Genomic DNA, 58,190 nt, shown 5'->3' with positions numbered 1-58,190 from the left:
TTAATGTTGTTATTGTGTTACTTTATTATTTTTTACTTTAGTTTATTTGTTAAATATTTTCTTAACTCTTCTTGAACTGCACTGTTGGTTAAGGGCTTGTAAGTAAGCATTTCACAGTAAGGTCTACACTTGTATTTGGGGCATGTGACAAAAGTTTGATTTGAAATGGTTTAAAGTGGAAAATCGGATGTCTCAACGTCATTCTGTTACCGTGGAATTGCTCATTTCGATTCACTGTTTTTTTGAAAGTCCTTTGTTGGGGAGAAGGAATTCAATAAACCTAAATTTGAATGGATAAAAACTCTGGTTCTGGTTGGTCGGGAAGGGTTTGGGGAGAGGTGCTGACATGGGTAAAGTGATTTTATTTGATGAGTTGAAGATCTTTGGCCCTCTTCCTAAATGAGAATCATCATAAACGGACCAAACCCAGCAGCAGCCATTTTGACAACGCTGACATGCTTCCTCTCTGGAGCCTCTCTCCTTCATTCTCTCCATCACTCTCTTTTTCCAACTCAATCAAAATCTCTGTAATGTGGTTTAATTCTCTCCGCAACACATACAAATGTTCCTGATACAGAGCCAACCTTTCAGACACCAAACCCCCCCTAACCACTCATATACAACTCCCTAAACCTCTTACCGCGCGCGCACGCGCACACACACACACACACACACACACACACACACACACACACACACACACACTTGATGGGAAGCATGTGCTGCAGAGATGAAATCGCTTTTTCTCTCTGTCACACTGGCTGTGGAATGATTTGGTCTTCCTCAACAGTTAAGGAAAATCACCCTCTCCCATCTTCTTTACCCTCTCCTCGCCTCCTACTCCCTGGCTCGACCTTTCTTTCCCCCTCAACCCCCTCCCCTTTCAGCTCAACCTTTTCCATGTTTCTGGATCAACAGTGTGAAGAAAATCAACTATCTGGGTTTATAATGCCGGGTCTACAACTCAACAGTCGAACGCGAGACTGACGGCAGTGGCACTCAGACTTCCGTCCTACTTTGTCCCAGTAGAATTACACTACCACCGATTAGAACTTCATCGGGATTTGTGAGTGAGCCCTTGACGGATGTGCTCCTGTGTCCAAAACAAACTCCATCTGGAAGTGGAGCCGGACCAGGGGATCACAGCTGGGAAGTGCTGGAATGGTTTTGCCCAAAACACTGATACTGTACTGAGTAACACATCCACCTGGGCACCTAGTGAATGATGGGTCCGGGGTGTTGCGTGTCTGTAAATGAGTCAGTATCTGGCCACGCCTTCTGCACCCCCCCACACCGCCACCTTCCATGAGTTCCAGGACTCCGCCTCCCACACTGACACATTCCAGAGTGGTACTAGATGTCTCTTCCCTCCCTGGAGTTAGCAGGTACATTGTGGCCTCTGGTCCCAGTCATTGCGTTGCCCAGCCTCCCACTACCCATTGGGACAAAGGGGACTGGTGGGCCATTGAGTTGATTTTAACAGGTTGTGTGTGTGAAGGGGAGCAATGTGGCACGGAGGCTGTTAGTAATTCACTGAAGTCGGGGCGACAGGGTAGCCTAGTGGTTAGAGCGTTGGACTAGTAACCGAAAGGTTGCAAGTTCAAACCCCCGAGCTGACAAGGAACAAATCTGTCGTTCTGCCCCTGAACAGGCAGTTAACCCACTGTTCCTAGGCCGTCATTGAAAATAATAATTTGTTCTTAACTGACTTGCCTAGTAAAATAAAGGTAAAATTAAATTTTAAAAAAAGTTGCATTTTTCATTAATTAATTAATGAGTGTGCTGATATTACTAAAACTATTAATATTAAGCAGATTGTGGATAATCTACACCCATTGTGGATGTCGCGTGAGCTCAGAGGAAATCAAGAGGCATTTGGATTATTCCTAGGCTGAGTCAGCAGACATGACTCTGGGCCTCCTCTACAGAAAGAGGGGAAAGGAGGGAAGGCAGGACAGGAGAGAGAATGAGAGAAAAATGTGGTACTGAGGTTGAGAGCAAGCGGCTAAGGAGGGAGATAGAAGGGGAGGCTGAGGGAGAAAACTATACAGAGAAAGAGCACTACAGAGAAAATGAGCGAGAGAAAACGAGATAGGAGAGATAACGAGAGAGCGAGGCAGAGTGAGTGGAACAGTCAGAGACATTCCAGTGCTGTGAGTCAACGGTGCTAGGCACTGCTCTGGCAGACACTCACCACCACCTCTAAGACTCAAAGGCCTCCGGCTCCTTGGCTCCCCATTGGCCCAGGGAGGGCCACCATACAGAGGAAGGAAGGGGACAGGACAAGGGAGGGATAATCAACACTGGCTCAGATCCAAACAGTCAGAGACCAGAGAAGGTCATTGTTCTTTGTAATTTGAGCATTTCTTGGAATCCTGTCAAACAGAAGGAACCAAATCACTGTGGTCAAAGAGAATAACCCTAGCTTTCCCTCTGGAATGTATCCTAACACACACACACACTTTCATGTAATATACAAAGGTTTCAATGGGTTAGGTATGAATTGGGCAGATGTAGGCCTAGTATCACAGAATTTGATAAGATAAAATGAATGAATGAAATCCACCTTCCTCAAAAATCCGATGAGAATAAGATCATTCCATGAGGCATCACTGTGTCAAGTGTGTAAATTAAGAACATAAGGGTCAATTAGAGTTAGACTAACTAGTGTGTAATCAGAGCAGACTGAACAGAACAATCCACAACCTCCTTGAGAATGGGGAAACTCAGCAACTCCAGCTCATATTTACCTGAGTATGATCAGTGGTTACATAGAAACAACATTCTCATATACACTTCAACGCATGATCGTTACATGTAAATCATTCTTAGTCTATAGTGATGCAAGTTATTGACCGTGTTTAGTCTACATACCCTTTCTTTCAAACTACACCAACAAGGCCCGTTCCTTGTCGGAGAGCATGTGTGCCACACCAGCTACCCCCAGGACTACTACTAGCCTACCACATTCCTGAGGAGCAGGGGGACATCTGTCCACACTAATTGAACCTACAGGGGGATAACATACAGAGGCATTCAGTTTAATAATGGAACAGAAGTCTCCTCACAGGCACACAGAGCTGCCAATGGTACTGTCACACAAAGGCTAGAGGATGAATGTGAGTGAAAATAGACTGGGATAAGGCTCATTCATCTGCCATGAATGGAAGGACTGACTGTTGTTATGAAGTTGGAAAGCCTTTTGAGGACCTTCACAAGCAAAGTGAAATGGTCCCATGTCTAGGTCTCAACTACTGTATAATAAATGCATAATTAAAGGAATAAAAGGTTCAAAACTGAGCACAGGACACAACAATGCATGATACATGCATTAGTCAATTACAGGATTTATGACACATATGAAAAGGGACAAAGGGGGTGGGGTAATGTATTGGGTAACTACAGTAATTGTAAAACTTGGGATAGGGCACCATGAAACATTATATGCTGTAACTTAGTGTCAATGTCCTTCATGAAAAATAATATTATAAACTCAATCCGCTACATCACATTTATGGAGTGAGATTTACTTCTTTATTCTGTAAATGTGTCTACCACCATCCGTGCATATAGTCCACATAACTCAAACAATTATGATCTGTAAATATTTAGTCAATACAACCAACAATCCGTAAAAAAATATTTCACAAATATTCACTGTCACAAATAATTGGATGATCTGTAAATATATTCATCATAGCACAAATATTCACCATGTCACAAATACATGGATGATCTGTAAATATATTCATCATAGCACAAATATTCACCATGTCACAAATACATGGATGATCTGTAAATATATTCATCATAGCACAAACATTCACCATGTCACAAATACATGGATGATCTGTAAATATATTCATCATAGCTCACAAATAAAACTGCAATGTGAGCAAATGTTCTGAATTCCCTGACATATACAGCTGTTGAATGTGCATTTGCGCATTCAAAAAGTGCTTGTTGATCTGTGTTCTGTGCTATTTTTTGGGAATATGTATTGTAATCCACAAATGTGGCTTAAGATGAGTCGACTATCTCTAATCACTGGGATAATCTGTGTGTCACGGCTGTGTCCTTCTCAGGAGAACGCTTTCTAGCTAGAAGAAGAAAGAACAACTTCATGAAATATGAGTATAACATTTATTTATTCATTCAATAAATTATATTAACATTTAACAAAGTACTTTCATATGCATGTTAAATTTGTCTATTGGAGCATGCAACAGGTGCATCATCCACTTCAAATTATACTTTTATAAAAAATGTACCTGTAGGTTGCCACTCAAAATAAAATAAAAAAACTAAAGAAATGCATAGTTTAAGGGATAAATTCAGTATAAACAGGAAAAGAACAAAAAAAGCAAGCCTCCCCCAACCCCTCGTCTTCATCAGACAGACTAGCCTACCTCCTCCTATTCCCCGTGTTCAAATGGCAATGGCCGTTCGGGGTAAAGAAGTGTTTGTATCGGTTGGTCTTGACAGTGGAGAATCCATCCTGTCTGACTGTGCCCACCCTTTACAAAATGAGCAAAACATCTCTAATATTTACACTACCGTAAAAATCTTTTTACGTCACTTACAAATGTCCTTGTTTTTGAAAGAAAACCTAATTTTTTTTGTCCCTTAAAATAACATCAAATTGATAAGAAATACAGTGTAGACATTGTTAAATGTTATAAATACTATTGTAGCTGGAAACAACTGATTTTTTATGGAATATCTACATAGGCCCATTAACAGCAACCATCACTCCTGTGTTCCAATGGCACGTTGTGTTAGCTAATCCAAGTTTATCATTTTAAAAAGGCTAATTGATCATTAGAAAACCCTTTTGCAATTATGTTAGCACAGCTGAAAATGTTGTGCTGATTGAAAGAAGCAATAAAACCCATCCTTCTTTAGTCTATTTGAGTATCTGGAGCATCAGCATTTGTGGGTTCGATTACAGTCTCAAAACGGCCAGAAACAAACACCTTTCTTCTGAAACTGGTTAGTCTATTCTTGTACTGAGAAATGAAGGCTATTCAATGCCAGAAATTGAAGATCTCGTACAACGCTGTGGACTACTCCCTTCACAGAACAGCGCAAACTGGCTCTAACCAGAATAGATAGAGGAGTGGGAGGCCCCGGTGCACAATTGTGCAAGAGGACAAGTACATTAGTGTCTAGCTTAAGAAAGATGCCTCACACGTCTTCAACTGGCAGCTTCATTAAATAGTACCCGCAAAACACCAGTCTCAACATCAACAGTAAAAGTCAGAGATATGCTGTTCTCAGCCTCTCCAGCTTCATGAGGAGCAGCTGCCAGTCCAACCCTAATCCGCCAGCTCTCCTCAGCAGATATGGAATATCTACATAGGCATACAGAGGCCCATTATCAGCAACCATTACTCGTGTGTTCCAATGGCACGCTGTGTTAGCTAATCCAAGTTTATCATTTTAAAAGGCTAATTGATCATTGCAAAGATCCAAGATGGCGTAGCAGTCAGATGTCTTTGTCCTTGTTGTGTCCTGTGTATATATCTTTTTTCTTCGCATAGATTTTTAAAATATTTTTCTTACCTCAAATTTGACAATCTGCCTCACCCAAAGTGGTATGGATCTGCTATTTTCTTTCTTTTGAACCGGAATCCCCAACAGAAGCTAGCCAACTAACTAGCTACTAGTCAGCTAGCGGTCATCAGCTAACCTTTAGCCCGGACAACTCTTGCTAGGCTGCACAGCGCGACTCAAACCAGAGCACATTGGACTTATTTTTCTCCATATCTCCGAATTCCTACTGCAAGCTCTGAACCATTTCACCTGGATCATTGCAGCTCGCTAGCTGCTAAACACAGGCACCCTCATAGATATCATCCTAACCAACCTGCCCTCCAAATACACCTCTGCTATCTTCAACCAGGATCTCAGCGAGCACTGCCACATTATCTGTGTCCCGTAATGGGTCTGCGGTCAAACGAACACCCCTCATCACTGTCAAACTCTCGCTAAAGCACTTCAGCGAGCAGGCCTTTCTCATTGACTTGGCCAGGGTATCCTGGAAGGATATTGACTTCCTTCCGTCAGTAGAGGATGCCTGGTTATTCTTTAAAAGTGCTTTCCACGCCATTTTAAATAAGCATGCCCCATTCAAAAAAATGTAGAACCAGGAACAGATATAGCCCTTGGTGCACTCCAGACCTGACTGCCCTTGACCAGAACAAAAACATCATGTGGCGTACTGCATTAGCATCGAATAGCCCCCGCAATATGCAACATTTCAGGGAAGTTAGGAACCAATATTTTACTTTATTTATTTTTACCTTTATTTAACTAGGCAAGTCAGTTAAGAACAAATTGTTATTTTCAATGACGGCCTAGAAACAGCGGGTTAACTGCCTTGTTCAGGAGCAGAGCGAGAGATTTTTTACCTAGTCAGCTCAGGAATTTGATCTTGCAACCTTTTGGTTCCTAGTCCAATATACACAGGCAGTTAGAAAAGCAAAGGCTAGCTTTTTCAAACAGAAATTTGCATCCTGAAGCACAAACTCCAAAAAGATCTGGGACACTAATGTTCATGGAAAATAAGAGCACCTCCTCCCAGCTGCCCACTGCACTGAGGCTAGGAAACACTGTCACCACCGATAAATCCACGATAATTGAAAATGTCAATAAGTATTCTTCTAAGGCTGGCCATGCTTTCCACCTGGCTACCCCAGTCAACAGCCCTGCACCCCCTCACAGCAACTTGCCCAAGCCTCCCCATATCTCCTTCACCCAAATCCAGATAGCTGGATGTTCTGAAAGAGCTGCAAAATCTGGACCCCTACAAATCAGCCGGGCTAGACAATCTGGACACGCTCTTTCTAAAATGATCAACTGAAATTGTTGCACCCCCTATTACTAGCCTGTTCAACCTCTCTTTCGTATCGTCTGAGATACTCAAAGATTGGAAAGCTGCCGTGGTCATCCCCCTCTTCAAAGGGGGAGACACTCTAAACCCAAACTGCTACAGACCTGTATCTATCCTACCCTGCCTTTCTAAGGTCTTCGAAAGCCAAGTTAACAAAGAGAACACCGACCATTTCGAATCCCACCGTACCTTCTCCGCTATGCAGTCTGGTTTCCGAGCTGGTCATGGGTGCACGTCAGCCACGCTCATTGTCCTAAATGATGTCATAACCGCCATCAATAAGAGACAATACTGTGCAGCTGTATTCATCGACCTGGCCAAGGCTTTCTACTCTGTCAATCACCACATTCTTATTGGCAGACTCGACAGCCTTGGTTTCTCAAATGACTACCTCGCCTGGTTCACGAAGTACTTCTCAGACAGAGTTCAGTGTGTCAAATCGGAGGGCCTGTTGTCTGGACCTCTGGCAGTCCCTATGGGGGTGCCACAGGGTTAAATTCTCGGGCCAACTCTTTTCTCTGTATACATCAATGATGTCGCTCTTGCTGCTGTTGATTCTCTGATCCACCTCTACGCAGATGACATCATTCTGTAAACTTCTGGCCCTTCTTTGGACACTGTGATAACTAACTTCCAGATGAGCTTCAATGCAAAACATCTCTCCTTCCGTGGCCTCCAACTTCTCTTAAATTAAAGTAAAACTAAATGCATGCTCTTCAACCGATCGCTGCCCACACCTGCCCGTCTGTCCAGCATCACTACTCTGGACAGTTCTGACTTAGAATATGTGGACAACTACAAATACAGTGCCTTGCGAAAGTATTCGGCCCCCTTGAACTTTGCGACCTTTTGCCACATTTCAGGCTTCAAACATAAAGATATAAAACTGTATTTTTGTGTGAAGAATCAACAACAAGTGGGACACAATCATGAAGTGGAATGACATTTATTGGATATTTCAAACTTTTTTAACAAATCAAAAACTGAAAAATTGGGCGTGCAAAATTATTCAGCCCCCTTAAGTTAATACTTTGTAGCGCCACCTTTTGCTGCGATTACAGCTGTAAGTCGCTTGGGGTATATCTCTATCAGTTTTGCACATCGAGAGACTCCTTGCAAAACAGCTCGAGCTCAGTGAGGTTGGATGGAGAGCATTTGTGAACAGCAGTTTTCAGTTCTTTCCACAGATTCTCGATTGGATTCAGGTCTGGACTTTGACTTGGCCATTCTAACACCTGGATATGTTTATTTTTGAACCATTCCATTGTAGATTTTGCTTTATGTTTTGGATCATTGTCTTGTTGGAAGACAAATCTCCGTCCCAGTCTTAGGTCTTTTGCAGACTCCATCAGGTTCTCTTCCAGAATGGTCCTGTATTTGGCTCCATCCATCTTCCCATCAATTTTAACCATCTTCCCTGTCCCTGCTGAAGAAAAGCAGGCCCAAACCATGATGCTGCCACCACCATGTTTGACAGTGGAGATGGTGTGTTCAGGGTGATGAGCTGTGTTGCTTTTACACCAAACATAACGTTTTGCATTGTTGCCAAAAAGTTCAATTTTGCTTTCATCTGACCAGAGCACCTTCTTCCACATGTTTGGTGTGTCTCCCAGGTGGCTTGTGGCAAACTTTAAACAACACTTTTTATGGATATCTTTAAGAAATGGCTTTCTTCTTGCCACTCTTCCATAAAGGCCAGATTTGTGCAATATACGACTGATTGTTGTACTATGGACAGAGTCTCCCACCTCAGCTGTAGATCTCTGCAGTTCATCCAGAGGGATCATGGGCCTCTTGGCTGCATCTCTGATCAGTCTTCTCCTTGTATGAGCTGAAGGTTTAGAGGGACGGCCAGGTCTTGGTAGATTTGCAGTGGTCTGATACTCCTTCAATTTCAATATTATCGCTTGCACAGTGCTCCTTGGGATGTTTAAAGCTTGGGAAATCTTTTTGTATCCAAATCCAGCTTTAAACTTCTTCACAACAGTATCTCGGACCTGCCTGGTGTGTTCCTTGTTCTTCATGATGCTCTCTGCGCTTTTAACGGACCTCTGAGACTATCACAGTGCAGGTGCATTTATACGGAGACTTGATTACACACAGGTGGATTGTATTTATCATCATTAGTCATTTAGGTCAACATTGGATCATTCAGAGATCCTCACTGAACTTCTGGAGAGAGTTTGCTGCACTGAAAGTAAAGGGGCTGAATAATTTTGCACGCCCAATTTTTCAGTTTTTGATTTGTTAAAAAAGTTTGAAATATCCAATAAATGTCGTTCCACTTCATGATTGTGTCCCACTTGTTGTTGATTCTTCACAAAAAAAATACAGTTTTATATCTTTATGTTTGAAGCCTGAAATGTGGAAAAAGGTCGCAAAGTTCAAGGGGGCCGAATACTTTCGCAAGGCACTGTACCTAGGGGTCTGGTTAGACTATAAACTCTCCTTCCAGACCCACATTAAGCATCTCCAAACCAAAATTAAATCTAGAGTCGGCTTCCTATTTCGCAACAATGCATCCTTCACTCGTACTGCCAAACATACCCTCGTAAAACTGACTATCCTACCAATCCTTGACTTCGGCGATGTCATTTTCAAAATAGCCTCCAACACTCCACTCAGCAAACTGGATGTAGCCTATTACAGTGCCATCTGCTTTGTCACAAAAGCCCCATATACAACCCACCACTGCGACCTGTATGCTCTCATTGGCTGGCCCTCGCTTCATATCTGTCGCCAAACCCACTGGCTCCAGGTCATCTATAAGTCGTTGCTAGGTAAAGCCATCGCCTTATCTCAGCTCACTGGTCACCATAGCAGCATCCACCCCGTTACATGCCCTCCAGCAGGTATATTTCACTTGTCCCCAAAGCCAATTTCTCCTTTGGCCGCCTTCCCTTCCAGTTCTCCACTGCCAATGACTGGAACGAACTGCAAAATTCACTGAAGCTGGAGACTCAGATCTCCCTCACTAACTTTAAGCACCAGCTGTCAGAGCAGCTCACGGATCACTGCACCTGTACATAGGTCATCCAACTACCTCATCCCCATACTGTTATTTATTTTGCTCCGTTGCACCCCAGTATATCTACTTGCACACTCATCTTCTGCACATCTATCACTCCAGTGTTTAATTGTTATTTTGTAATTATTTCACCTCTATGGCCTATTCATTGCCCTTATCCTACCTCATTTGCATACACTGTATATATACTTTTTCTATTGAGTGTATGTTTGTTTATTCCATGTGTAACTCTGTTTTTTTGTGTCACACTGCTTTGCTTCATCTTGGCCAGGTTGCAGGTGTGAATGAGAACTTGTTCTCAACGAGCCTACCTGCTTAAATCAAGGTGAAATAAAATCAAAATTAAACAGTGAAGTGGCGACTCCAGGATGCTGGCCTCCTAGGCAGAGTTGCAAAGAAAAAAACATCTCAGACTGGCCAATAAAAAGAAAAGATTAGGCAAAAGAACAGACACTGGACAGAGGAACTCCTACCTTGAAGGCCAGCATCCCAGAGACTCCTCTTCACTGTTGACGTTGAGACTGGTGTTTTGCGGGTACTATTTAATGAAGCTGCCAGTTGAGGACTTCCGAGGCATCTTTCTCAAACTAGACACTCTAATGTACTTGTCCTCTTGTGCAGGTGTGCACTGGGGCCTCCCACTCTTTCTATTCTGGTTAGAAAGAGCTGTTCTGTGAAGGGAGTAGTACACAGCGTTGTACGAGATCTTCCATTTTTTGGCAATTTCTCACATGGAATAGCTTGACAAGTTTCAGAAGAAAGGCCTTCATTTCTCAGAACAAGAATAGACTGACGAGTTTCAGAATACGTTCTATGTTTCTGGCCATTTTGAGCCTGTAATCGAACCTACAAATGCTGATGCTCCAGATACTCAACTAATGTAAAGAAGGCCAGTTTTATTGCTTTTTTCAATCAGCACAAAAAATGTCAGCTGCGCTAACATAATTGCAAAAGGGTTTTCTAATGATCAATTAGCCCTTTAAAATGATAAACTTGGATTAGCTAACATAAAGTGCCATTGGAACACAGGAGTGATGGTTGCTGATAATGGGCCTCTGCACAACTATGTAGATATTCCATTAAAAACCAGCCATTTCCAGCTACAATAGTAATTTACAACATTAACCATGTCTACAATCTATTTGTGATCAAAGTTGATGTTATTTTAATGGACAAGAAAAAGTGCTTTTCTTTTAAAAACAAGGACATTTCTAAGTGACCCCAAACTTTTGAATGGTAGTGTACATGCTGAAACAAAATGACATTTTACTACATTCTTTAGATCAACATTTCAATCTGGGGACCACAAGGGATGCGCTTAGGTTTTTTTTTTTTTTTTTTTACTTCATTACACAGCTGATTCAAATAATCCACACTTTATAATTTGAATCAGCTGTGTAGTGGTGCTAGGGTAACCTCCCCCCAAGTCCACCCCTTGGGGTCCCCAGGACCGAGTTTGGGAAACACTGCTATAGGTCCTTGGCCGAGTCAGCAGTCAGATCAAACAACTCACAAAGGGCCTGGAAAAAAACGAGAACTTGACTAGTGGAGAGTTGCAGTAGAATCCAAAAGCAGCTGGTCAGTGGTAGAACAGGCAAAGAGGGGTCATGGTTCTAGGTTGACTCAGAATGGACAGCTCTGTAAAAAATGAATAACAATACTGAGTTGAGCAGCACACACCACTTGTTACACAAAACATTTGAAATAGCATGTTATTAAGCTATTTGGTCAAGCTTATAAACAGGAGTCACTCAATAAATGGAGGCAAGAGGACCACATGCTGGAACCCAAGCCAAAAGCACACGCTTTTTGTTCCTGATGACTTGTTAACTCCTTCCCTGTGTCTGAATGGATGACAGGGTGTGTCAATCAGTGCATATATTGTTTCTGCACTTCCATGTGCCATCATTATGCAGTTTTACATATTCATAAGTTTGATCAAGTTGTAATAGGTTTACATTTAAATGGGTAATTTCTTACTTCAAAACATGTTCACAAAAATGATCAGATTACGTTGAATCATAATGGCCTGTGCATTGTTACACAATTAAACCCTCAAGTTATTATTGTCAGGTTAATCATTTTTACTGATAATAGCCTTTACAGTACGAGTATAATAACTTTGCCTTTTATTCAACTGGTAACATTGCCCAGCCCCTCAACGGTGCAACACAATACAGAGAGGGATTGAACTGACCGTAGTCAGACACGGAATGCATATTAATAAATAGCAGGTAAGGATGAACAACAAATGACTTGGCTAGCTAGCAAGCAAGCTTACATGGAGCAAAAAAATAGCTAGCTGATTTTCTAATGTTTTTAAATCAGAGAATTATATTTTCTTAACTCCACACCAGTTGGGACAGAGTGATTAGTCCTGCCAAAGCATCAATTGCCCCGTTTAGTCCCTGAAAAGAAAATGGATTGAAAAATAGAATTTGCAACATCAGCAATTCGGGATTTCAAAACTGAGCGGTTCTTTACAATTGACACATTCCTGAATTAACAACTAAGTTTAACTTTGGTTGTTCGGCTAAACAGCTGATAAGATCGAAGTGTGCAACTGCAGTCCGCAATTCAGGGTGTGTGCCTTCCGGGGTGCTAGCTTGCGAGTTACTGACACTATGTGCTAGCTTGCTCGGGTGAAGGACACCGTCGACCGTTCATCCCTGCCTCCCGCTGGCACAGCAGGTGGAAGGCTGGGGCAACACAGTGTGCCGCCCCCACCTCCCGTGTAGCGGAGTCCTCCTTAGGACTAGCTGGCTAAGCTAGAACAGTGTCATTCACTCCCGCCTTCCGAACACCTGCCCTTACCGTCGTTAATAGAACTGTGGGAAAAGGACATGGTCTACCAGCGTACAGCTATTCCCCCACCCCTTCTTCTGTCAGGTATATCGGCGGCTGGCATCCAACATTATTCTGCATTACCGCCACCTACTGTACTGGAGCACCCCCGCTTGTCCTAAAAACATTTACCAAGTGTAAAGAGGGGTTCCTGCAGATGCAGGAATGCCCCGATTTGTGGGCCGCAATTGCACCCTTCTCATGAAGTTACCTGTTAGCTATCAGTAATGATAGTGTCCGAAGCACACACTCGGCGTTGCATGCCCCAATGGTCCAATTTAACATTCATATGAGTCAGTTTCTAAACATTAACATAATTTGTTTAGTAAATAAACGTTATACTCACATTTCATGAAGTAATTTCTCTTCTAGCTAGAAAGCGTTCTAAGGACACAGGCGTGATCTGTCGGCACTCCGCGCATCAAGTAACAAAGATTATCCCAATTATTGGAGATAGCCGACTCATATGAAGTAACATTTGTGGATTGTAATACATCGACATGCAGAAAAAAAACTAAATTATGTAAACAGAACACAGATCCACAAGCACCTTTTGAATGCGCAAATGAGCATTCCACAGCTGTAAATGTTATGGATTTCTGAACATTGGCTCACAAATTGTTCTACATTTGTTCAAATTGTAGCTTTATCTGTTAGACATGTTGAATATATTTACAGATCATAGATGTATGGTTTAATTTGTAATATTTTTACGGATTATGGTTTTTATGAAATATTTTAATACATTCACAGGTCATGGTTTATTTTTGAGTTATAGAATTAAGAAAAACAAATGTCACTCATACACAAGTAATGAAGCCAGAGAAAGAAAGAGGAGATATGGCCAACCCTTTCAGTGCCAGTACATAGGTGAGTCCAAACATGAGCATCATTGAACACTGTTCCACTATAATATCACTGTTATGCCACCGAAGTGTCTACAAACGTATATTGGACTACTGTTCTGTTTCTTTCATAAACTACACACATCTATTTCTGTTAGAGTAACCAACCAATAGCATATATCATACACTTTTAGAAGTTATGGCAAACAATATTCCGTTATGTAGTCGTGTTTACCTTTCAATTAAACTTCACGTAGAAACGACTGCTGCTCCGTTCTCGACGTCCCTGCTCGGCTATTTCCATAGATTTGATACAGATCGGATACCGTGCAAAATTCCTCAAACAATTCTAAAAATTCTGATAGGACTAATCCATGTTACTTCACGAGTTTCCTTCGAATAGCAGGCTGTTTGCTCTTTTCCATATAATAAAGCGTATGCTTCTGTTCCCATTTCATATTTAATCTGATGAAATAGTTTAAGAATCTTTTTTCCACTTGACTGCGCTATGAAGGGAATGCATAAAGGAACAGCCCCGAACCGCAAAGTCGCAGTAGCAGTGTATGTATCTGAGAGCCGACAAGCGCAACCCCCAACCCCTTCCTACCAAAGAAGTCAAAACTTTTCATGGAGAAAAGCCCTCCTTCTCCAGTCTGCTATCGGAAGTAAGCCAATTTTGCTGACGTTTCGGTTGGCTTTTGGAACCGTCACTCAGGCAAGAAAAAAAGAAAAAAAATACAAAAGCCTTTTGTATGTTAGGAGATCAATTCCTTGGACCTGTCCAAAGCACCTACACGACCGAACTTGGTTAAACCTTATCGATATGAAAATGGTTACAACAGTAAAAGACGTATCTGTAAAAGTATCTAGGCTATATGAGCAGTTTACCGATTTTACAAACGCACATAGACCGGTCCTGGTATTATTGTTCTCGGTCTTTTATGAACTCCCGGGTAGGCCTATATATTCGTATGGCTACAGTTCATGCAAATAGTCTACTGGGAGAGGAAAGTGATTTGCACCATGGAATCCCAATTTGATTCAAACTGTTTTAATACAGAGTTTACTCCTGGGTCCTGATAAGTGCATTTTGGGAAAAAATGCAAACTCCTTTTCAGTGCAATACAGCTTTTCAGTCACAATTCAATTATTGATGACTGACTGTATGTTGCTGTCACATCAGACCAAATTAATTGCAGTTACCAACACTCAAATGTAGCCTAGGCTATTAATACGCATAGCCTAAATTACTTAAAATCTCAAGCGTTTTAATAATGTTAATAAAATATTCGGTCAAGTGTGTATTATCTGGGAAGTAGTCTATGATGCATCATCACCTTTGTGTACAACACATGATTAGACAGAAACATGGAGGAATGTGCACATCCCAGACAAATGAACTGCAAAAACATCACTGACAAGACTCATTACATCATTCAACAAAGACACAACACACCTCACTCATCATGTGATAAGTAGACCAAGGTAGTGTGTTTCCCCCATTCAACAATATGCTCCTACCCACAATAGTATGAATGTTATGACAAAAATCCCACTCCCTGAATTTAAATGGGTTTCCCATTCAAGCTCACCAAAGGATGGCAGACCTTTACTATTCCTTGTGTGCTTTCAATATGAATAATATATAATTAAAACCTCAATGTTTTGGGGGGGGGGGGTGATATGTCTGAAAACATAGAATGTAGGCTAACTCACCCAACACTGAATCACTGATTTCCAAGAGATCCATGTCAGTTATTGCATTTTCTGTGAGAGAAAAAAGATGTCTATCAATGTGTCACAAATTGTTGGAGGACAATGCTGCACACAGCACTGTGTGATCTCCTGTAGACTACATTATTGCCCAAATGTAAGCTAGAGAGCAGGGATGATAGGCCCAGTCCTGGCCATTCTGCCACTCTCAGTCAAACAAAACAATTTGCTGCCCCATGCAAAAATGGAATTGTCCTGTAAGCAAAATGACGTTGAAAAGACGTCTAAAACATTTCAGGCGTTGAAGTTACGTTAAATTTAGGTTCTTAATGAAAGGTGAAAATATGTATTTTCCAGAAGGTTAAAATAGGCATTTCCAGACGTTGAAAAATAAGCATTTAAACAGACATCGAAATCAGGTTCATTTTATGTTCTCAAAAGAAAGCTGAAAATACATAAACTCAGCAAAAAAGAAACTTCCCCTTTTCAGGACCCTGTGTTTCAAAGATAATTCGTAAAAATCCAACTAACTTCACAGATCTTCATTGTAAAGGGTTTAAACACTGTTCCCCATGCTTGTTCGATGAACCATAAACAATTAATGAACATGAGTCGGTGGAACAGTCATTAAGACACTAACAGCTTACAGATGGTAGGCAATTAAGGTCACAGTTATGAAAACTTAGGACACTAAAGAGGCCTTTCTACTGACTCTGAAAAACACCAAAAGAAAGATGCCTAGACTCCCTGATCATCCACGTGAACGCATCTTAGGCATGCTGCAAGGAGGCATGAGGACTGCAGATGTGGCCAGGGCAATAAATTGCAATGTCCGTACTGTGAGACGCCTAAGACAGTGCTACAGGGAGACAGGATGGACAGCTGATCGTCCTCGCAGTGGAAGACCACGTGTAACAACATCTGCACAGGATCGGTACATCCTAACATCACACCTGCAGGAAAGGTACAGGATGGCAACAACAACTGCCCGAATTACACCAGGAACACTCAATCCCTCCATCAGTGCTCAGACTGTACACAAAAGTGTTGTAAGGCAGGTCCTCACCAGACATCACTGGCAAAAACGTCGCCTATGGGCACAAACCCACCGTCGCTGGACCAGACAGGACTGGCAAAAAGTGCTCTTCCCTGACGAGTCACGTTTTTTTCTCGCCAGGGGTGATGGTCGGATTCGCATTTATCGTCGAAGGAATGAGCGTTACACCGAGGCCTGTACTCTGGAGCAGGATTGATTTGCAGGTGGAGGGTCCGTCATGTTCTGGGGGCGATCATCGAACTGAGCTTGTTGTCATTGCAGGCAATCTCAACGCTGTGCGTTACAGGGAAGACATCCTCCTCCCTCATGTGGTACCCTTCCTGCAGGCTCATCCTGACATGACCCTCCAGCATGACAATGCCACCAGCCATACTGCTCATTCTGTGCATGATTTCCTGCAAGACAGGAATGTCAGTGTTCTGTCATGACCACCGAAGAGCCCAGATTGAATCCCATTGAGCATGTCTGGGACCTGTTGGTTCGGATGGTGAACATGGGCTAGGGCCATTCCAGGCGCCTTGGTGGAAGACTGGAGTAACATCTCACAGCAAGAATGGGCAAATCTGGTGCAGTCCATGAGGAGGAGATGCACTGCAGCACTTAATGCAGCTGGTGGCCACACCAGATGATGACTGTTATTTTTGATCCCCCTTTGTTCAGGGACACATTATTCCATTACTGTTAATCACTTGTCTGTGGAACTTGTTCAGTTATTGTCTCAGTTGTTGAATCTTTTTTTGTTATTATTGTTTAATTTTACCCCTTTTCTCCCCAATTTCGAGGTATCCAAATGTTTTTAGTAGCTACTATCTTGTCTCATCGCTACAACTCCCGTACGGGCTCGGGAGAGACGAAGGTTGAAAGTCATGCGTCCTCTACACAACCCAACCAAGCCGCACTGCTTCTTAACACAGCGCGCATCCAACCCGGAAGCACCGTGCACCTGGCAACCTTGGTTAGCGTGCACTGCGCCCGGCCCGCCACAGGAGTCACTGGTGCACAATGAGACAAGGATATCCCTACCGGCCAAGTCCTCCCTAACCCGGACGACGCTAGGCCAATTGTGCGTCGCCCCACGGACCGGTCGCGGCCGATTACGACAGAGCCTGGGCCCTTAACCACTGCGCTACCCGGGAGGTCAGTTGTTGAATCTTATATTCATACAAATATTTACACATGTTAAGTTTGCTGAAAATAAACGCAGTTGACAGTGAGAGGACGTTTCTTTTTTTGCTGAGTTTATTTTCCGACAATTGAAATCTGTTTGCTTTTCGGTTCTGAATTAAAGTTGAAAATATGTAATTTATAGACATCCGTTTTGACTAAATCAAGGCCGGTCCAGACCGGATCAAACATAGATAATGTCGCTAATCACATAATTATTTCCAAAAACAATGGCAATTTCGCAAAACCAGTGGCATTTGGGCTTTTTAGTGCTGATGGCACTGCTTAGCACAGGGCGGACAGATTTATTTTTTTACCCCTTTTTCTCCCCAATTTCGTGGTATCCAAGTGGTAGTTACAGTCTTGTCCCATCACTTGCAACTCCTGTACGGACTCGGGAGTGGTGAAGGTCGAGAGCCGTGTGTCCTCCGATACACAACCCAAACAAGCCGGAATGCCTCTTGACACAATGCCCACTTAACCCAGAAGCCAGCCGCACCAATGTGTCAGAGGAAACACAGTACACCTGGTAACTGTGTCAGTGTGCACTGCGCCCAGCCCGCCACAGGAGTCGCTAGTGCGCGATGGGACAAGGACATCCCTGCCGGCCAAACCCTCCCCTAACCCGGACGACGCTGGACCAATTGTGCGTCGCCCCATGGGTCTCACAGTCTCGGCCCGGGCTGGACTCAAACCCAGAATCTCTAGAGGCACAGCGATGCAGTGCCTTAGTCCACTGCACCTCTCAGGAGGCGAGCAGCACCCACTTCGTCAAAGGCAGGGGCGCAACATATTTTGCGTGCCCATTCCTCTCCATGGTGCTGTTGGAGAAGCGCATCGCTGTGGCTCTCATCCAACGTTCCGTAAAAAATTCCAACATAAATCCTGGAGCAGATATAGCTCACAGTGAATTCGGAAAGTATTCAGGCCACTTGACTTTTCCAACATTGTTATATTGCAGCCTCATTCTAAAATTGATTAAATAGTCGCCCCCCCCCCTCTCAGCAATCTACACACAATACCCCATAATTACAAAGGAAAAACAGGTTTGACATTTTTGCAAATGTATTTAAAAAATAAATAAATAAATATCACCTTTACAAAAGTATTCAGACCTTTTACTCAGTACTTTGTTGATGCCCCTTTGGCAGTGATTACAGCATCAAGTATTTTTGGGTATGACACTACAAGCTTGGCATACAAGCTGCACAGCTATTTTCAGGTCTCTCCAGACATGTTCGATTGGGTTCAAGTTCAGGCTCTGGCTGGGCCACCCAAGGACATTCAGAGACTTGTCCCGAACCCACTCCTGCGTTGTCTTCGCTGTGTGCTTAGGGTCGTTGTCCTGCTGGAAGGTGTACCTTCGCCCCAGTCTGAGGTCCAGAGTGCTCGGGAGCAGGTTTTCATCAAGGATCTCTCTGTACTTTGCTCTATTCATCTTTCCCTCGATCCTCGTCTCCCAATTCCTACAGCTGAAAAAGATCCCCATAGCATGATGCTGTCACCACTATGCTTCACCGTAAGGATGGTATTGGCCAGGTGATGAGCGGTGACTGGTTTCCTCCAGATGTGACGCTTGACGATGAAAATTATTTCTTTAATCCATTTTAGAATAAGGCTGTAATGTAACAAAATGTGGAAAAAGTCATGGGGTCTGAATACTTTCCGAATGCACTATATAGTAGAAGTAGTATTTGGCACAGACTGACAGCGACATCTTATTTCCACATCCACAGATGTTGGTTTTTGGTCCGGACCGCAGCAAATCTGAACCAAAAAGACGTCTATGTTTGGGCCAAAACAAGGCTGGTCCAGACCGGACTAAATTTGATTGGTTCAGATTTGGTCCTGACCAAAATCCAACATCCGTTGATGTCGGTCTGTGCTTACTGAGGTGTAGCCTACAGTGTGGAATGACATTTTATTTTATGAATGCCCATCTGTGGTTGGCCTACAGTTGGTAAAACCCCAAAAAAAGACTAACAAAATACTTCTGCATTGGTCTGTGCTTACTGGGGCGTAAACCTACAATATCAGCCACAATGGCATTTTATGAATGCCCATCCATGTGGTAGGTCTACCGTTTGGAAAACAGGTAGTTGCATTGGTTTTATTAGTCCTGATTACAGTGAATAATTCATTAGATCATTTTTTGGACGGAACGTTGGTAGGAAAATCGTGTTTGGGAATGGACAAGCGCCCCTGCCATTGACAAAGTGGGCACTGCTTATCACAAGGCGACATTGGCGCTAAAAAAGGCCATATGCCACTGGTTGATTGAAATTATCATTGTTTTTGGGAAGAATTATGTGAGGTTGGAGGTGTTGGAAAATGCCGCCCTAGTCAATCGAATTGACGGAATGAGCGGGCTGGTCCTGGGGATGCTGTTTGGCGTAAAACGTGCACCACTGTGTGGTGGAAATATGAACTGTAATGGGGCCTGAAAAGAATGTTGTGCCCTCTTTAAAAGTTTGAGAGCTATGTAAACCCGGGATTTACATTGTTCAACCATCTATTCATAGTGGTTATGAATTTGGATGCAAGCTGCGCATTATTGAACTCACCGAGAAAGCTCTGTGCGCATTCTGTAAACCCGATGAGATGGATCCATTCCGCCACCTCCTCCGGACTCCAGTGTTCGATTGAGATCATTGTAAATTGTTTTCTTCAGATCTCACCGTCATTCCTCCCTTCAAAGGAACAAAGTGTTACATAACGGTATAAGCCTACGGTCCGGTTCCTTTGTTGTGCAATACCGATAAACTAGGCTACAGATAAGGTTAACAAAAATGTTGCCAGCTCAGATGCAACGTTTTAAATCGCCATTGAAATGGCGTAAACTGTCACATGTTGTCACTAGTGCAGTCAATTACCGTGTAACTCCTATTTTTCAAAAGGCACGCAAATGGGGAATGGGCATGTAAGTCAACAATAGAAGCCCTCCCTCCCTATGCTACTTTTAGTCTTCCAAAAGAACGCCCCGGTGTAACACTATTTTCAACAATTGTATTTCGTGACCACATAAATACGCCTCGTGCGTGCACACCTTGTAAAATGTACCATCGTTTCTCAGCAGTAAAAGCTAACAAATCCACATTTTTCCTAGCATTGTCAAGAGCTGGGATTGCTGCACAATGCTCACCTCGCCAGGTAGAGGGTTGGAGCCTGAGAGAACGCTAAGAGTTCGGTGCATTGTATATAGTGTAGTTTTACAGCCCCACTGTATTTGCCAACTCCTTCATAGCCCCTGACATGATGAAAATGTACTCATACCATGCATCATCGCAGTCCCTTGAAATGTATGATATATGGAACCATTCATATATACACAATTAATACAAAAATAAAAGGCTACTAGTATGTTGCCTTTCTTGAAGTTCATGACTTAATCTGGAGAGCCCCTGGCCTCAATGTTAACATCATGTAAATCAAACTGTTGTATGAGTATGACATGTTAATTTCTGTTCATTCTCACTTTAAAGATATGTAGACATAGTACATGTAGTATTTTATTTTACCTTTATTTAACTAGGCAAATCAATTAAGAACAAATTCTTATTTTCAATGACGGCCTAGGAACAACGGGTTAACTGCCTTGTTCAGGGGTAGAACGACAGATTTTGAACCTTGTCAGCTCGGGGATTCAATCTTACAACCTTTCAGTTACTAGTCCAACACTCTAACCACTAGGCTACGCTGAAGTAGAAGGGTCAGGAAGGTTACTTTCTAAATGTAATCAGTTACTGTTTACCTGTCAAATTATAATCAGTACAATAACCTTGTTACTTTTGGATTACTTTTCCTTTAAGAGGCAATAAGAATTAGTTCTGAACTGACTTGCCTAGTTAAATAAAAAGGTTCAATTTGATTTAAATTATTAAACTAAAAAAAGATCCATCAAAAGCATTTGCTGTGTCATGGTGGTCAGGCTTACTCATGTTGAACAAACTTAAACTTGCACCTTTTTTCAATGCTGAATCAAATGTAATTGAGAAAACAGTAGTGCTTAAGCAATTAACGGAATTGTTGGTTATTTTTTGTTTTTTAAACAACTAATTAACCAAGGTCAGTTCGGACGACTGTGTGATCACACTCTCCACAGCCGATGTGAGTAAGACCTTTAAACAGGTCATCATTCACAAGGCTGCAATGCCCGACGGATTACCAGGGCGTGTACTCCGTGCATGCACTGACCAACTGGCAAGTGTCATGTTTCAAGCAGACCACCATAGTCCCTGTGCCCAAGAACACTAAGGTAACCTGCCTAAATGACTACACACCCGTAGTCTGGCTCACATCAACACCATTATCCCAGAAATACACTCCAATTTCCATACCACCCCAACAGATGATGCAATCTCTGTTGCACTCCACACTTCCCTTTCACACATGGACAAAAATAACACCTATGTGAGAATGCTGTTCATTGAATGCTGAGCTGTAGTCAACACCATAGTGCCCTTAAAGCTCATCACTAAGATAAGGACCCTGGGACTAAACAACTCCCTCTGCAACTGGATCATGGACTTCGACAGGCCACCCCAGGTGGTAAGGGTAGGTAACAACACATCCTCAACACGGGGGCCCCTCAGGCGTGCATGCTCAGTCCACTCCTGTACTCCCTGTTCACTCATGACTGCACAGCCAGGCACGACTCAAACACCATCATTAAGTTTGCCAATGACAACAGTGGTAGGTCTGATCACAGACAATGACGAGACAGCATTTAGGGGAGGTCAAGGACCTGGCCGTGTGATGCCACAACAACTTCTCCCTCAACGTGATCTAAGGCTAAGGAGATGATAGTGGACAGGAAAAGGAGGACTGAGCACGCCCCCCATTCTCATCGACGGGGATGTAGTGGAGCAGGTTGAGAGTTAAGTTCCTTGGTGTTCACATCACCAACAAACTTACCTGGTGCAAGCACACCAAGACAGTCGTGAAGAGGGACAAAACCTATTCCTCTTCAGGAGATTGGGCATGGGTCCTCAGAAGGTTCTACAGCTGCACCACTGGTTGCATCACTGCCTGGTATGGCAACTGCTCGGTCTCTGACTGCAAGGCACTAGAGGGCAGTGCGTACGCCCCAGTACATCACTGGGTTCAAGCTTCCTTTCATCCAGGACCTCTATACCAGGGGGTGTCAGAGGAAGGCCCTAAAAATTGCCAAAGACTCTAGCCACCCTAGTCATAGACTGTTTTCTCTGCTACCGCAACGCAAGCGGTACCGGAGCACCAGGTCTAGGGCCAAGAGGCTTCTAAACAGCTTTGGTTAAGAGCTTGTATTCAGCGTATGTGACAAATAACATGTGATTTGACAACATGTAATCTGTTACTCCCCAACTCTGTGTGGTAATGCCATGGTATTCAGCATAATAGTCACTATTCAGCATAAGTATAGTACATGTTTTGGGGCGGGAGGTACCCTATTGGTTAGAGCATTGGGCCAGTAACCGAAAGGCTGACAAGGTAAAAAAAAAAATCTGTCGTTGTGCCCCTGAACAAGGCAGTTAACCCACTGTTCCCCTGAACAAGGCAGTTAACCCACTGTTCCCCTGAACAAGGCAGTTAACCCACTGTTCCCCTGAACAAGGCAGTTAACCCACTGTTCCCCTGAACAAGGCAGTTAACCCACTGTTCCCCTGAACAAGGCAGTTAACACACTGTTCCCCGGTAGGCCATCATCGTAAATAAGAATGTTCTTTATGTAACTAGGCAAGCCAAATAAAGGTTAAATGTTTACAAAATAATATGTAGCAGTGTTCAGCATACACACTTATAATTAGCAGTGAAAATGACACTTACATACAAATAAATAGAGTCAAATATATTATATTTTACACCAAGTGTTTTATTCCGTGAGCATCTGCTCAGGTCACATGACTTACAGTAGCTCGACCCCTCCGAAACCCCCACTGGGGAACGACTATTTTACAAGCCACAGGGTCATAAGGATGACATAACAGGTGGGAGGACATGGTTGAGACAAGGGGGGCAACTGACAGAGCCAACATTTTTGTAGAGGCTGAGGACAAATATAAAAGGTCTAGATAGAGTTACAACACACAATTTTACACTAGAAGGGTTGTAATACTCCCAGGGCTGGCTGGCTAAACAAGAGTGATGCACCCGCAGGCGCTCTTTAACACATGGCACATTCCCAAATTCCTGTATGGTGAAAACGACTGTATCTGCAGCCGACTGGCCTCTGGCCCTCGTCTCCGAGAGAAACACAGCAGGAAGGAACATAAGTGCATGCGAGGGTGGCTTCAGCTACAAACGCCTCCACTTCCTCAGTGATGTAGATATGGGGCAGGTGCAAAAGTGAGAGAGAGCTCATTCCCATTTGTGCCAGCCGTCTGTACAGTAGTAGACTAGAAAGCAGGTGATTTGACGTCTGGGTCACTGGATGGTGGTAGAGGTGCTAATGCAGGGCGGGAGACAGAGCTTTTTCACTTGGGAGCTGGGGGTCCAAACTTTGGCGGGTGAATTGGTCTTCACTCCCCCCTCTCCTCGGTGATGGGACTTAGGCACTGCTGAGGGCATTCACACCGGGCAACACTTTACCTGTGGGCAGAAAGGAACGACACTGCTTTGGAAAAACTCTTCAGCATTACTTAAGTCATCATATTCATGTATGATGTAACTATTGGTAACAGTACCAAAATGTAATTTTGTTCTTTCAAGCCTGCATCCCCTTTAACCTATGTCCAGTTCAAAATCTGTGTGACGCCAGTAAGGATTAGACCGCGATCACTCACCCTCCAGAAGCTCCAGGCTGGCTCCACCTCCTGTGCTGACGTGGCTGACCTTGTCCTCTGTGCCCCATTTGGCGCAGCATGTAGCGGTGTCGCCTCCACCTGGGCATCACCAAGACAACAGGTAGGTAGCATTCAAATCATAGAGATCCTTCACTGTCATAGTGATCCCTCACTACTATAGATGTGAGGAAGAAAAGGTGCTTGGCACCATCTGGCGGTGAGAATGATATCAAGAGTGGATGAACCAAAGCTTCCAATCAAAATGGCAGTGCAATTATAAACTTTAATAAATTATTTTTACCATGATGCGCAAGAGCAGGCTTTGCTTAACAAATTATCTCTATCATATGTGTATTTATTTGCAAAAGTTAGGATTAGGTGCAGGGACAAATGTTTTGGTCATTGTATATAAACACAATGGTCGAGGGTCTTACCGATGATTGTGACGCAGCCTGACTTGGTGACCTCCACCACTTTGTCCATCAGGCCCTTGGTTCCTTTGGCGAAGTTCTCAAACTCAAACACACCCACGGGGCCGTTCCACACGATCTGCTTGGCTCTGCCTACAGCCTCAGCGAAGTGCTTGTTGCTCTCTGGTCCACAGTCCAGACCCTGGAGAGAAGAGAGGGTGACATAGGTACACAGAGCTCAACCACAGTTTTGTGTGTTGTTGAGGGTATTCATCTACAGTATTTACATTTAAAAAAATCCTATAATTAATTTGGCTCTCGAAGTGATACAGTATATCAAATTTCTAGCTAGCACAATAACTATGTGAACAATTCCCATAAAAACCCTTCAAGAAGACTATAAAACCCGATCAGCGTTATGTTTATTCGGCATCAAACGGAGGGGAAAAAAACAAATCACGTTGGGATAACACTGGATTTTTCCAATAGGAAGCACTTATTTTTGTATTCTGTAACAAAATGTTTAAAAATGTTTTACATTGCGTGCCCCAATGAACATGACCTAGGTTGCTCTCCTCACCATCCAGCCTGCAGGGATGCCAGCAGCCACGGTTGCGGTGCCAGTCTGGGCATGCTCGTCAAACTTTTCTGCAGTGATGAAGTCGACGGGGAGGTTGATCTTGACCTTGTTCTTCTCCGCCTTGGCCATCAGCTCCTTGACGATCTTGGCACCCTCATCATCGTATAGGGAGTTGCCGATCTGGCAGGGAGGATCACTCATTGTAAGACGTAAACTATAACCGTGATATACACCATAGTCGAACATTAAACAAATGTAACTACATTGTGCAGAGGCACAGGAATTCTGAGTTATATTCATTTAAATAAATGAGGTTAAAATCCTGATTTAAATATAATTTTCCAAAAATGGTGTAACATCTCTCCATTTCTCCCCCCCTCCCTACCGCCTTCTCCCCATCTTCCTCCCTCTCTCTGTTCTCACCTCCATGTTGTTAAGGACCTTGAGGAAGGTGAAGGCCATGCCACCACCAATGATCATCTCATTGACCTGGTCCAACATGTTGTTGATCAGCTGAATCTTGTCCTTGACCTTGGCTCTGCACACAACAACAGACAAACTCTATAAAAACTGTTAAAGATAGCCCAATAATATGAAGCCCATTTATCTAGAATCCATTATAAAACACTTAAGAGGAGTTATAATGTATACATGGTAAAACATTCTAGTTGAGGAAGATAGTCATATTGGGACAGAAAAGTTTGTTGTAGTTGACACTTGTTTCTTTTGTCTCGTGAATTTAGTGCTAAATCCTACCATTTGTCATCCATTGTTGAGAGGCTTGTCATTAGCCAATTCATATCAATGTCCTTTGTCACTGGCAGAGGTCCACCGAGCTGAACTGGGTAAAAATCTTTGAAAATACAGAACTGTGGCAGTGAAAGAACCTGATTGGCTGCACTCTGAGACACTGATTGGACATGGCGGTTGCACAATGCCCAGCTGAAATGGGCTCCAACACTGAGCCAATTTCAACATGTGAGCAATGGTAGTTAGCAGTGTTTAGTTTTCCCACTGTGCTAGGCTGTAAAGTGCTCAGTCACAGGAGGTTGGTGGCACCTTAATTGTGGAGGACGGGCTCGTGGTCATGGCTGGAGCAGAAGGAGTAGGATAGTATCAAGTCCATCAAACACAGTTTGATACCATTCACTTCGTTCCAGCCATTATTAAGAGCTGTTCTCCCCTCAGCAGCCACCGCTGTGCTCAGTAGTAGGAAAAGACAGTACGGTCACACAGATTGAGATATTACACAACACGTTTAAGGTCTCAATTCCTGGACTGCCTTCTGTGTATTAAAAAATATATTTAAAAATCCTGCACTTGAGAATGATACTACAACAGCCCAAGGATGATGTATCAACTGAGAGAGAGAGAGTGAATGAGTGGTCGAGAGAATAGAAAGAGAGCAACAGTGAGAAATATTTAAGTGAGGTTGCATGGCTTTCATTGTGCATATAATATGACCAGACCAGTCTATTTTAGCTGGATTAACCAGTTGAAGAGCCAGTCCCCAGTAGTGATACCATAGAAGTAGATGCAGGTCTCTGGGTACTTTATTCTTAACTCATCACAGAGCTATCCCTGCCCTGTTGACAATCAGTGACACGGTAAACTAAAGCATCAAACGGTCTTTTGACCAGTTACTTACCCTCCGAGGATGGCCAGGAAGGGCCTGGCTGGTTTCTCCAGAGCCATGGCAAAGTAGTCAAGCTCCTTCTTCATCAGGAAGCCTGCGGCCTTCTGGGACAGGTTCACTCCAACCATGGAGCTGGGGGAAGAGAAAGAAATCACTTTCTATTATTTTTGTAATTATTAAAAAAAAAAAAAATCTTTCTAGGAGATGACAGGAAGGGACAAAGTATTTTAAAAATGAAAGTATAGGAGAAAGGGATTGGCAATAAGTGACGGCTTCTAAGTTTCATTAAAACAGCAGATACCAAAAGATCAGAGTTTATGCTTGACTCCTGCACAGAATGTGTGGTGACCCCAACCTGTGGGCTCTGTGTGCTGTGCCGAAAGCATCGTTGACGTAGACGTCTCCCAGTTTGGACAGAGAGGCTCTGAAGGAATCAATTTGCTCCTGGGTGGCTTTGGTCTAGAAGATAAAGGAGAGAATAGACAGGTTACTACCAGCAGGAGCGGTTTACACACCTATCAGACAGAACTGCACGGCCTATTGTGCAGCAAACAGAGGCCAAATTTATTCATATTGATGACAGCAATTAATAAATACTACATGGGATGATATAAAATAAGCCATTTTCCACATTCATCAATATAGCCCATATCATCTATCCATGTTCCGCAACTGTATTAAGGGTTTATAATACGAGTCAGAACACTTGGTGTGGCACCAAGGAGCGTAGTGATATGAGACAATTCAGAGGCTCGACACACAAGGCACAATTCAAAACCAGGCAAAAGCTGGTGTATTTCTTAAATCAAAAAGGTGAGTTATAGAAATGGTCCAAACGTGGTCCAATCATTTGAGTGGTCTTTGTTGTGGCGAATTGGGTGCTGGCAGCTGCAACCTTTTGGGAGGCGAGACTAGTTTCCACGGTTGTTAGTCATACATCCTTCTTCCTCTCTGGTTCTGAATGTTTCCCATAATCGTCCCCATATGAAAATGGATTCACTCACCGAGTTTGTGGGTTCCTGGTAGTTGAGCGCACAGCACTCATCATCCATCTCCTGCTCAGAATCCCACCACCACTCTTCTTCTTGAGTGCCCTGGGCCTTCTGCAGTGCACTGGGGTCACACTCACAGGCATCATGGTTAACACCAACATGTGATGGACAGGTCTGAGACACTTCATTCTTGTGAGATTTACCAAGACAGTCTGTCTGATTAATCACAGAGATGAAATATGATTGGGTGTCGGCCTGGCTGTGACCATCTATTAATGTGCTGGTCTGGCAGCTTACATCTTGAGAAACAGTTGAAGACTCCCCAGTCTGGGTTTGTTCATCTTGACCCTCAGTTACCTGCACGAGTTCTACCACTTTGGCTTGAAGCTCACCCTTCTCCCGCTTCAGGTTCTCAATGCGCTCTCTCTGGACTGTGCATTCTTCATTGAGGTCTTCAATCTCTTCTCGAAGACACTTTTTCTCCTCTTCAGTTTTGCAGAGGAGATCTTGAAAAATCTTTAGCCTCCTCTTCAACTCTTCAGCTTCATCATGTGGAGCACATTTTCTTCTAGTTACCCATTTCAAAGTTTGCAGCTCCTGCAAAGTCTCGCTCCAATACTTCTCCAGCTTGGCGGCTCGCTGTTGCTCTTTCTGTAGAACGACTCCTTGTTTCAGCAGGCTTTCTTCTGCCTTCTTTCTTTTCTCAGCTTCGGCAGTTAGCTGAGCCTTTAGCTCATTTGCCCCATTATCTGGCTTGCTGACAGAAACTTGGCCTTCTTGCACAAACCCTTCTTCCTCAGGGGACTGGATGATTAAGTGTCCATTCTCCATGCTGACAATACACTGTAGAGTACCACTATTGGCCAAAGCATCTGGTTCTGCTTGCCAGGCTTTTTGGTGCACATCTAGCGCCACATCCATCATGTTATTTAGAGCTTTCCAGAGCTCCTTTGACCCTTTATCCATTTCACATCTCTGGACACCTGGTGGTTTCTTCAGGATGTTTAGGAGGAGCTCCCTTTGAGCTTCTGGCAGTACTTCTATGCCTTCTCCCTGCAGCCATGGAACAGTGAGGGGGACCTGTCATCCATCCATGAATGTCTGCAATTATTTTGGTGCAAATGTGTGAGCGCTCCGAATTCTCTCATGCACTACACCTCTAGGCCACCAGATAAAGCTGTGCCTGTATTACCTCCACCGGTGCGGCAGAACACTGGGTGTGACATAGGGTTGCAAAGGGTCGGAAACCTTCCGGTAAATGCCCAGACATTTTCCATGGGAAGTTATGCTTAAATTCATCATAAAAGTTAGCTTAAAACAGTGAACATTTTTTTTTGTAGGATGCACATAAGGTAATTCTAGGTATTGTGGCTTATTTTGGTTAAACTACCCCATGGTCCTCCTGGAATAAGTTTTTGACTCGATGGAGGAACGTAGTCAGAGAAATGCTGATGAACGTTTTGCTTGAGCTGTGTATTCAACTGGTTCTCCTCTGATGCTCACAGGCAATGTGTATTGGAAGAGATTTCTGAATGTTCTTCGCCCAACATACACCCCTCCAACCAGACATGCTTAATCTACTCATTTGCTGGATGCAGAGTTCAAGTGCAGGTCAAGCAAATCATAGAGAAAGCAGACTGTATTGCAATCATCTCTGATGGGTGGTCAAATGTTCATGGGCAAGGAATAATTAACTACATCATCTCCGCCCCTCAACCAGCATTCTACAAGAGCACAGACACAAGGGACAACAGACACATTGGTCTCTACATTGCAGATGAGCTGAAGGCAGTCATCAATGACCTTGGACCACAGAAGGTATTGCATTGATGACAGACAATGCTGTGAACATGAATGCTGCTTGTTCTAAAGTGGAGAAGTCATACCCTCACATCACACCCATTGGCTGTGCTGCTCATGCATTGAATCTGCGCCTCAAGGACTTCATGGCACTGAAAACAATGGACACACTCTACAAGAGAGCCAAGGAAATAGTTCGGTATGTGAAGGGTCATCAAGATATAGCAGCAATCTACCTCACCAAGAAAAGTGAGAAGAATAAGAGCACCACATTGAATCTGCCCAGCAACACCTGTTGGGATGGTGTTGTCATCATGTTTGACAGTCTCCTGGAGGGGGAGGAGTCTCTCCAGGAAATGGCCATATCAGTCTGCCGATATGGACAGCCCCATCAAGAGGATCCTCCTGGATGATGTATTTTGGGAGAGAGTGGTAAGCAGCCTGAAACCTACAGCAGTAGCCATTGCATGGATTGAGGGAGACAATGCCATCATGTCTGCTTGCAGATGTAAGGGAAGAAATCCATACTGCCCTGCCCACTTCACTGTTGCTCCAAGCAGACGAAACTGCAGTTCTGAAATACATCAAAAAGTATGAAGACTTCTGCCTGAAGCCCATACACGCTGCAGCGTACATGTTGGACCCCAAGTATACTGGCAAGAGCATCCTGTCTGGTGCAGAGATCAAAGCTTATGGTGTCATCACTACAGTGTCTCGCCACCTTGGCCTGGATGAGGGCAAGGCTTTGGAATGGAGATGCAATATGGCAGTCGTGCCAACAGATCTCGTCAGCCACCTGGTGGAAGGGACTTTGTGGATCTGAGGCTCTTTCCCCCATTGCCTACATCATCCTCCAAATCCCACCAACATCAGCCACCTCAGAGCATAACTGGTCCTTGTTTGGGACACGCACGCAACAGGCTGACCAATACAAGGGTTGAAAAATTGGTGGCCATCAGGGCAAATTTTATGCTTTTTGAGCCTGACAACGAGCCATCCTCAACAAGGTTGGAAAGTGACAGTGAAGATGAGGCCTCAGTCTGATGTTCAAGAGGTGGACATTGAGGAGGTCCAGGGAAAAGACATGGACACCTGAGAGGAAGACAACCAAAGCTTTAGTTTCTAGACTCAATTTACAGATCTATATTGAAAATATTTTTGGGAGATGTGATGGATCACTGGGGATCATTCAATATTCCCTTTTGTTGTTCAGTGAAATCATGCCATGTGACGAGTCAACTCATTTAATTAAAGTTCAATTCGTAACTAAATAGTTTTTATTTCTATTGGAAGGATTTAATCATTTGCAATTATGTCTACTTATGATAAGGTTTATGTTTGTCTCCATATGGTAAACATATCCAATGCAAAAAAACATCTACATTTAAATCATATTAATATTAATTTGCATATAATTCCGTTAATTCCACAATATTCCCGTTAATTCCCACGGAAAGTTTCCACCTCTGAATATTCCCCAAAATGTGCAACCCTAGTGTGACATAGAAGTGTAGTGATGCAAGACAATTCAGAGGCTCACACACACACCACAGAATAAAGGTACCAAATAAAGGGTGGTTTACACAAATGGTCAAACGCTGGGCTCCACTTAGAGCATTAGTGAACATTAGCGCTGAGCGATTAACCGAATGTGTTCTTTTTCGGTTTTTAAAGACTACTAAGTGACCGACGTCGGGTCAATTATTTATATTCCATTTAGTTTGTTTTGTCTGTGAGCTCAATGCGCAGTTTCTGTAGAGAGAAATCAGATACAGCCTGAACTGTGCATGTAGTAGGATGTTGTAGTTTCCAACAGGCAAACATTCTACAGTTTAGCGCAAAAACAAAAAGTGTTAATTATTTACAATGACCATAATCCATTACACACACGCCTACTTATCCAGTCTGTGTGGAGCACTGAGCTATAATACCAACGGTGTGGAGCAGGCAGAGTTTGAGAGAAGGGGTGATCGAGAGGGATAGAAAGCAGTTGCTTCGCGAGGTTTCTCTACATGAAAATATATATCTTAAGTGATTGATAGTTGTAATTCAAAGTACTGCTGAATACCTACTAAAATGGTGATTTTGTTAGACAGCATAGAAGTAGCAGCTCTATAGATATGAGATGACTTGGAATGAAATAAAAGTATTAAAGTAATTTGTGGTTAATAAGTGGTTATGGGATGTCACTACCATTCCTTACATTTTAAAACTTCTATTAATTGTTTCATTCTATGTGACAGCATTCAGCCCAAATAATACATAGTGCATTTAATGTCAAAAATGATCATTGAAACCAAAAACCGTAATTTTGTAATAATCTAAACCAACCTCAAAAAAATCTCTAGTCGCTCAGCACTACTGAACATAAACTCAAAGGGGAAGTTCTGTATTTTACAACCTAATACTAATGTTAGAGGGTCCCTCACTCTGAAAGTAGTCTACGGGCCAGAAGACTGTAAACCCATGGTTCGTTTTTCTTTGAACAGCCAATTCTAGATAGTGTATCTATAGGAGCACGTGGTGAATATACTGCAGTGATGCCAGGGGAGTGGACTGCATGACGAGGGTACTGTAAGTACTTTATAATAACGTGTCTACTGACCTTTAACAGCAAAGTTCTTGACACTTTCACAGAAAGGTCACAGAAAGGTCATGGCTGATCTATGGTGTCCCATCCAAATGCCAGGAGTTTGCACAAGTACAGTAGTCCAGGTCATCATAGACCATGCCCTTAACCACAGAGCTGGGATCGGATTACACTATCCCCCAATCCTATCCTCAAGCATTAGATGAATGAAAAAGATCTGACCCTGAATCAGCAGTTAGGGGTAACATCTAGACTTACCTACTCTGTCACCTGCCACCCCCCAGCCATCGAGGGATTTTGTGAAAGGTCGACAGCTACCCCCCTTCCCAATCTCCTCCCTCTTTAAAGGATTGCATATCAGCCAGGGCTCACAAGACAAGAAACGAATAACACTAGACCCGAGACAACCCACTGCCCTTCACTCAAATGTCAGCAGGTCAGGGCTGCATCTCAGGTAAATGAGAGGAGATGGAGAAGTAGAGGTAGAATCCTGGCCATTGATACAGGCAGGCACAGATACTACAGGAAACTCATCCTATAAACCTATGCATTTACATAATACTCTCAGTGGTGCAACCTTCTTAAGAGCTGCTAACAGTTTTAGTATGGATGTACTCAGTGGCTCAGTAATTTGTGGCTGTACTCCACAAACAGATGAGATGCCATTTTCTGTACATTGGTCTCCAAATTACAAAATACCTGCTTTTCAGGTCAGATGGCTGACTGAAGCGTCATTATTTTGCAGCTTGGCTCTATTTTCATCTGTGATGCCTTTAGCAGCTCTGCTGACGCCAACACCACAGGAGTGACAGTTGCAGCTTGGGCCTCTGCAGGGTAGGAGCCCTCATTTTATGTCAATCGAAAGGGCCTCTGGGAATGGCTACTGCAGTCGTTGACCAACCTTGTTTCCGGAGGCGTCCTTGCCCTTGCCCTCCTCTGCAACGTGGAACCTCAGGTTCTCCAGGAGGATGACTGAACCGGCGGCAGGGTCAGCACAGGCCTTCTCTACGTCGGGACCTACGCAGTCCTTCAGGAAGTGCACGTCCCTGAAAATGGGTGTAACACATGCACGATGAGTACTTTATTCAGACACCTCACTGAAACATTGTCAGTTGAGAGAACCAAAGTGTGTCAATAGAGATCATACCAATTCATTCATTGGTACAACTCAGTCAATGGCACAGTAACACACATACTAGAGTTATATTTCACTCGCAGCATGGTAATAGCCAGCTATGCCATGAGGTCTCACTCACTTGCCCAGCAGGCTCTTGAGCTCGGCAGCCACAGGCTTCAGGGAGAATTTGTCAGGCATGGGGTTCCCATCAGGACGACCCAAGTGGCTCATCAGCACCACAGCCTTGGCCCCATGGTCAAGACAGTGCTTGATGGTGGGGACAGCAGCCTTGATCCTGGAATACACAGGCACACAGTATGAGCAAAGGATGGAATCGGGCTCCTATAGAATAAACTAGTAGCACTTGGTCTAATCATGTGTATTAGTTACTGAATATGATAAAATGAAAACAAGCTCATTATTACCTCTGGTTGTTCGTTATGTTGTGGTCCTTCATTGGCACATTGAAATCAACCCTGCAAAAGACATTTATAACATTCAGCTTTGGGCACAGTAATACTAAGTGTTTTGAGCATTATAAAAATGTATGGTTGAAAAGAAAGGGTATATTACTGGAAACTACATTTACCAGGAAACTACTAGAATTTTGGTATCTTTTAAGGATTTTATGTAACCTATCACAAGACATCTCGTGGCCCTTTTGGGTGTCCAATCAGCTCTGGCCCTCTGTGTGGCCTTATCACATGTCAAATATGAAATCATTGAATACATAAAAATAGAATGACAAAGCTGAAAAACATTATCCAAACTATAAATAAGGTTAGTAAATACAATGGGTGTTTAATATGAGGGTTCCAGAATGAAATATCCTTTATATATTTTTACTAAGATTTATTTAACTGTGTCAATATGTATGTCGTCAATGTTTGTGTCAAACTGGTGGCAATTGTCAAAAAGTCAATAACTTATACAGTTGCAGAGATAATTGAAAATAATTCCATTGTTGATTAGATGTTCCCTCAAACCATATTGTCTATCTACTGTATAATAGAATACTATAAAAAAAATTAAAAAGTTATTCCAGTATAAATTACCAAACTTACGATGGATTTTCTCATAAGAACCAAAATTACTGAAGATTCTGGTAACTTTGGTAAATTACCAGTGGCTTTGCAACCCTTATAAAACGTGTCCATGACACTGGGCTTAGTATTGAATGGAAATTATTCAACAGCCAAACACTTTCCTGTATGACGCACACAGTGACATGAGAACATGCTGCATCCCTCATTCTCCTGCCCATTACCTAACTCCATTCCCCTCTCGGTTTCTCCTCCGGCCCACTTGATGCAGTGAAGTGCAGGATCAGGCAATGTGTGCCACAACCGTACTCTATTGTACTAGAACCCTACGGTCAGCATAGGGGAAGAATGACACTGCTATGGAATGCCTTTGTTAGCAATGACCCCTTCAAAATGGGTAAATGGGAACAATTCACAGCCGCACTAGTGATGCCCTTGTAATAGGCTACCATTTGTTTAACCTGCACCTTACACTACAGGGCCGTAAAGGCAGGTGTTTTATACGAGGGATAAAAGACTGAAGGTGGAGCAAGGATATGCATATACGCAGAATAAGGCCAGCACATTGGTTGCTTGACAGGCTTGGCACAGGCCTGCCAGACTGTTCGCTCTACCACAGCAAAGTCTCCCATAACAGCCCAAGGTCCTGACAGTCAGTCACAGTTTGTCCTATTCTGCACAAATAAGCAATGCCACTTCATAGAAGTAGGATGTACAGACAGATAGGCATGTTATGGCAAGCCCAGGATGGAATGTGATGAGATATTTTCATAGTAATTTGTCTACCCCAGGGTTTCCCAAACTCAGTCCTGGGGCCCCTGCTGGGTCTACATTTTGGTTTTTACCCTAGCACTACACAGCTTGATTATGAGTTGGTTATTTGAATCAGCTGTGTAGTGCACTAAAGGGGGGTCTTAGGGTTTCCCAAACTCTGTCCTACACTCGCTTTAAGTCATCTGCGTTGATAGGAGTGTGGATTTGACCTTTAGGAAGGAAAAGGCCTAATGCATCTCCTGCAGTCATCATGGGTACATGGAGCTGGGGACTCCAGGATGCCCTATGACATTTAAAAGTGGGTGTCATTTTTCAGTGTACTGAAGCACCCCTGGGAGCCACACATGACAACAATATCTAAGCAAATGTCATCAGCTAAAATGGATAGGATGGTGTTTAAAAGATTAACTAGCTAATTGAACATAAATACAGTAGAGTATCCGCAGCATAGAGCTTTGTACTTTAAATTGGATATCATCTTAATGCAAAATAACTTAAAAATAGTTGCGATTAACATTTTAGGGATGCTTGCATCCATTCTGCAGCACTACTATGGCATGTAATTGGTTTGAATAGGGAAAACGTGAGACAACAACAACTGCCTGTGTTCTGTCACGAGTCGTGGCATGCATCACCTGCTGAAGTACCCAAAATATACCTATTAAAAATGTCACCAAGTAAGACCATTATTACTGTTCCAGCTGGCTGATATGCGTTATTAGGTAGGTAAGTGTAACACAGAAATGTTAGAGCAAGCTTTACTTGGCGATATGTCTTCAATTCCCAACTTGGAAGATAACGTCTTCTAAACTTCCATGTCTTACAGTCGTGGCCAAAAGTTGAGAACGACACAAATATTAATTTTCCCAAAGTTTGCTGCTTCAGTGTCTTGAGATATTTTTGTCAGATGTTAATATGGAATACTGAAGTATAATTACAAGTTTTTCATAAGCGTCAAAGGCTTTTATTGACAGTTACATCTAGTTGACGCAAAGAGTCAATATTTGCAGTGTTGACCCATCTTTTTCAAGACCTCTGCAATAGGCCCTGGCATGCTGTCAATTAACTTCTGGGCCACATCCTGACTGATGTCAGCCCATTCTTGCATAATCAATGCTTGGAGTTTGTCAGAATTTGTGGGTTTTTGTTTGTCCACCCGCCTCTTGAGGATTGACAAATTCTCAACGGGATTAAGGTCTGGGGAGTTTCCTGGCCACGGACCCAAAATATCGATGTTTTGTTCCCCGAGCCACTTATCACTTTTGCCTTATGGAAAGGTGCTCCATCATGCTGGAAAAGGCATTGTTCGTCACCAAACTGTTCCTGGATGGTTGGGAGAAGTTGCTCTCGGAGGATGTGCTGGTACCATTCTTTATTCATGGCTGTGTTCTTAGGTAAAATTGTGAGTGAGCCACTCCCTTGGCTGAGAAGCAACCCCACACATGAATGGTCTCCGGATGCTTTACTGTTGGCATGACACAGGACTGATGGTAGCACTCACCTTGTCTTCTCCGGACAAGCTTTTCTCCGGATGCCCCAAACAATCGGAAAGGGGATTCATCAGAGAAAACGACTTGACCCCAGTCCTCAGCAGTCCAATCCCTGTACCTTTTGCAGAATATCAGTCTGTCCCTGATGTTTTTCCTGGAGAGAAGTGGCTTCTTTGCTGCCCTTCTTGACACCAGGCCATCCTCCAAAAGTCTTTGCCTCACTGTGTGTGCAGATGCACTCACACCCGCTTGCTGCCATTCCTGAGCAAACTCTGTACTGGTGGTGCCCCGATCCCGCAGCTGAATCAACTTGAGACGGTCCTGGAGCTTGATGGACTTTCTTGGGCGCCCTGAAGCCTTCTTCACAACAATTGAACCACCCTCCTTGAAGTTCTTGATGATCCGATAAATGGTTGATTAGGTGCAATCTTACTGGCAGCAATATCCTTGCCTGTGAAGCCCTTTTTGTGCAAAGAAATGATGACGGCACGCGTTTCCTGCCAGGTAAACATGGTTGACAGAGGAAGAACAATGATTCCAAGCACCACCCTCCTTTTGAAGCTTCCAGTCTGTTATTCGAACTCAATCAGCATGACAGAGTGATCTCCAGCCTTGTCCTCGTCAACACTCACATCTGTGTTAACAAGAGACTCACTGACATGTCAGCTGGTCCTTTTGTGGCAGGGCTGAAATGCAGTGGAAATGTTTTTTTTTTATTCAGTTTATTTGTATGGCAAAGAGAGACTTTGCAATTAATTGCAATTCATCTGATCACTCTTCATAACATTCTGGAGCATATGCAAATTGCCATCATACAAATTGAGGCAGCAGACTTTGTGAAAAGTAATACTTGTGTCATTCTCAACTTTTGGCCACGACTATAGTTGCAGGGGGTTCGTTTGAATTGATACATTAAATACATTTGCTCCAAGAAGTAATCCAACGATGTGTACGCACTTTTGACTTTGTGGTGGAAACCAATAATGAATATAAACACTGGATTGCTGATGCTATATATTGGCCATTTAGAGGTTTTGAAGACACGGTCGGGCATATTTGCACTCCTCAGTAGGAGCAGTCCTCCATAGGAATGAATGGAATTTCCACAGTATTTCAATTAAATGTTTAAAGGACAACATTATAAAAACAATATATAAAGACAATTTTATTTAAGTGTGTTTTTGTTGTTGTGCGGACAGTAACATAAGTAATCTCAAAAGAAATTACATTTTTTAATTTGTATTTTATGTTCACATAATATAATAAAAAATATGTAGACATTAATGCATTTCTATAGCTTCAAAAATATTATTTTTTTCCCCACAATGGGGTGGGGGCAAGAGGTGTTTTAAATACAGCACCCCCTCAGTCAAATAGTGCAGGTTTTTCCAAACTCAGTCGTGGGCCCTGAGCTTTGGGACACATCGGAAGTTTGCATTGGTTGGACTCCCTGATAATACACAACCAATACACAGACTCCCGATGTTCTGTCCCAGCTAAAGTAGGGTTAAGGTTGGTTGAAAATTCTCTGTGCTGCGCTTCACATTACCTACCTTATAACGCCAGTCAGCCAGCTGGAGACACGGAACGGGGCGCACATCGCACGTTTTCATTTGCGGAGGCTTTCCAGACAGACAAGCGATGGGCAGAGCAGAGTTCACACATAACTCAGCGTGTTTGCTTGGCCACAACGGAGTACAAAAACATTTTGGAATGTTGCAGATAGAAATGCCATGAATAGAACTGACATCACTCGTGCCCAAATACGCCAAGGTAACCTGTCCAAATGACTATCGCCCCATAGCACTCACATCTGTAGCCATAACATGCTTGAAAGACTGGTCATGGCTCACATCAACACCATCCCAGACACCCCGGATCCACTCCAATTCGCATACCGCAATATCTATTGCACGCCACACTTCCCTTTCCCACCTAGACAAAAGGAAAACCTGTGAGAAAGCTGTTCATTGACTACAGCTCAGCATTCATCACCATAGTGGCCTCCAAGCTCATCACTAAACTAAAGGCCCTTGATTTAAACACCTGCCTCTGCAACTGGACTTCCTGATGGGTCGCCACCAGGTGGTGAGGGTAGGCAACGACATATTCGCCACACTAATCCTCAAAACAGGGGTGCATGCTTAGTCCCCTCCTGTACTTCCTGTTCACCCACGATTGGGTGGATGTGCACGACTCCAACACAATCAATAAGTTTGCCAACGACACAACGGTGGTAGGCCTGATCACCGACGTCGAGACTACAGGGGAGGTCAGAGAGCTAGCAGTATGGTGCCAGTACAAAAATCTCTCCCTCAACGTCAGCAAGAGGAAGGAGCTGATCGTGGACCACAGGAAATGGGGGTCCAAACACACCCCCATTCACATCGACAGGGCTGTAAGTGGACCAGGCAGAGCTTCAAGTTCCTCAGCATCCACATCACTGGAGACCTATAAGATCCACACTTTAGGTCTTTACCTACCCAAAAAGTTGGACCCGTTCCAAAATGGTCCTGGGGCTTCCCCACCCGGACATGCATAAAAAAAATGTAAATATCGAGACATGTTCCAAACAGACCCGAGGACAACTAGACCAGAACCTGGTCAGATCCAGAACCAGTCCGAGTCACTATTAACTGGAGCTGATAAAGCACAAGAGGAGGGAGAGGGGTGCCGCTCAAGCAAGCAGGGGAGGGGCTGTACTATGAGCGAGTGACATGGGAGCAGGGAAGAGGGAGGGAGAGAGAGCAACCAACCAAGACGACTCACACTATAGTTGACTTTTCTTTTTTTTAACCTTTACTTAAAAGGTAGCCTAGTGTCATAGCTGCCATAGCTAGGTTACTTATCATCATCATCAACTATGATTGCATAATACCTGTCTTGGACTGCTATGAACCAGGAGAAGCAAGTTACGCTAGCTAAGGTTAGCTAGCCAGGCTAACTGAGGCTGCAGTGTAGCCTATAGTTACAAATAACTTCATTAAAATATTTAGTAGCAGCCTGCCTAAATGTTGGCTCTTTTTCATTGTAGCCCTTCCTTCTCCTTTTTGTACTGACACTTGCACACTCAATGGACTCAACCCACACATACTACACTGACACTCTAACAAAGACATACATATTGACCCCACACACACACACTTTTCACACGCTGCTGCTGTTACTGTTTATTATCTTTCCTGATTGCCTAGTCACTTTTACCCCTACCTACATGTTACCTCAATCACCTCGTACCCCCAGCCCCGGTAGTCCTTTTATATAGCCTTGTTATTGTATTGTGTTACCCTTTACTTTTTTTGTGCTAATTTTCACTCTGCATTGTTGGGAAAGGGCTCGTAACTAAGCATTTCAGGGAAAAGTCTATTGTGTATTCGTCGCATGTGACAAATAAAATGGGATTTGATTTTTACCCTACCGATGTGAAGTGAGCCATAATAACAAATTAGCCACAATAGTGGAATTTGCAGTTCCCCTTCAAAAAATGACTTATTGAAAGTGATACAAATAATGGAATCATGCCATATTTGGATAACGCTGATTGGAATGTTACATAATTTAAAATTAAACACAATAGTTTGATAATAAACAAAAGAAACAAAATCCCACTGGATGTATTAGACTGCATAATTGCATTGGGGGAATACTTCTGTGCACGGTATAGCCTTACCTATGATTTCCCACAGTCAAAGTCCTGCAATAAGACCTAAGAAGCTAATATGTGTTAACTCTTGAGAATTGTGTTCTGTTGGTGTCACCGATTATGCTATGTTTATTGACAAATTATATAGTTTTTTTTTTTTTTTTTTTACAAATTATGTAACATTCCAACATTGTTTTGCATTATCTAATCCAAATATGTAATGATTTCACTATTTGTATCCATTTGCATCACTTTCAATTAGGGACTTTCATTTTGAAGGCAAACCACACATGTAGGTTGACAGCTGCCAGTGACCATAGCAACAGAGTAGAAATAAATAAATAAATAAATATATATATATATATATAGCTCAGTCGGGAGAGCATGGCGCTTGCAACGCCAAGCGTCGTGGGTTCGATTCCCGCTGGGGCCACCCATATGTAAAAAGTAGTGGCCCCAGCCGACTTGTAAGTCGCTTTGGACAAAAGCGTCTGCTAAATGGGATATATATATTTTTATTTATTTATATATATATATATTTATATATATATATATATTTATATATTTTTATTTATTTATTTATATATATATATATAAAATCAGTGTGAAAAGTGAACAATAACCACAGAAAGTACAGTAGGAAGATGGGCTAAAACTGCTCCTTCAATAGAAATCCCAGATCACACCTGTGGGCGATGTCATGGCATTGTTGGCTAGCTCAGCGCATGCACGTCATCAGGTCTAACAGTCGTCACGCGCCTAACTGCCCATGTGCAGGCCATCAAATCAAAGGCACTCCTTCGATATGGAGTAGTTTGACAAAAATGTGTCCGTTTGTCACTTTCACGAGGTTGGAGTAATAACATGTCCCACTATTTAAACCCCGGCCTGGTCTGTTTCGCAAGCGTTTGCGGAAGTCTTGCAATGTTGCGCCTCTGGGTTTAGAAACTCTGTACAATAACACCATAAGCATGTATAAAACGTATTTACAGTCAATCGAAATTATTAACCCAAAAATAGTTTACAAATAAATAATTAGCATTGTTAGACATGACTCTGTAAATCTATAATGTTAGCCAGCTAACTACCTAGCTCGAGTGGCAAGCTTGGAATCGGTCACATGTAATTAGTTTATAAATAATACATAAACAAACAAAAAACTTGAAATCCCACTGGATGTATTAGACTGCATAATTTAATTGGGGGAATACTTCTATGCACTGTACAGCCTTATATGGATTGTGCACCCATGATACCCATGGGGTATCAGCATATTCAGTGACACGGGGGAAAATCAAGAGATTACACACATATCGTCTTAGCTCTTATTGCAGGACTTTGACTGTGTGAAATCCCCTTCCCAGTCAGCCTATTGTGCATATTCAATATTCAAATTGCACTGTACAGCCTAACCTATGGACAATGCACCCCATGAAATAAGCTAACAGCCTACTCAGTGACACCCACAGAACACAATTCAAGAGTTTACACAAATATTACCCCGGAAATAGAAAACAATGATTTGTATTGTGAGACGTTACTCTGTAAACCTATAATGTTAGACAGCTAACTACACTGAACAAAAATATAAAATGCAACATGGAAAGTGTTGGTCCCATCTTTCATGAGCTAAAATAAAAGATCCCAGAAATGTTCCATACTCACAAAAAGCTTATTTTACTCCAATTTTGTGCACAAATGTTTACATCCCTGTTAGTGAGCATTTCTACTTTTCCCAGATAATCCAGCCACCTGAAAGGTGTGGCATATCAAGAAGCATGATCATTACACAGGTGCATCTTGTGCTGGGAACAATAAAAGGCCACTAAAATGTGCAGTTTTGTCACAACACAATGCCACAGAGGTCTCCTGTTGAGGAAGTGTGCAATTGGCATGCTGACTACAGGAATGTCCACCCCGCCAGAGCTGTTGTCAGATATTGTAATGCTAATTTCTCTACCATAAGCCATCATGTGGGCAAGCGGTTTGCCCACTCTTGGAACAGAGTGCCCAATGGTGGCGGTATGGCTATGGTATGGGCAGACATAAGCTATGGACAACAAGCACAAATGATTTTATTGATGGAAATTTGAATGCACAGAGGTACCATGACAAGATCCTGAGGTCCATTGTCGTGCCATTCATCTGCCGCCATCACCTCATGTTGTTTTGGCATTATAATGCACGGTCCCATGTTGCAAGGCTCTGTACACAATTCCTGGAAGCTGAAAATGTCCGTTTTTTTCATGGCATGTTTAGGATGCTCTGGAACAACATGTAAGACAGCGTGTTCCAGTTCCCACCAATATCCCACAACTTTGCATGGCCATTGAAAAGGAGTGTGACAACATTCCACAGGGCATATTCAACAGCCTGATCAACTCCATGCAAAAGGTGGTGTCGCACTGCATGAGGCAAATGGTGGTCACACCAGATACTAACTGGTTCTGATCCATGTCCCTGACCAACAGATGCAAATCTGTATTCCCAGTAAAGTGAAATCCATAGATTAGGGCCTAATGAATGAATTTAAATGGACTGATTTCCTTATATAAACGGTAACTCGGTAAAATTTTTGAAATTGTTGCGTTTATATGTTTTGTTCAGTATAGCTTGCAAGAGTGGCAAGCTAGGTGATCTGTCACATTGTGGCCTACATGCTGACTGCACATGCATCGCCGGTTTTCAGTAGTTACAACAGCCACAAGGTCAAAATTGGCTATATGATAAGAATTCATTAAAACAAAAATGTCATTTGTTCTTCATTTAAGGTTAGGGTTAGGCAGAAGGTTAGCAGTATGATTAAGATTAAGTTTGAAATAAGATTTGAAATAAGCGGAATTTCTGACTTTGTGGCTATGGTAAATAGTGAGGACAAGTAATACCACGAAGAAACACTAATAATGGTCTGACTAGGCGATATTTTTAAAAGCCAACCAAATGTATATTTTAACTGCAATTAAGTTCAATGTAACTCTTCAATAACAATGTATCGTGAATGTTTCCAAAGCTAAAGTATCAAACGTCTCTCAGTTACTGTCTTGTAACGAATCACAGTGTGATGTCTAATGCTGCGTTCATGACAACTGCGAACTCGGAAAAACGAGTTCGACTAAGGATATCGTTTAACGGTCGTTCAACTCAGAATTACAAGTCGCAAACTCGGGCATATTTTTGAACTTCGACTTTCCGACCTGAAGATCACTGATTTGACCTCGTTTTCCCAGTTGTCTTGAAAGCACCAATAACCCCCTTTCCGATGGCTCAATTCGAACTCACCTCATGATCACGCGCTTCCCCTTCACGTCCACCTTGTCCAGGGTGAGTTTATTTGACAGCGACATTTTTTGATATTTTAGTTGCACCTGCTTTTCTGCCTTTACCTCACTCTGCTGTTGGGTAGTTCCCGAATGAATTCACATTTGCGCAGCAAGGAAGCACTTCGGTTGGGCGGGACGTTACACGCCCATCCACGGTGTATTGGTCCAAAGCTAGTACGGAACTGCTGCATCAGCACTGCCATTGGGTTATGCCAGTGCCAGTCATATGAGCGGTCCTCCATTTAAAACTCAATTTAACGGGAAACGGCGTGTGACGAAAGTCACGTAACGTTTTGCTCGAAGACTATTTTTATTATTTAAAATTAAAATACAATACAAATCATTGTAATGCAATTAAAAAATATACAATATAGAAAAACAAAGAGTATGCAAACATTGCTAACAGCCAGGGGAATACAAACAATACATTATATGAAGACCTTGTAAAAAGTACAAACATTTACATTTTGTGTTGCATTTTTGTTATGAGAAGAAATTGTTTATATATTGTTGAATTTAATTCTAAAAAATAATAGAGGTTTATTGCTAAAAATGTAATTTATGAATATGGAATTTAACAAAAATAACAATGAAGTTTAAGAAGAAGAAAGGCTTTGCATAGTCTTTGCTATATTTTGTAAAACCGAATATCAAATTTTCAAGTAGAAGGGCAAAATTAGCATGTATATAATCAACAGATATTTTGTCACAGCTTCTTGTTACTTTGTTAGTACTTACTCGTAGCTCAAAGTAGCTTATGATTTTTTTTTAACGTATAATAGCTAATAAAGTCAGACACTACTTATATAAGAGAAATACAAAAATAAATGTAAAACAGCCTGCGGATGTTCTTTACAGAATGTACAAGAAATAATATATTTTTCAAACGTTTTAAGATAATGTTTAGTGGGGTAGCACTTGTGGATTAATTTATATGAAAGTTATTTAATCGTATTAGTTCAAAGAAACTTCTGAGAAAGAGACCAGACATTTTTCCAATTAATATTTATTAAAATGCCATTCCAGAAAGATATGACATGTGGGACTTACAACAACATCCCATTGAAATAAGGCATTCTGCTCGAAGTGGCGCTTTCCAGACAACTGAGGTTCTAGAACAGACTTTGAGATACGTTTCCTCCGGTTTGGTTGGTGTGGCTTGAAGCAACGAGTGACGTGATTAAATGGTAGCGCCCATGCTAACAGCGTTCCCTATCTGGTCGTTCTATAGAGCACCGGTTCCGTTCCAAAATGTACTAACGCAGCACAGGGTGTCATGTAAAATCTTTCCCAATCGTCCTGGTTGTGACGTCATGTTGTGAAATTCCTCACAGCCTAAAGATTTTCCCAGTTCAATAATTGCACGCGCGTCTCTTTAATGGCTAAGCTCGTGCAGATGTCTCTCTCACCCTTAAAAACAGTTCTGTGGGCGCGTGCATTTGCTACATCTGCCAATACGGACACGCGCATCAGTGGGTTGATGTAAGATGTTTTGCGATTGCAAAGACTTGGCTCTAGTTTTTCGATTGACAGCCGTCTTGAACAAAGATGCATCTCAAACAGAACATGGGAACATCCGCTGAAGGAAACTATCTACTAGGTAAGTGCTAACTTTCTAAGTCACAAGTCATCACAAGCTGACGTTAGTTTCATTTTACTGTTAAGGGGTCTGCTTCTTGTTTCTTTGTTAGTACTTACTCTTAGCTGAAAGTAGCCCCATGGCTTTTTTACTTATAATAGCTAATAAAGTCAGACACTACTTCTATGATATAATGTCTGGCCGCAAACCAACGTTAAAGGTGCATGCCGCCACCTACTGTGCAAGAGTGTGTGGTCAATCACTATTTACAACATTTCTAAACCCTCCTACCTAACTCAGTACTTCTGAGAAAATAAAAAAAAACAGCCCTACTAACTTCTAATACACCCTCCCCCAAATTCCCTCCAAACCCGTCCAATCTCAATGACCCTACACTTCAATCTTTCCCTCTCTTCAACAATAAAACAGCACATGCTCCACCGTTTCATCGACCATACACAAACCAGTCACATGCTTGCCAACCAGATGTAATGAGGAGTTCAATGTCCGCAATCGGGCAAACATCACCTATTCCTTCCTAATCTGACCTTTGAATCTTGGTCCACCGACCTTTCTTTGGAGGGCATATAAACTCAGCAAAAAAAGAAACATCCCTTTTTCAGGACCCTGTCTTTCAAAGATAAATCGTAAAAATCTAAATAACTTCACGGATCTTCATTGTACAGGGTTTAAACACCATTCCCCATGCTTGTTCAATGAACCATAAACAATTAATGAACATGCACCTGTGGAATGGTCGTTAAGACACTAACAGCTTTCAGATGGTAGACAATTAAGGTCACAGTTATGAAGACTTAAGACACTAAAGAGGCCTTTCTACTGACTCTGAAAAACACCAAAAGAAAGATGCCCAGGGTCCCTGCTCCTCTGTGTGAACGTGCCTTAGGCATGCTGCAAGGAGGCATGAGGACTGGAGATGTAGCCAGGGCAATAAATTGCAATGTCTGTACTGTGAGACGCCTAAGATAGCGCTACAGGGAGACAGGACGGATAGCTGATTGTCCTCGCAGTGGCAGAGCATGTGTAACAACACCTGCACAGCACAGGTACATCCGAACATCACACCTGCCGGACAGGTACAGGATGGCAACAACTGCCCGAGTTACACAAGGAATGCACAATCCGTCCATCAGTGCTCAGACTGTCCGCAATAGGCTGAGAGAGACTGGACTGAGGGGTTGTAGGCCTATTGTAAGGCAGATCCTCACCAGACAACAATGGCAACAAGGTCACCTATGGACACAAACCCACCGTCGCGGGACCAAGACAGGACTGGCAAAAGTACTCTTCACTGACGAGTCGCGGTTTTGTCTCACCAGGAGTGAGGGTCGGATTCGCTTCTATCGTCGAAGGAATAAGCGCCTCACCGAGGCCTGTACTCTGGAGCGGGATCGATTTGGAGGTGGAGGGTCAGAGCATCATCGGACTGAGCTTGTTGTCATTACAGGCAATCTCAACGCTGCGCGTTACAGGGAAGACATCCTCCTCCCTCATGTGGTACCTTTCCTGCAGGCTCATCCTAACATGACCCTCCAGCATGACAATGCCACCAGCCATATGGCCCGTGATTTCCCGCAAGACAGGAATGTCAGTGTTCTGCCATGGCCAGCAAAGAGCCCGGATCTCAATCCCATTGAGCACATCTGGGACCTGTTGAATCAGAGGGTGAGGGCTAGGACCATTCCCCCCAGAAATGTCTGGGAACTTGCAGGTGCCTTGGTGGAAGAGTGGGGTAACATCTCACAGCAAGAAATCTGGTGCAAATCTGGTGCAGTCCATGAGGAGATGCACTGCAGTACTTACTACAGCTGGTGGCCACACCAGATGCTGACTGTTACTTGTGATTTTGACCCCCCTTTGTTCAGGGACACATTATTCCTATTCTGTTAGTCACATGTCTGTGGAACTTGTTCAGTTTTTCTGTTGTTGAATCTTATGTTCATACAAATACTTACACATTTTACGTTTGCTGAAAATAAATGCAGTTGACAGTGAGAGGATGTTTCTTTTTTTGTTGAGTTTACATGCCAGCCCTTGTGCTCAGAGTCCCCATCTCTTCTGCCACACAATGGCCTTGATCTTACCTCTACCCAGTGGAACACTAATATCAATTACATCTAGTTTCAAAGCTCTTTTGGCTAATTGGTCTACAATTTAATTCCCCTCTACACCCGAATGATCTGGGACCCGGCAGAATCTCACTAATACACCCATTCTCTCAATTCTTGATAACATTAATACCTCCAATAGCAGGTCACTCCTATTAGATTTACCAGATAACTATTCTACACAGACCGATAATCTGAACATACTATAATTCTAACAGGTTGTACATCCTCACCTACTGGAGGGCAACTATTATCGCCAACAGTTCAAATGGGTATACTGACAGTTCATCTGACCTGTTTCAGTCTTCCAGAGATTTGAGACTGGGAAGGAGATTCACCTTCCAGCACCTCCCTAAGCATACTGCTAAAGCAGCACTCGAGTGGATTAAGGGGAAACATTAAAGTGTCTTGGAATGGCTAGTCAAAGCCCAGAGCTAACTGTGCGTGTGTGTGTGTGTGTGTGGGGGGGGTAGTAGTATTGATGCACGCCCAAGTTCTGTTTTTAATGTTGTCACATTTCTTGTTCGTTTCACAATAAAAAACATTTTGCGTCAACAAAGCGGTAGGCATAATGTGTAAATCAAATGATACAAGCCCCCCCAGAAATCTATTTTAATTCCTGGTTGTAAGGCAACTAAATAGGAAGAATACCAAGGGGTGTGAATTATTTTGCAAGCCACTGTATAGGGAAGCCCCAATACTAATAGCACTGCCTTGAGGAATACCATTGTCAACTCCATAGGCATCACATAAAATAAATCCTATTTTAACTTGAAGAGCATTTTAAATGAGGCCAAAACCCAGTTATCTCCCACCAATACAACATTGCAGCAACACATGGCAACAGCACATGGTAGCAGCCCAAAACCTGGTACAAACATTACTTTGGAGAGACAACAGCACAAAGGGCAAGAAGGTAGAGACAAACAAATCAGCCACAACTGTCAGGAAGTGTCCATGATTGAGTCTTTGAATGAAGGGATTGAGATAAAACTGTCCAGTTTGAGTCGCAAGCTGCAGCGAACTGAAAAGACGAGCGACCCAGGGATCTTTGTGCTTTCGGGACATTTAACAGAATGTGACTGGCAAAACAGGTGTAGTATGTGGAGGATGAGGGCTGCAGTAGATATCCCAGGGGGGGGGGTGAGGCCTAAGAGGGTTTTATAAATAAGCATCAAGCAGTGGGTCTTGCAACAGGTCTACAGAGATGGCCAGTTTACAGAGTAGTATAGAGTGCAGTGATGTGTTCTATAAGGAGCATTGGTGGCAAATTTGATGGCCGAATGGAAAAGAACATCTCACTGCTCGAGAGCACCCTTACCTGCCGACCTATAAATTACGTTGTCGTAATCTAGCATGGGTATGCTGGTCATCCGAATCAGGGTTAGTTTGGCAGCTAGGGTGAAAGAAGAGTGTTGAGAGGAAACCAAGTCTAGATTTAACCTTAGCCTGCAGCTTTGATATGTGCCGAGAGAAGGACAGTGTACCGTCTAGCCATACCCCCAAGTACTTGTATGAGGTGACTACCTCAAGCTCTAAACCTTCAGAGGTAGTAATCACACCTGTGGGGAGAGCGGCATTCTTCTTACCAAACCACATGACCTGTGGGACAGTTGGAGATTGAATTTGAATATTTAAACAATGTTGCAGATGTCAGAGAGACAGTTGTTGAAATCTAAATGTTAGTCTACACGAAATGTGAGAATGTCTAGATACTTTTTATAGTGGAGATCAAGTTAACTTTCCTGCCCGGGTTGACAGTGGATTGCGCAATCGGATAGAACAGAGTAAATAGGCATTTTACCGTCAGATTTAGCAGGTGGTAATTTGTGGAATAGACACCGGCTGGAATGCGTTTTTTAACCAATTAGCATTGAGGATTAGACCCACCCGTTGTATAAACAAAGTTCACATACTGCACATTTTATACAGTTATGTAGTGAGCATAGAGCTATACTAGATTGAGCAGTGGCTATACAGTTGATATAGCCTACAGTGGATGTAGAAATTCAGTATCAGAATAAATAAATCTAAATGCAGAAAGATGAACAGAGTGCAAGTGCAGTTATTGTGTACAGTTCAGAGATGGCTTGATGTGCAAAAGAATGCATAGTCCTATAGTCTGTGCCACATTGCTGTTTGAGGGCCACAGCACGGAGACTGTTCAGGTGGTTGGTTTTGGTCATGATTGACCTGAACCGCCTGCCAGAGGTTCAGCAAAAATCTTTCCTGCATGCCTCCATGCCCTGGAGTCGTGCAGTACCACGATGGAGGCAGCCCATGCACTCTGGCCACCAATGCATGCCCATACACACACAATTTTCACCATAGTTTTTGCTATGATAATTAACTGTACAATCGAACATTTAAAACGACCAGGGTCGCATCCATAGATACAGAACAAAGACCGAACTACTCTGGCCACCGAATTAATAAAATGAGCGACCAGCCGCGTTGGGTAGCAACCCTAGATTTGTTTTGGGACAATCTTGTGGAAGGATTAAATTCATCAAAGCGTTAATGAAAATGTCAATCATTATTTAAATATGTTGCTAACCCGTTGTAGAAAAGTGATAATGCCCGCAAAGCTGGTGCGTGTGCCAATATCCTCCAAACACCGGCTTCTCGGGCATTATCACTTAAGTTAATGCAGTCTGCATGGTCTCTAAAATGTCACTAGCAGCACCATATTACCTAATAATTCTGTGTGTGTGTGTGTGTAAGTAAATGTACTTTGTGAATAAAGGTGATTCTGATAAGTGAGGATTGCCTGGCTGTACCTGTATCAGACATGGGGTGAAAACATTTACCGAGCAACAGTACCCTCAGTTACATATTGGTCAGGCAATTACGGCAGAAATGTTTCCTCCGACACATTGGTGCGGCTGGTTTCCGGGTTAAGATGTGTCAAGAAGCAGTGTGGCTGTGCTTCGGCGGACGCAGGGCTCTCGACCTTCGCATCTCCCGAGTCCTTACGGGAGTTGAAGCGATGGGACAAGACTAACTACCAATTGGATACCACAAAATTGGGGAGAAAGGGGGGTGGGGAAAAAGTCAGTCGTGACAGGACTTGCATCCAAGCCTGAACCTCAGAATCACGTAGAATGACATCCGTAAATACACCGAACATTGACAAATAACATGTGAAAGTATTTTCAGATAGTCTAAACATTGAGCAGATATTGTCCACAAAGTTCATGACTCTTACTTTCCTGATTCCATTTGACAAGTGTAGACCCTTCCATGTGAAAAGGTACATGAAAGGGGACAGTGTGCTTAAGTAAAATAATCAGTCAACGTTTTCAGTTTAAATTTAATGTATATATAGGTAATGCCAGCGCAGTAACAAGCTGAAAATGTGGGTTTCCATCTGTACAACCAGAATGTTTATAGGGATATCTGGGTTAAGGGTTGTGTGGTTGACTGTGGTCTATCTCCACAGAGGAAAAGGGAGCAGCCTCAGTCCATTATTCTTCTACCTCCCTCCATGGTTTAGGCTGGACCTTGCCGACTGGAGACAGATTCCATGTGATGCCGGTTTGTGTCAGTACCTGAAAACGAGGAGACTGAGAATCACAAAACACAACTGATGTGCGTACATAGCAAGTGAATGAATACTCCAAGTGAGGATTTCTGTATAAGCACTTTGTGACAACTGCTGATGTAAAATGGGCTTTATAAATACATTTGATGTTGATGCATAGGGGAAGGAATAATACACACAAGACTATACAAATGTATACATTGTTCTATACCACAAGGTGTTATACAAGGAATGTGCACAAAGAGATTAAAACGTACAAATCCCCAGACAGACACACAAAACGCGAATCCTCCGATCATCAGTCCGGTGCCATACTTGGCATGGAATTCGGGGGAGTGCGTCGAACTGAGCCTCACTTGACGGGCACCTTGTCCTGCTTTGAATATATAAAACAAAATATAGCTGCATTGTTTGCGCAGGGAACAACATCCACACAGTGAGTGATTATCATTGTTGAGGAGGTTATGAGCCCTTGGTTATACTGTTTAACACAGACGTAAAACAATTAACAGGGTCATGGAACGCAAATGTGTTAGCACACAGGACTTATCGTATCCAAAGAGTCGCGAGATGGAATGTCAATGTGACTTCTCCACTGACTATTACATTGTCATGTTGGATCTGTAGTATCGGACTTTCACGTATGTATTTGTATGCTAAACTGGTGCAATACCCAACCTAACGCCTGGCTTTGGGGATGAGGTAACGAGAGTCTAGCTAACTAGCTAGGAGGGAAGTTGACATTGGAAATGACCGTCTGATTGTTCCCCTCACTGCCTGCAAGTTAAGCTAACAATGACAAAGTTACAGAATAAAAACAGACATGACAAATCAAGGTAAAGTTTTTGTAAAAACATTTAAGTGAACAGCATGCCAACTAGTAGCGCTAGCTTGGCTGCTACATTCACGCAGTCAAAATTACAAGCGCTAAAGACTTGGTAACGTTAGGTAGGCTAGCTTCAGACAGCTACTGTTAGCACAGTCACACAATAATTGCTCGTTTACAGAAATGTTCAAACGAACACAAGATGAAGGGATCAGATTTCTATAACTAATTAATTATAATTTATATATAATATTATTATATTATATATTATAATTTCTATAACGATGTCTTACCGGAGACGTTCAGCGCTGCTTTAACAAACCGAAACATGTTGGCTCGACTTGAGGTTTGTAGATACCCTTGAAGAACAAAATGGAAGAACGTTGGCGACAAATACCGGAAACTATATAAAAAGCACTCTACGCTCATGCGCATAACTGACGCTGACTGACATGAGCGTTTTTTTTTTTTTTGTATGTCTTACTGTATGTTTTACTGTTGGTGCGTAATGCACTATGTTGTAAATAAACACTCAACCATCTATAATAATAATTTACTTAAATGATTGCTGGCTCTAATTTTGAAATACCATTATTTTCCCAGTTTATACATCAGTGTCAGGATGGCCGAGTGGTCTAAGGCGCCAGACTCAAGGATCAGCTCCTTCCGTATGAACGGGAATTCTGGTCTCCGAATGGAGGCGTGGGTTCAAATCCCACTTCTGACATACGTTTTGTCACATTTTATATCATACAGGTCCTGTAATTACGTGATAAAATGTTTTACACACTGCAGAGAACTCGGACATTGTGATGAGTAAATACAGTGGTTTAAAATACTTACGTAAAAATACTTTAAAGTACTACTTAAGCAGCTTTTTGGGGAATCTGTACTTTACTATTTATATTTTTGACAACTTTTACTTTCACTTCACTACAATCCTGAAGAAAGTGATGTACCTTTTACTCAAAACATTTTTCTTGACACCCAATGATACTTATAGTCCATTCGAAAGTATTCAGATCCCATGACTTTTCCCACATTTTGTTACTTTTCAGCCGTATTCTATAATTAATTAAATAAATACATAATCATCAATCTACACACAATAACCCATAATGACAAAGTGAAAACAGTTTTTTTTGTTGCAAATGTATTAAAAATATTTACATAAGTATTCAGACCTTTTACTATGAGACTTGAAATTGAGCTCAGGTGCATCCTGTTTCCATTGATCATCCTTGAGGTGACAACTTGATTTGAGCTGTCCACGTTTGGTAAATTAGGATAGATAAACAACAATTATTCAATATAGCAAAGTTAATTGATTTGAACAAAGATAAATGAAACGGAGAGGAAATCTGGTGGAGGTGGTTGAGCAACACTGGGCTGTGACTGGAGCAGAGATGGAAGGAATGGTAGGGAGGTTAGGAGTTTAGGAAGATGGGATGTAGTGGTGGAGTGGAAAAAGGTGGAGGTACAGTAAGTGTAAAGGTTAAGAAAAGTAAGCATGAGGAGCCTTTGCAGGTCTTGTCAGAGGAGAGCAGTGATGATGGAGGTTGGGGTCGCAGTGTTTTACTGAGAGAAGTGGAGTTCAAGGTGATGGTGAAATTTAAGAATCATGGTGGAGTCACGGTGGTGATTCTAACCGCGGTGGCTAGGGATTTGGAGAGTAAAGTTGGAGAGGTTGACTGCTAAAGTTCTTCATGATGGAAGTTTGGTGGTGGTGGTGTGTATCAATGCTAAATAGTATAAGGCACTCAAACTCAAGCACTAAACGTTGAGGATCTGTTATTGCCAAGAAAATTTAGGATTGGGTATATGAGTTACTTAACTCAGCAAAAAATAAACGTCCTCTCACTGTCAACTGAATTTATTTTCAGCAAACTTAACATGTGTAAATATTTGTATGAACATAAGATTAAACAATTGAGACATAAAATGAACAAGTTCCACAGACATGTGACTAACAGAAATGGAATAATGTGTCCCTGAACAAAGGGGTAGTCAAAATCAAAGGAACAGTCCGTATCTGGTGTGGCCACCAGCTGCATTAAGTACTTCACCTCCTCATCATGGACTGCACCAGATTTGTCAGTTCTTGCTGTGAGATGTTACCCCAGTCTTCCACCAAGTTCCCAGACATTTCTGGGGGAAATGGCCCTAGCCCGCACCCTCCGATTCAACAGGTCCCAGACGTGCTCAATGGGATTGAGACCCGGGCTCTTCGCTGGCCATGGCAGAACACTGACATTCCTGTCTTGCAGGAAATCACACACAGAATGAGCAGTATGGCTGGTGGTATTGTCATGCTGGAGGGTCATGTCAGGATGAGCCTGCAGGAAGGATACCACATGAGGGTGAAGGATGTCTTCCCTGTAACGCACAACGTTAAGATTGCCTGCAATAACGACAAGCTCAGTCCGATGATGCTGTGACACACTGCCCCAGACCATGACGGACCCCCTGCCTCCAAATCGATCCATCTCCAGAATACAGGCCTCAGTGTAATGCTCATTCGTTCGACGATAAACGCGAATCCGACCATCAACCCTGGTGAGACAAAACCGTGACTCGTCAGTGAAGAGCACTTTTTGCCAGTCCTGTCTGGTCCAGCAACGGTGGTTTTGTGCCCATAGGCGACGTTGTTTCCGGTGATGATCAATTTCAGAACAAGGTTGTAATGTAACAAAATGTGGAAAAAGTCAAGGGGTCTGAATACGTTCCGAATGCACTGTAAATATATTTAAAACCAAACACTTTTCGACTTTTACTCAAGTAGTATTTTACTAGATGATATTCACTTTTACTTTAGTAATTTTCTATTAAAGGTATCTTCACTTTTACTCAAGTATGACAATTGGAAAATACTTTCTCCACCACTGAGTAAATACTGTTCAGAATTATAGACTAAAAAAACACCTATTATTTCAGGTGGGCTCCATGCACACAATCATGCCCATCATCAATCCAGAGCTTTGTCACTAGTGTGTCCTGAATATATCATGCTCAGGCCCAACATTCATAAACACACATCAACAAAAAACACTGACAAACACCATACACAGGTTGATTAAACATTTGGGTAGATTTATTTATCATATCAAAATATCAGGGTCATGATCACACAAACTAGGACATTCCTTTGTAATGTATTTTGTAGAGTGTTTCCTGTGTTTACCAGTATTTGAATCCAGATTCTGGCCAATTCCAGGGAGTATTTGCCATGGCATACATAATTGGTACAGGAAGCACCTTAGTTCACTCAACATTTTTTATATTTTGTGCTACAGTATGAACATCCTAAAACATACTTCATCCAGTGCAAGCCCTACACTAGCAGTGTGTGGAATTATCAGACCAATTGTGTTATTATTACAAAGTTATGCTGAAAGTGAATGCTAGAGTGAGTATATCAAGCACAATCTTCTCTAACGCATATGAGAAACTAACTGCAGTTCAGTCAGACCGAGTATGTGATATTTAGCTATGCTTAGTGATAGATAACTCAGAATTTTTTTTATAGATACTCTAACACCAGAGCCAAAAAACAAACAAAATATTTCTGATGGAATGTTATCTGCTTGTGTTGAAAATCTGTGGTCATCTCATGATTACAAAAATGAAATACGTTCATCTCAAGCTACAGTAATAGATCTTCCATCAGCATCTACATGACAACTAATAGTACCTATATAACTTTACAAAGACACCACAGAATTCAAGAATTATTCAAACCTTAACCAAAAATCCAATAGATTTTGGTAAATTAAAGTCTGTAGCATTTGAAATTAGCATAAGAGGTGATGGTCCATGAAAATGTGATAATACAAAAACCATACAGGAGAAAGCATTGCGTTCAAATGCAGCAACACAAGGCAATATCCATCACATTATCCTGAAAAAATTAAGGCATCTGAATTTCCCTTGTGTACATGAGTTCTAGTCCTTCTTTTTGTCCTTGACCTCCTCGTCATCTGTGTACTCGGTCGGTTCTTCTCCAGCTTTCAGAAGTTTGCCGACGTAGTCATACTTTTCTGTGAAAGACAGGAAGAAGAAGAAAATTACATCGAGTCCCTCAGAGACCTTCGCCAGACACAACATCAGAGCCATTATCAAGGACATGGTAATCACTGGGTGGAGATCAGCCTTGGCCCAGAAAGACTCCCATGTGTGGTTTTAAATTCACAGCACTACTCAATGGAATGTAGATGAAAGTGTATGAAAAAGATTAATTTTGATGCAAAGTACTATTACATTATGCCCTGGCATGGCACTAACTCTTCTGTCGTTGCCAAGCCATTCAACTGAGGAACACAGAGAAGTTGACTAAAGTACAAAAAGACTGGATCACACAAACACTAGCTATGCCCTGAGGCACAATACAGAAATGGATTTTAAACACCAATCATTCTAAGCCATCAAAACTGTTCGGGGGCATGAAGAACTTGCACTGGGCCATCATTGTAAATAAGAATTTGTTCTTAACTAGTTAAATAAAAACATTTTGTTTTTAAAGACCGTTGAGTGGTGTGTGTGATGTTCACTGCAAGAGGTTCATTCCGCTTGAGGTAGAAGTAGAAAATACAGTATCAGAATTTAAACCAGTGTTTTGTAGCAACTTCTATCAACTCCTGCATAAACTCACGAGTGAACTGGGTCTCCCATTCGTTGAGGCTCTCTTGCTGCATGGCGTTGAGGTCCGAGAGGTCGTCGTGGGTGTCTTTCAGGGCCTCCTTCTCCAGACAAAATGTGGCCAGGCCCCTGGAGGCATCTTTACCAGCAAACACTCCATAGGGACCCTCTGGAAACCATCACACAGACATAAAGTTTGATTTGAAATTCAGCCAAGTATTTTCTGAACTAAAATGTGATTGTGAATAGACAGGTTCTAATAAACTATCAGTGTGTATACATTGGCCGATGACTACCATTTTCTGAAATTATGCAGTTTTATAGTGTAAATTAAATTCCACAAGCTCTCCAACAGACATAGCTGACTGTATTCTATGACAGCTTCAGAGATAGCCCCAACAGTAACCCATTTTTTATAGATGTTGATGCTGACAGAAGGGACAGTCTGAATCTGTGACATGAGAACTAGCATTGCTCTCTAATAGGCCTCAACAAGCCTAACGTTGTGCAACCATATGGTCTGGCTGAATTTCATTTTAAACCTTTGTGCAAGGCATTCACCTGTGTCAAACTATTTATTTTTAAATGGAATGAAGGCAACTGAAACACAACATCATAAACGAGGAGCAGCAATAAGGGATATAGACTATAATAGACTGAAAATACTGCAATTTATACATATTTTCAGAGAGGGCGTTCCTCAGGAGGGGTTGCGTGACAATGCAAGATCAATCAACTCGGTGAGAGGTTACATGCCAACTAGACTGACCACGTCACTAGCAGCTCGCGTGTTGTGAAATTCAAACCTGGGCAAATGATTCATGAATAAGAGAGAGGGGGAGTGGCGTTTTAGAAAGGTCGCAGTTACAATTTAACAACTTTGTAATATACACACATACATATAAATAACAAATTTAGTTATACAATCGAAAGACCAGCAAGCCACTTGGCTACAGTTGCGCCAACCATTATTCTCGGCGGAAATAGCCAAGTCCTTGTTCGACGGACAGCACATGAAAACAAACGTATTTTACCTGGCCCGTAGAATTTCTTTCCTCTGGTTACATCGAACACCTTAAAATTGACAGCCATGAGAATTCTTGGATTTTGCAGCCCATCGTACGGTTGCAGCTCAGTTAACGTGAAATCCCTTTTCTTGAGTTTAGGCAGAGGTTCCTCGACCTCGCCCATATCTGCAGGTTTGTCTCCGCGGAAGATTTTGTACAAAAGAAATATACAGAGGCCAAGCAGACTCAAATTCAACGGGGAAGTAAAGATTTCTTGCAAAATTCCTGGATAAATTTCCTCGGCTCCCTCTGTATCAGCCATGTTTGTTTCTCTATGCTTGGTTGGGACTGTACTGGGACATGAGGCTTTTCGAGGGTGGGATCAATGCACCAATCACAGAGACCAAAAATACACTGTTATGCAGTTTTAACCAATGGGCTTCGTGTTGGAACTGTAGTTTTGAGAAATGTATTACTTAAGAAATAATACCTGAGAACCCGGGAATTATCGTGTGACAACTCACGAGTCCCAACACAAACCATGATCTCATTAACTATGTACCATATGGACAAATAAGCAGAATGTTTTTATGTAGGCCTACTAATAGCAGAAACTCATTGCACATCGAACGTTGCGACAATGGATGTTCTGATTCCCGTCAGGACACAGCCCTTGGGAGGAGTTGTCACACGATAGATAATATCGGTGTTCGGGGGCATTCTTGCATTTATACACCGTTTTTGCCATTACAAAAAAATATTGCCGTT

The 58,190-nt window shown here is 42.5% G+C and overlaps 4 protein-coding genes and 1 non-coding gene across 10 annotated transcripts in view; 1 reads left to right on the top strand and 4 right to left on the bottom strand.

Moving 5' to 3' along the window:
• amot (angiomotin) overlaps positions 1–20,203 on the bottom strand; it is a 57,575-nt gene extending 37,372 nt beyond the window's left edge. For 4 of the 5 annotated variants that reach the window (XM_064978460.1, XM_064978462.1, XM_064978464.1 and 1 more), the window contains exon 1: positions 13,848–14,209. The gene's annotated coding sequence lies outside the window, so the exon portion shown is untranslated. Of the gene's footprint in view, positions 1–13,847; positions 14,210–20,110 lie in introns of those variants that run through there. The other variant, XM_064978463.1, reaches the window with a different exon arrangement.
• Positions 20,204–23,376: 3,173 nt separating this feature from the next.
• Positions 23,377–43,813, bottom strand: LOC135548647 (phosphoglycerate kinase-like). The gene is made up of 11 exons (XM_064978458.1): positions 43,662–43,813; positions 33,858–33,908; positions 33,572–33,727; positions 33,217–33,361; positions 27,289–27,392; positions 26,946–27,065; positions 25,721–25,835; positions 25,298–25,477; positions 24,742–24,919; positions 24,308–24,406; positions 23,377–24,113 (listed from the first exon to the last, which is right to left on the bottom strand). Exons 1-11 carry the CDS (start codon positions 43,724–43,726, stop codon positions 24,073–24,075), a joined length of 1,254 nt encoding a protein of 417 aa, XP_064834530.1. The 5' UTR covers positions 43,727–43,813; the 3' UTR covers positions 23,377–24,072.
• A 6,892-nt stretch (positions 43,814–50,705) lies between these two features.
• Positions 50,706–52,531, bottom strand: LOC135548648 (cytochrome c oxidase subunit 7B, mitochondrial). 2 transcript variants are annotated; one of them, XM_064978459.1, is made up of 3 exons: positions 52,074–52,181; positions 51,212–51,327; positions 50,706–50,961 (listed from the first exon to the last, which is right to left on the bottom strand). In XM_064978459.1, the coding sequence occupies exons 1-3, from the start codon at positions 52,108–52,110 to the stop codon at positions 50,878–50,880; spliced, it is 237 nt and encodes a 78-aa protein (XP_064834531.1). In that variant the 5' UTR covers positions 52,111–52,181; the 3' UTR covers positions 50,706–50,877. The 2 variants fall into 2 exon arrangements, 1 of the variants encoding a protein (XP_064834531.1); XR_010456864.1 differs by lacking the exon at positions 50,706–50,961 and having other exon boundaries at positions 51,212–51,330; positions 52,074–52,531.
• trnal-caa (transfer RNA leucine (anticodon CAA)) lies at positions 52,397–52,507 on the top strand. Its single transcript has 2 exons — positions 52,397–52,434; positions 52,462–52,507. It is a non-coding gene; the product is annotated as a tRNA-Leu (tRNA).
• Positions 52,532–54,849: 2,318 nt separating the features above from the next.
• On the bottom strand, positions 54,850–57,789 carry LOC135548646 (membrane-associated progesterone receptor component 1-like). The gene is made up of 3 exons (XM_064978457.1): positions 57,450–57,789; positions 56,429–56,584; positions 54,850–55,817 (listed from the first exon to the last, which is right to left on the bottom strand). Exons 1-3 carry the CDS (start codon positions 57,742–57,744, stop codon positions 55,723–55,725), a joined length of 546 nt encoding a protein of 181 aa, XP_064834529.1. The 5' UTR covers positions 57,745–57,789; the 3' UTR covers positions 54,850–55,722.
• Positions 57,790–58,190: the final 401 nt, after the last annotated feature.

Source organism: Oncorhynchus masou, chromosome 11, assembly GCF_036934945.1.
Source record: "Oncorhynchus masou masou isolate Uvic2021 chromosome 11, UVic_Omas_1.1, whole genome shotgun sequence".
In the NCBI taxonomy this organism is placed as follows: Eukaryota; Metazoa; Chordata; class Actinopteri; order Salmoniformes; family Salmonidae; genus Oncorhynchus; species Oncorhynchus masou.
This window is presented reverse-complemented; position numbering and strand designations above follow the sequence as displayed.

What these genes read in the sequence shown, in the direction of transcription:
- LOC135548647 (XM_064978458.1), bottom strand. Translation starts at nt 43,726, where the DNA reads ATGTCGCTGTCAAATAAACTCACCCTGGACAAGGTGGACGTGAAGGGG. An exon ending in GGGAAGCGCGTGATCATGAG is followed by an intron (nt 33,909 to 43,661) that starts GTGAGTTCGAAT and finishes TGTCTTTTGCAG; the next exon opens with GGTTGATTTCAATGTGCCAA. An exon ending in CAGCCTGGAGCTTCTGGAGG is followed by an intron (nt 24,114 to 24,307) that starts GTGAGTGATCGC and finishes TTCTGCCCACAG; the next exon opens with GTAAAGTGTTGCCCGGTGTG.
- LOC135548648 (XM_064978459.1), bottom strand. Translation starts at nt 52,110, where the DNA reads ATGTTTCGGTTTGTTAAAGCAGCGCTGAACGTCTCCG. An exon ending in AGCAGCGCTGAACGTCTCCG is followed by an intron (nt 51,328 to 52,073) that starts GTAAGACATCGT and finishes TATTCAAAGCAG; the next exon opens with GACAAGGTGCCCGTCAAGTG. An exon ending in GTGTGTCTGTCTGGGGATTT is followed by an intron (nt 50,962 to 51,211) that starts GTACGTTTTAAT and finishes CCTCGTTTTCAG; the next exon opens with GTACTGACACAAACCGGCAT.
- LOC135548646 (XM_064978457.1), bottom strand. Translation starts at nt 57,744, where the DNA reads ATGGCTGATACAGAGGGAGCCGAGGAAATTTATCCAGGAATTTTGCAA. An exon ending in AAAGAAATTCTACGGGCCAG is followed by an intron (nt 56,585 to 57,449) that starts GTAAAATACGTT and finishes GATGGTTTCCAG; the next exon opens with AGGGTCCCTATGGAGTGTTT. An exon ending in ATGGGAGACCCAGTTCACTC is followed by an intron (nt 55,818 to 56,428) that starts GTGAGTTTATGC and finishes TGTCTTTCACAG; the next exon opens with AAAAGTATGACTACGTCGGC.